The sequence below is a fragment of the Hippopotamus amphibius genome, chromosome 7 (genome assembly GCF_030028045.1).
Source record: "Hippopotamus amphibius kiboko isolate mHipAmp2 chromosome 7, mHipAmp2.hap2, whole genome shotgun sequence".
NCBI classification, from domain to species: Eukaryota; Metazoa; Chordata; class Mammalia; order Artiodactyla; family Hippopotamidae; genus Hippopotamus; species Hippopotamus amphibius.
Genome location: NC_080192.1, coordinates 72584660 through 72654340, shown reverse-complemented (window position 1 = coordinate 72654340; position 69681 = coordinate 72584660). Strand labels below are relative to the sequence as shown.

The following is a 69681-nucleotide window of genomic DNA, read 5'->3' as shown; positions in this document are numbered from 1 at the left end:
GCAATTTCCTAGGTGATTGCAAGATTGAACCTGGGCTAGTTGAACAGGTGGGCTTAAGAGTGATTACAGCAGCTGTGTTCCTGACCTGGTTAGGCTTCCCTCCATTTCTTGTTGCTTGTTTTGTTTTTTTGTTTGTTTTCTTTTGTTGTTGTTTGTTTTGGGGGGGGTTGTTTAGTTGTTTATCTCATCTTTCCCAGCTGGTTAATGAGAATGGAAATATTGTTCTGCTTTCCTCTCAGACTTGTAGTAAAATCTGGACAGAAAAGAGTTGAAAAGGCTTTGAAAAATGTCAAGCACAGAATACACCTAAGATGTTTGTTTCTTTTCCTTGTTCTAAGTCTCTGCCACAATGAGGGCTTGAAGTAGGGTTGCCACATATCACAAATAAAAATTCAGGAGACACAGTTAATTTTAACTTTTGGCTAAGCTACAAATAACTTTTTCACATTTTAGTGTAAGTACATTCCAGGCAATATTTAGGACATTTGCACACTAAACATTTATTTGTGTTTTATCTTGGCACATCGTTCTTAGCTGCAGCTGTAGGGGTAGGAGCCCTGAGCTTTTCATTTGAAGCTGCACATCCGTGGGACTACCTTTTTTTAGGGGATTTTTTTGTTGTTGTTAACCATCACTGTGAAGGAAGGCATTTCTAAATCTCTGATGTAGGAGGTGGGTCCTGTGTAGCCAGTCCAAGCCAATAAAGGGCTGTAATGAGTGGTTGCCCCTCTGCTCTGCTGGTCACTGACTCTCACCATGTAGAGAGTTTGCTTGTAAAATTCAGTGAAGGAATATCCATTCATTTAGATTTTCTTTCATTTCTTTCATCAGAGGTTTGTGGTTTTCCTCATATAGATTATGTACATATTTTGTTAGATTTACAGTTGAGGGGTTTGTTTGTTTTTGGTGCTAATATAACTGATTTTAATTTCAAATTTCAATTGTTCATGGCTAGTATGTAGGAAAGCAGTTGACTTTGGTGTATCAACCTTGCTTTAATTGCTTGTTAGTTCCAGGATTTTGGGTCAATTATTTGGGATCAGTGTTGCCAAGGGTGGGGTTGGGGGTAGGATAGGGAAGGAGGAATGAATAAGTAGAGCACAGCAGATTTTTAGGGCAGTGAAACTATTTTGTATACAGTAATGAAGGACACGTGTTATTATATATTTGTCAAAACCCATAGAATGTACAAGGGAGAGTGAATCCAATGTAAACTGTTATGTTAATGTATCAATATTGGTTCATTAATTGTAACAAATATACCAAACTAACTGTAGGATGTAAATAACAGAGGAAGCTGTGTATGCGTGGGAGGAGGGGCACCTGAACTTTGTACTTCCCAATTTTTGTGTAAACCTAAAACTGCTCTAAAACAAAGTCTATTAAAAAACAGTTGATGGGGGCTTTTGTGAAATGAAGATGCCTGGGGTTAGCTGGGGGAAAAAAGGGTGGCACTAAGTGCCAAGAGGATTCAGAAGAGAAAAAATCACATTGGTTGGGAAGGCTTCTTAAAAGGGATATATTTGAGCTTGGTCTTTAGGTAATTTCCACTGGAAGAGATAAAGTTAGGGGTAAATGGGCATCACACGTGGAGAGAGATGTATCAAGGCAGGAAAATAAAGTACACGTTTGAAAAACAGGGAATTGTTTAGTTTCGCTTAATATAATGCCAGTATGAGGGAATCATGGAAAAGAAGCCTCAAAAGGTAGGTTGGGCCAATGATAGAGAGCCTGACTTGCTTCTCTTACTGAAGAACTGTTTGACTCCTGGCATGAATGAGGGTCTACTTCAGCCAAGGGCAGTTCTTTGAAGCCAGACATCTTCCCCAGGGAAGTTGTACTTTCTCCTGTTGTTTATATTATTGGCAGTTACCCTCTTTTGTACATGAATCATTACTAAAAATTAACAGGGTAGTTGAATTAAGCTACCTTTAGTATCCTTTCATTGGAGGAAAGTGCTATATTACAAAACTCAAATTAAAGGACTTCCCTGGTGGTCCAGCGGTTGAGACTCCACACTTCCACTGCAGGGGGTGTGGGTTCCATCCCTGGTCGGGGAACTAAGATCCTGCATCACACATGCCATGTGGCATGGCCAAAAAGTGAAAAAAAAAAAAAAAAAAAAAGATCACCATACATACTTTTTCACATAAAATGTCCAGCATACAGCAAAAGATAACCAGGCCACGAAAGGAAATTAAAATGATAGGTTAAAAAAAAAACCAAACAGCAAAATCAGCAAGCAAGAAAAACTGACCTGCAAAGGCATCCAATACTAACCTTTTCAGATAAAGGCTATAAAAGGCTATATGTATGTTTGTGGTAGATTGATTCCCACAATGGCCATTAGCAAAAATGATTGTAATGGTTATGAATATTTCATCCTCAATTTTATATAAATGTGTATGTGTACACATACATGTGTGTGAAATATAAATATGTATGTTATATATAATATATGAAATCTTCCCCTCTCCCATTCTCCTACTATCTAACACATGATATATTAATAGTAGTTAACATTATATCTCATTACTCAAGTTATTTGATATGAAAGGAGTGTGACTGAGCTAAAGGAAAAACTAAAAGAAGAATAAACATCACCCAAGGTGGAAAAGAGACTTTTTATCATTTTTAGGGGAAAGGGTTAACATGTTTTTGGCTGAACATTATGTAGTTGCATCATAATAGGCAAAGGCATGACTTTGCTATTGTCTTTACTCTGGATGGAAGTTACATATGAGTTAAAGAGGTACATATGGGTGCCTAGTTGAAAAGTGTGTACTTGGTGGTTTTGCAGTGTGTCATCTTGGCTGGGTTGCTCTATGTTTTGCAGGATTCCTATCCTTTCATGTTTCCAGTTAGAGTGGGCTATCAGAGAGATTTTTGCACAAAATTTGGAAGGTGGAAGTGAAACAGCAGTCATATTGTTTTTATACTCAGGAAGTTACTGAAGGGGTGACAGATGCTGGTGCAATACATGCACATTATCATTTATCTGCTAGTTCACCTTGTTGATATGGGGCAACAACCAGACCTTCAGCTGACACACTTCCCCACAGGTCTTCCTTCAGCTTTCCCAAATTCTGGGCAAGGTATGCTTAGCTCCAAGATTAAGGGCACAAGATTCTCCTTCAAAGCATCCACATCATAAGAGTTGGATGTGGTGAGAGATTAATACAAGTTCTAGTTTGTCCTTAGGGATTCCAGTTCATTTCTACTCTCCTTCTTTATGTCCAGCTTCCCTTCCTGAATCCTCGCCTTGAAGATCTTAAGTTCTAGACTCAAACAAAAGCATTACAGAGATTATTTTAAACAGCTCCCACAATTGCATAAGCCCAATTGCCTGTAAATCTATCTATCTTTTAGTGATTCTGCTTCACTGATTGAACCTTGATTAATAAGGTGGGCTTTAATAGAAAAGTAGACAGGACTGAAGAGGAAATTAGTGAACTGGAAGACAAGTCAGAAGAATTTATCCAGAGATAGCTCTCCTTTAAAAAGAGAATCTACAAAAGAGACTATTAGAAGTAGCAATAGGGACTTCCTAGGTGGCACAGTGGTTAAGAATCCACCTGCCAATGCAGGGGACATGGATTCGATCTCTGCTCCAGGAAGATCTCACATGCCATGGAGCAACTAAGCCTGTGTGCCACAGCTATTGAGCCCATGTGCTGCAACTACTGAAGCCCGCATGTGCCTAGAGCCCATGCTCCACAACAAGAGAAACCACTGCAATAAGGAGCCCGAGCACCACAGTGAGGAGTAGCCCCTCACTCTCCGCAACTAGAGAAAGCCCATGTGCAGCAACGAAGAGCCAATGCAGCCAATCAATCAATCAATAAATTTATTTTTAAAAAAAAGTAGTAGCAATAATAGGGACTTCCCTGGTAGTCCAGTGGCTAAGGTGGTCCAAAGCAGGGAGTGTGGGTTCAATCCCTGGTTGGGGAGCTAAGATCCCATATGCCTCAAGAAACGTAAAACAGAAGCAATATTGTAACAAATTCAATAAAGACTTTAAAAATGGTCCACATATAAAAAAATCTTATAAAAAGAAGTAGCAATAATAAATTAAAATGTCTAAATATAATTAACGTTAATCACAAGAAGAGAAGAGAAAGAGAACAAGGTGGAGGAAATGTTTGAAGAGAAAAGGCTAAGGGTTTCCAGAATTGATGAAACATACCAATCCACACATCAAGACACTCAACAAATACCAAGTAAAATAATTAAATCAAATTCACACCTAGACACATCATAGTGAAACTGCAGAAAAGCAGAGAAAGATTTTAAAGCAGCCACAGAGAAAACAAGTAAATGTGTCAAAAAATTAGATGGATTGATGGATGGATAGAAGGAAATATAGATAACTAGTAGTACACTAAAGCAAATAGAGTAAAATATTAACAAAGTAACAAGGAACAGAAAATTGTAAGAAGCCACCAAGGATCCAACAGTAATGGTGGAGTTTGTGAGAGGAGGTGCTGTTTTGAAATGATGTCCATGACTGGGGTCTTGGGTTTGGGATAGGGGCAGCTTGGGAGGTTTGTGGGAGGAGAAAATAAAAAATAAACTTTTTCGAAACAGAATCCCAGACATAGAGAACAGACTGGTGGTTGCCAAGGGGTAGGAGGTTGGGAGAGCGATGGAGTGGGAGGTTGGGATTAGCGGATGTAAGCTTTTATATAGAGAATGGATAAACAACAAGGTGCTACTGTACAGCACAGAGAACTATATTCAATATCCTATGATGAACCATAATGGAAAAGACTATTTAAGAAAAGGAAACACTTTGCTGTACAGCAGTAATTAACACATTGTAAATCAACTATACTTCAATAAAAAATAAAATAAAATAAACTGTTTCAATTGTGCCCTTGCTTCCCACTTTATTGCCTTAGACAAACAGTAACTGCATCCACAATTAACAGACGTGTCCTCCAGACTAAAATCAGGGTAGCACCTTGCCTTGAGCTTGTGAGATGCTGCGAAAACAATGGAAAAAAAAAAAGGCTAGTTGGGCAAAAACTAAAGGAACTCTATTGTAGCTATATAAATATAAAAAATACTTTAGGACCAATAACATTATTAGAAATAAAGTTACTAAATAATTCACTAGGAAAACAAAACAACTTTAAACATCTATGTACCTAATAAGATATCCTTATAATGTATGAAGTAAAATGTAATACAACTGTAGAAGAACTGATAAACTCAGTATGATAGTGAGGGATTTTAATATCCTTTGCTTGATTGTTTTATCAATCAGACAGAAAAGAATCAGTAAGGATAGATAACAAAATTTTTGAAATTAATAGTTTTGACCTAATGGACATGTGTTAAAGTTCTGCACCCAATAATGAGAGAATTTATATTTTCTTAAGCACACATGGAATATTTATAAAAATTAATCACAAATCAACCAGTTTGCAAGGCAGAAATAGAGACACAAATGTAGAGAACAAACATATGGACACCAAGTGGGGAAAGTGGGGAGGGTTGGGGGGGGGACGAATTGGGAGACTGGAATACCAAACTGTACACTCTAAATATATGCAGTTTATTGTAAAAAATAAAAAAATAAAAAGTTAAAAAAAAAAACAAAAACTCACCAGCTACTGAAGGCTGGCATATTAAAAAAAAATTAATCATGTACATAAAGCACGAAGAAATTTTAAAGAATAGATATTATTGGGCTTCCTAGGTGGCGCAGTGGTTGGGAATCTGCCCGCCAATGCAGGGGACACAGGTTCGATCCCTGCTCCAGGAAGATCCCACATGCTGTGAAGCAACTAAGCCTGTGCACCACAATTATTGAGCCCATGTGCTGCAACTACTGAAGCCAACGAGCCTAGAGCTTGTGCTCTGCAACAAGAGAAGCCACGGCAATGAGGAGCCTGTGCACCACAATGAAGAACAGCCCCCACTCACCGCAACTAAAGAAAGCCCGCGCACAGCAACAAAGACCCAACACAGCCAATAAAATAAATAAATAAATAAATAAATTTATAAAAAAAAAAGAATAGATACTATAGACCATGGCCTAGAACACATCATAGTTGAGCTAGAAGTTAATGATGAAAGCTTCAGGTTATCAATTGCAGAGCAAGAAGCTAAAAGTAGCCTGACTTCTATGAGCACTTGCATCAGTCTTGGACTCCTACCTCCAGATATCTTCTTATTAGAGAAACTTAAAACCTGTTTTTAGTTAAGCCATAGAGCTGAGTTTTCATTACATGGAGTCAAGTTCAATTTTAACTGAGTAAGCATCCTTGACCGCAATTAGTATTTTGATGAGTGCAAGCTTCACAAGTACAAATTATTAGACTCCAAGCTCCATTAGAATAGACATCCCAAGTATTTTATCCACAACTCTGTGCTCAGAAAATAGCTCAATATCTGAAGCATAGTGACATGATCAATAAATCTTTGCTAAATAAACAAATGAGTGAATCAATGCTCCTAAGATTAAAAGGTGGGGGGTGGGCATATATAAAGCTTAGCACATATCATTCCTACTACTGGAAAAAAATCCAAACCCACATTTCTACTGCAGATGTACATAAGTGATGACCTAAAATAAAGACTACTGTATTTTTTTTTAAAGCAGAAAATGCTTCACAACTGCTGAGAGCTGCCTCTGGGTTCACTATCTTTGGGGAAGAATAATAAAGAATTTGGAGGAAGGTATTTAAGAAACAGGCTTAAGGAAGTTCTGAAGACTTTTTTTTTTTTCTGGCCGCACTGTGGGGCTTGGGGATCTTAGTCCCCCAACCAGGAATTGAACCCTCACTCTTGGCAGTGAAAGCACGGAGGCCTAACCACTGGAACACCAGGAAATTCCCCTGATATGCCTTATTGACCCTGAATTCTACCTTTGAGACAGACACCTGAAGTGTACTATGGACCAATCCTGACCTTTTCCATCTGAGGGTATCAGAGAGCATGAACTAGAGAAAGGACCACCCCCATCTTTCCTGAAGATGGAGCCTGCCATTTGTGTCAGTATTTTAATCTTGTTTGGAACCAACATTCCAACAGCACTTTTGCAAAGCCTGGGCTAATATCCAAGTGCTTGTCTCTTTAGAAAATTTCCAAAGAATGTGAGTAAAACAGGTATTTGTAACCTCAAAGTGTACTGTACAGAGAATTTTTTCCCTCCAAATTAAATCCAACTTGAAGTCCCTATCCTGCTAGGTAGGCAAAAAACACAGCTGTGAATGGGCTTCTCTCCCACCTCGCCCCCCATCCTCCATATAGGATAATCACCCAGGAGATTGTTTTTGTACAAGGCTGACCAGTCTCTTTATTTCTTTAAAAATACTTTGACAATTATTTATTTTTCTTATTTAATTGGTTGCACTGGGTCTTAGTTGCAGCAGGCAGGCTTCTTAGTTGTGGCACGCATGTGGGATCTAGTTCCCTGACCAGGGATCAGACCTCGGGCCCCTACATTGGGAGCACAGAGTCTTATCCACTGCACCACCAGGGAAGTCCCCTGATCAGTCTCTTTAAATGTCTAGTATTCTGCTGCACCTAGGTCACTTTAGGCCATTGAAATTTTTTGCCATAATTGGGAGCCTGGATTGCAGAGCTTATTCTTAATGCTCTGGGGCAGAACAATGACAATGAAATGAATTTTTCTTAAAGAAAAACATATTCTTGGTGTTAAAATGCACTTTCTTTTATGAAATAACCATGATAAAATTTTTTAAAGGCCTTATTTGGCAAAATAAAATGGCCCCTTTTTATTGGTTACCTTTTTTTTTTTTTGGTATGCATTGGTGGTGGGGATGACTATCAAAGATAAACAGAGCCAGACATTAGTTAAAACAGTGAAAATGGGGGCTTCCTAGGTGGCGCAGTGGTTAAGAATCCGCCTGCTAATGCAGGGGACACGGGTTCGATCCCTGCTCCAGGAAGATCCCACATGCCGCGGAGCAACTAAGCCTGTGCACCACAACTATTGAGCCTGCGCTTTAGAGTTCGTGAGCCACAACTATTGAGCCCATGTGCTGCAACTACTTAAGCCCATGCGCCTAGAGCCCGTGCTCCGCAACAAGAGAAGCCATGGCAATGAGGAGCCTGTGCAACACAACGAAGAGAAGCCCCCACTCACCGCAACGAAGACCCAACACAGCCAATAAAATAAATTAATTAATTAAAAAAAAACAGTGAAAGTGGATTTTATTTGGTAACTATTGACCAGGGAGAAAAAAGCAGAGCTCCACTTCAACTTGTGCAGAGGTGACCGGACACTTTAAAGGAAGAATGAAGACCCACATATTGTATAATTCAATTTAGATGAAATGTTCAGAAAAGACAAACCTATAGAGACAGAAAGCAGATTAGTGGTTGCCTGGAGCAGGGGTGGTAAGACAGGATTAACTGTAAATAGGCACCCCAATGGAAGATTCTAAAACTGAATGCTGGCGATGGCTGAGCAACTTGGTAAACTCACTAAAATTCATTTGTCTACTTAAAAATGGGTGAATTTTATGGCATATAGTTTATCAATGAAGCTGTTAAAAAAAAATAACGGGAGAATGAGGGAGAGGGAGGGGCAGAGAAGTGCAAAATTACAGTGTTGGGCAGCGTCAATTAGATTAAGTCGGCTGTGTCAGCCTGCTGGCAATGATGGAAGTTAGGACTATCCAGCGGGCCCGCCCACACCCCCTCGACGCGGAGACAAGAGGCTTGTCTTCCTGATGATTACATTTCAAAGGAATGGCTTTTGGGTCCTTGAGAAAGACAGTCTTGAATTGTAGGAGAAACAAAGCAACAGGGGTCAGGGGCCTGTGTCAGGTGTTGGCTAGAACAGAGAGTGACTCTGGCAGCACTGAGCTTTCTCATACAGGCGTTTTAATGGGAGGTGGGCGTCACCCTGAAGTCGTGGTTTTACGCTGCTAGAAATCATGCTAGAGTATAGACGTCCCTTAGGGCAGAGGTTTCCATGGAGTTGTTACCTGAAGAGAGTTCTGCAGTTCTTATGGTCCATCTTTCATTGTTCAGTAAAATCTACGAGGTTGAAAACTAATGATCTCGTTTAACCTCTGTGCTGAATGCGTGTCTTCTTAACTGAGGCAGTTAAAGAAAAGGTTATGAATGCTGAGCTTGGTTTAGCCTTCAATTTAAATATTTTATCTAACGTCTCTGAGTACTTCTAGATTGGAAACACATAGCTTCAAAGGAGCACTGCCTCCTGCCCTGCATACCACCCACATGGTCACTCCCTTTCAGTTACCCAAGGGAAAAGACCAGGGCCTAACGCCCTCCTTTAGTTATCAAGCTCGGTAAGTGGTGCGTATCAAGGGTTAGGAAGGAGGCTTTTCATCTAGGGAAAGCTGTATTCATTGTTCTACACCACATCAAACCAAAGACCCTAAAGAAAATTCGAAAGAGATCCTGAAGGTTTCCAGATATAGGGGGACGGGAAAAACTGAAGTGCAAAGTGCAAGCAAAGCGCAAAATAAACAGCAACTGTTTACTTCAAACGCCCTCGGAAAACTGCAAAGACATAGTCTAATTAGCTACAGTAAGAGCTAAGTAACAAAGTTACAATAGAGACAAAGTAGAGATTCTAATGTAACTCCAAACGCGAGATAGTGTTACTCTACACGAAATATATCTGCTTCTGAAAGTTTCCTAGAAATGTATTAAGTCCAAATGTGGCAAGTGCCTGCAGAATTATCCATCAGTGTACAGCTCCTGTCAATGCCTGCATTCAACTTAGAAAAAAAGTGCGATTTCTTTTTCAATACACATTTTTTAAATTTAAAATTGAGTCTAATTGCAATTGCTTCTAAATGCACTGCATTTATGCATCAACAAAACACATTTACTCAAAGGAAATCAGATATCTGAGAGGATTAATCAATCCATCACGTTAATGAAAAAGAAGGACGTTCCTTCAAAACGAACAGGCCAAAATGTTGTCTTGTCATTAAAAATTCTTTTTCTAAAGATCACGTTCATAAATGTAAAGAAATGTAATCGCTAGTTGTTTTTATTTATAAAATATTCGTATGTACTTTGCGTATAAAATATTGATATTTTTGTGAAATTAACTTAAAGCTTATATGATTCTTTTAACGATTTTTCTGTCATTATTAACTAATAACCGGGTGGGTAAATTTAGTATTGAATATCAGACTATTTTCCGCAAAACGCGATTCTGGGTATTAAACATTACAAAAAGAGATATTCGCTACAACTTTGAAGGAGACAGTACATTTCCCCATTATTTAAGCAACAAAGGGTTTTTTTGTTTGTTTTTTGTTTCTAATGAGGACTGAGCAGCCGCGTGTTACTACCCCACCCCGGCTCACTCTGAGCCGGCTAACGGCTTTAGGGGCCCGTTTGTTAGCCCACGTCCGAAACTCCCTATCACTGGGAGGCGGCGTCTCTCAGGGAAAACCGCGGAGCGGCGCGGACCAGCCTCGGAGGCGCGGAAGGACCACGGGCCCCACGGCACGCCTCCCCCGCCCTGAACGCCTCCCCCGCCCTGAACTACCCCAGGCGCCGCCCGGCCCCGCCATCAGAGACTGCCTCCTCCGCCGCTTCGCAGGGGAAGCGTGAGAGCCCGCCCCCGGAGGTGATCGACGGGGCGTCTCCTCCAATGGGCGGCGCTCTCGGCCCCGGCGGGCTGGGCAAGGGCCGCGGCACGCGGAGGAATCTCTCCTGCCCTTTAGTCCCGGGCTAGGTGTTGCGGCAGGCGCCATTTTATCGAGCCGCCTGTCTCGGGTGCCGCCATGTTGGTGAGGAGAAATCACCGTTACGGCCACTGTCCAAATCCCCGCGTCGCTGCGCGCCGCCCGCCCGCTCCCAAGCCTCAGCCACCGGCGGCGAATAGAGACTAAAGCGGCAGCGCCGGCAGTGCGGGGCCGTGGCCCAGTGTTTGCAGTTAGAGCCCCACCTCTCTGGCGTGGTTGTTAATAGACTGGAAAGTCTGTGTCTGTGTCGCTCACTAGTAACCGTGAGTTTTTACCACTTCGTCACCTCCCGGCGGCGGCCGGGAGCAGGTACCCGCAGGCGGCGCAGGGATCCTCCCCGCGCCCCGCCGCCGCCGGCCTCGCAGACCTGCCCTCCAGCCCCGCCCCGTTCTTGACCAAACATGACAGACTCTGAACATGCAGGGCACGACAGGTCGGGAACCCTTCTTGTCTGTCTTTCTGTCGGCTGAGAGGAGGGGTCTGGGGCGGCGGGAGCGGGCCGGGGCCGCGCGCCTCCTGCATGACTTAGACGTCTCTGTGTGGCTCCATCCGTCCCGTGACGTGCGCCCGGATGGAAAGCCCGGGCCCGCGACCGCGGGGAGGCCGGCCCGGCCGCGCCCGCCTCCCGGCGCGGGGTCCTTCCCGGCCGGCCCCGCCCCCGGCCGCACGTGCGAGCCCCCCGCCCCCGGGCGGGCTCGGCGGCGCCGGGCGGCTCCCGCGCGCCGGCTCGGGGCTGCGGTCCTGCCCGCGCTCGGAGGAAGCGGCTCCCGGCGCGGGGCCCGGCGTCCCCGTCCGACGAGGACCCGCCAGCAGTTGTCAATAACTGGTGATTGATTTGACTGCTCCCCTAGCACACTTCTAAAAATAAACGTGTGGATTTTTTGGTCTTTTTTTAGGAAAATTTTAAGCAGCCCCCAAAGGCCGGGGATGTGTATAGGCTTTACCCCTGGCAATTGGAAATGGCAACTTTCAGATGTTAACACAAAATAGTTAGACTTTGCAAACCTGAGTGTAGCACAGATTTCTCCTGAAGTAAAAACTCCATGGGTCGTCCAATCTAGCCCGATTTTCTAAATACTGTGACGTATCATTTGAACATTTAACCGAGGTTCTGATTTTTATCTTTACTATGGCTTAAGCGGCCCATTCTTGGTTCCATTTAACGGTTTGGGGGTATTTACTATTTTAAGTAGCGCAAATAGCATGCTTAAGTTTTGGTTAGGTTTTAAATTTATAGTGATGTCCATCTTAATGGTGAAAAAAGAAAGGGTGGGCTTTCATTCATTAAAATTGCTGGAACAAAATCCATTGCATCTGATCCTTATTTGGAATATTTAAAAGATCGAGAACTGGGCAGTTACTCTCTTGCGAACAGCATTAATCAAAAGTATACATTGTACTCTAGGCTGTATACGAATTGCTTAAGTTTTACCTGTGGAGTAATGTGACCTGCTTTGGTAAAGTATACCAGACACTTTTTTTTTTTTTTTATTAATCGAAAAGCAACCTGAAAATATGACAACCTTGAGAGGGATAAAAGTGTTATTTTAACAATTTTGGTACTGTGAAAAATAAATGTAGATCACCAGAAGGCAAGTTAATGAAACGTGTGGTAATTTTTAGAAAGTAAAAAATGCTCTTTTAAAAAATTATGGGTACATAAGCTTGCACTTGACACATTTTTCATGATTATTTTACATTATCCTGTTATTAAAATGAGAAAATTCTTGGAATGAGTTAACTAATAACCTGCGAAGTTTCCCACTTGGGGTTTTGCTGATGCAGCCTAGAATTCATTCTTTTGTGTGAAAGAAGGAAATCTGTTCTCTATTAGTTCACAGAGCAACTTCAATATGTAGAATTATGTATCCTACAAGAGGTCTGAAACCATGTTGCCAAATTCAGATATTGAATTAATTTTGCTAGTAAGCAACTGTGATGCCAAACTTTAAAAAAAATTTGAAATTTTAAAATACTGAATTAGAAATTAAAAATAAAATTTTAAAGAATTCCTTGTAAGATATATAACCAGCTTGGTAGTAGGAAGTAAGGATTAAGCAGTAGTGTATTTAGTCTTTTTTTGTTTTGTATTAGGATTAAGAAAACAATATTTTCTAGTGATTTCTGAAGCAAAAAGATTATCTCTGTTTTAATTTATGCATTTGTTAAGTGGCATTATTATTCTGAGGCAAGAAGGTTTATTTTTTTCACACCTTTTTTAGTCGACCTACATGAAAAAAACAACTATATCCAAAAACAAAGTGAACTAGGAGTCAGTCAGGAGAAATGGTTCTAGCTCCAACTGTACTACCACTTAGCTTTGTGAACTTGAGCAAGCTTAGTTTTTTAATTGTTAAGAGGGTTGTACGAGAGTTTTTCGAGTTCTACAGGATCAGTGGTTCTCACCCTTCTCTGGGGAGCTTTTTGAAAAGTGCTGAAGTCGTTTCCGTTGCGCTGATCTTAAAGATTTTTTAAAGCTCCTCTGGTAATTCTAATATGTACCAAATTGAGAGCCGCTATACTAGATCAATATTAATCTTAGCTAATCATCAGAATCACTTTGAGGAATGAAGATTTTTGTCCTGTGCAGAGCAACTGAATCAAAATCTCTAGGGGAGGATTGTGGTAATCTGTGTTTTTAATGGGATCCCTGGGTAATTAATAAATTTGCAAAAAAAAAGGGACTTATCTGTGGAATCCCAAAATATTCTGTGCTTTCATGTTATTTTATACTGTAATAAAAGTTTCTATGAATTAGGTGGAGAAGATATATGAATTCTGGTATTTGGAGCTTGGCATTGCCTCAAGGATATTCTTTTTCTGACATTCTTGAAAATTAAGGTGTATTGAGTGAGTGCAGGAAGGAAGTTAAATCTATGATTTTTATTTTCAATTAAATTTGTATTTAATTATACAAATTAAAATATTACTGTGATGGTTTACATGAGAATGAGATTCTGCATGTAAATGGGAATTCACAGAATGCACAATTTTTTTCTTTTAAAAAATTGTTTTCTTGTACGTTTTATATGGTGAACATTTTGCATAAGATTTGTTTGCCAAATGAGTTAACTTAAAAAAAAAATACCCATTTGTACTTTCCTTTAAATACCTTCATGTCTGGAGTGAAAATATAGTATTTTTATAAAGTGTTATTAATATAAAAATACCTATAAATAAACTTGTGACTATGTAGACTGTTAGTAGAGGACTTCTGCATAGATCTTTAAAATTAAATAATAGAGGTGAAGAACGAGTTGGGGCAAGTCAAAGGGAGATAAAGTTCTTGTCTCTCTTTGCATTCAGTTCTTCCCTTTCATCCAGTTCTCTTAGGCACAGCCCCAGCCACCTAGCTTTATATTTCAGCTGGATGGTGACCTAATTAAAACAACTCACAAATAATTCTTAAAGGCTAAATACTGTGAATCCCTGCTCTGGACACATCTACAGTTGAGAAGGAAAGATAAATATATACACAAATAATTGTTACATCAGTTTTTGAAATATGATAAAAAGTTTCGCAGGGTCTACACTGGGAAAAAGGATAATTTTAACACAATCAGTATGAGAGCTTGTGATTCTCAGTCTTTAATTGATAGGAGGTATGGGTAATACTTTCCTTTGGGAGGAGGTTATTCTTTGTCCATGATGAACAACCTTGCTACCTTCTTTCCCTCCTCTCCTTGCTTTCCTTCCTCATGTAAACTGAGATCAGCAAAACTCCAACTAGTTAGAATTGTAGTAGTTTATATTTCCCTTTCCTTTCCCTCCCCCATATAGCGATTGAAACCTTACACCCGAGAGTATCAAGGGATGAAGGTGAAGAAGATGATTACACTTTCCATTTGTAACAGGGCTTTCCTTTGATTCGCTCATTGATCCCATGAGGTAATATAGTATTGCAGTGTTCAGTAATTTCCCTGAGATCCCACAGATAGAGCCGAGGTAAGAATCCAGAATGCAAACTTCTACCTGCCTTGTTATTTTTAACTCATCATTAAGTTTGCATGGGGAAGTAATCCAATAAGTTCTAGCCTTTAATTATTGAATTGTTTGGGATTGTAATGTGGTACATTTAAGAGAGCCCTGTATTCTGAATAAAACCTTGTTTCTGATCCTACTCTTTCCTCTAGCTTGATAAATGCTCTTTTCTTTTTCATGATTATTTTTCTTATTTATGAAATAAGGTGGTTGAACTAGATTATTTCCAGTCTCCCTTCCTACTTTAAGAAGTCAATAGATGTTAATTTAAAAAAATTGCAGATGCCTTTTCTTATGTCAGATTTCACTTTGATGCTCTACACAATATCTGGTTTGTAAATTAGTATGTTTACTAGAGTAAATGCCTTCCCTCACTAGGCAATTAATTTATTTATTCCAATTTTATTGAGATATAACTGACATAGAGCACTGTGTAAGTTTAAGGTGTATAGCATAATGATTTGACTTATATACATCATGAAATGGTTATCGTAGTAAGTTTAGTGACCATATATCATATAGATACAAAATTAAATGAACAGAAAAAAATGGTTTTTTTTGTGATGAGAACTCAGGATTTACTCTTAACTTTCATATATAACATGCTGCAGTGTTAATTACATTTATCACGTTGTACATTACATCCCTAGTACTTATTTATCTTACACCTGCCTTCAATTCCCCCTCCTCCTACTATTTATTTTTAATTGTGGTACAATACACATAACATAAAATTCATCATCTTAACCATTTTTAAGTTACTGTTCAGTAGTGTTAAGTACATTCACATTGCTGTGCAGCCAATCTCCAGAACTCTTTTCATCTTGCAAAACTGAAGCTATCATTATTTTTGATTCCCAAACCTACTGATTTATTATTAAAACTATCAAAGTGAGTTTTTCTTTAGCAAATGTGAAAACCTCAAGTTATACATAATGTTCAGGTTTGATGTTGGAAGGCACTTTGACTCTTATGAAGACATTTTATTTTTCCTAGCCCCTCATAAATTATTTAATTCACTTTTAAATTTTGTTCATTCAACAGACTTCTGTGCCAAATATAGTGTTAAGCACTGGTGAAAAAAATCTGAATATAATATCACTAAACTTGCTCTCCAGGATCTTATAATCTAATAGGAGAAACAGATTGGTAAATACATAGTTACAGCACCAGTGCTAGAAAGGAGGTAGAGATCGAGTGCAGTGGTGGCATAGATGGGGCTTCAGGGAGGTATTGTGGAATAGCTGGGCTGGATGATGAGTAAAAGTTTGCCTAAGCAGAGGCAGAAAGACATGAAAAGCATGAAGCAATGAAATGGCATGGTAGGTTCAGGGATGATAAAAGTGTTACTATGTGAAGAGTGTACCGCATACTTTGGGGAATGAGGAAAAGTCTTAAATAAATTAGGAGTCAGACCCTAAAGGATGTGAAGATCTCGTCAAAGTTTTATAAGCAGGAGAATGATCAGATGCATTTTTATATGATACTTGGGAGCTAGAAGAAAGTGGAGTATGGAAAAGGAGATCAGTAGAAGGAAGGCAAGTTAGGGAGCTTTCAATCATTCTCATTAAATATTAAGCACCTAATATTTAATATGTATTGTTCTGGGCTTGGGGAAGACAGCAGTAAAGAAAAAATCCTTTCCATGGTGGAGATTACATCTTCTTTGGAGAGAGAGACACTAAACATGAAAAACAAATGTGTTAGATAAGTAGAAAGGGAGATGGGGGCATCCTTTGCATGTAGGGAGGGTATATCTATTTTAAGTAGGGTGTTTAGGGAAGCACTTACTGAAAAAGTAACATTTGAGCCACGCCTTGAAATGAGAGCAATCCGAGTCCAGTATATCTGGTAGAAGAACACTCCAGAAAAAGGGAACAAAGAATGGAGCCAGGAATGATTCTAGTTTAAGGAAAAAACAAGGGAGCAAAGTGGCTAGAGAAACTTTTGAGCAAGGGTAGTAAGAGATGAAGCTAGATGGGCAATAAGGGTGAGTGTGTGGGGTCTTGTAAGCCATTATAAGGAACTTGGACTTCACTCTAAATAGTATGGGAGTCACTAGAGGATTTGAACAGAAGAGGGGCAGGGTCACACTGTGGTAAAAGAGTGGTAAAAAAAGAAACTGCTGCAGTGACAAGTGATGATGATTTAGGCCAGGGAGGTGAAAATGGTTGGATTTTGATATGGTTTGGAGGTAGAACCAGTAGGATTTGCTGATGGATGGATGTGTAGCATGAAAGAAGGAATGTGAAAGTCTGGGAATTGGGTAATGAAGACCTGATCTAAAGCATTGGCAATGAGAAAGCAGACAAAAGGCAACATTCATGAGATATTTCTTACACAGTTGATAGAACTGGAGATAAAGATCGGGGAGTTCTTAGCAGAGATGTTAGTTGAAATGATGAGGTCACCCAGGTATGTATGTAGTTGACCACAAAAGAGACAAAAGTTTTCTAGAGGCCAAAGGAGGAGAAAGATTCAAGGAAGGGGTGATCATAGAGCAGGTAAAGGAAAATAAGGGTTGAAAATTGGTCACAGGATATACTTAAATTAGGATATTTGAAAACTTGAGAGAGTGCTGCAGGTTTTGCAAAATGGGTGGCCTCCAGGGCTAAAATCTGCCCATGTTGTTGTTTGGCCAACAGAATATTTTAAAACATTTGTTTGAATTCCATTAGGCTTGACTGTTGTTCTCCACCCTCCCGAGTCCTATCATTCATACTTTCTTTGCAAACTCAACACATGAAGTCTGCTTTCCTCATTAGGTGAGCTGCCTGACCATGTGGAGATTTGAGTTTGTGACCCCTTGTTATGCAGTGAAGTGTTCACCTAGAAAGGCTGACGATCTGGCTACCAAAAAACTTTAGAGGTGGTGCCTTTGAATTTGCCAGGTCAAGCATCCAGTCTGGGGCGGCCAGAATATTCTTTAGTGCATAGATGCCCCTGGAATTGTACAACACCATGGCCCAGCTTTAATTTTTCAGATCCAGAAGCCGGTCATTCTCAGAGCAGATCAGATTTGAAATTGTTAATTCATGCTCAAAAATAATAACAATGGCTAACCTTTATTTGGTGCTTAGTATGTGACAAGTTCTGTTTTGTGTGCTTTTCATGAATTTAATCTTCACAACAAGAGAAAGTAGTCCCTCTTTTCACAAATGAGGAAACAGACAACAAGCGATTGGTAAATTTCCCAAATTCACAGAGTAAATCAGAGGGAACTCAAATAATCTGGCTCCAGAGCCCACACTTTTATGGTAGAATAGACATCTTCATCACAAGAGATTGTATATATATCAGAATGCCAGTTTAGTCATGTAGAATGAAGAGTTTTCAAAAGGAGTCCTAAGTTAATTATCATTAAAATAACATAAAACCACATAAAAATAACAATCTGTTTATAAAAGTGGTACAAAAATGAAGAACCTAGATTTAGAACTCATAATACTCAATATTACACATATATTGCTGTTTATAATTAACGTACTTGAATTCATTTGGTGTGTATAGACAGAACAGATATTAATGTCTTCATTTTATAGTTTAGGAAACAGATTTAGAGGGTAAATAACTTGACCAAGGTAGCTAGGTATCTGAGAAGCACAATCTGTGTCTCACGCTATTTGGTTTCAGTACTTTATGTTGCCTCCATTTTCTCATAAAGATGGGAAATCTGTTATCAGATGATGGGTTGAATTTGGGACACTTTAAAGGGTCTCTTTTTTTTTTTTTGAGGTATTACTTGATCAAAGGCAATTTTATCCTAGTTCGTTATAAATTCATCTTATATGACAAAGGGTTTTTCTAAATCTTAAAACATTAAAAATTGAATTTATAAAGAACATTGCTCTTTCACATTATTTTTAAAGGGATTATGAAATCAGTTAAACTAACTTAAATCTACACATTTTTAACTACAGAAGACACAAGTTTCAAACTATTAAGGGAGTTCATTGAAAATTCATAAGCAGTCAGAAGAACCAACACCTCTTTGCTTGGATTTTCCTTGAATAATAGCAGCTGACAATAAAATGTTAGATCACTGGTACTTGTGTGTGGGGTTAAGTTTTTTGTAATCTCTACTCTGGCCTATAAGGAGGTTGTGGGTTGATTTCTTTTCTACACCCTTGGAGTGTAGAAAAACAGCCTCCAAGGTATGCAAGAGTGAGTTAGCTGATGACTTTAGGAAGAATATTATATCCTTTTCAGTATAATATCTGTTTTTCTACATACCTTGTAGGAAATGTTTGTATGCATCTGTTTTTCTACATACCTTGGAGGCTGTTTTAAAATTATGTTTTGTGCAAGCAAATGAAAATGAAATAGAATAATGCATTTAAGTTAGAAATACTTGCATATTTGACTGTATATATATTACATATGTAACATATATACACATTTTTTTTTTCAAATGCCAAATGTCCAAGTGTGAAAACCAATATTTGGCTAAAGCTAGGGCAGAAGCCATAGATTAAATTTTTGGAATATGTAAATAAATCTGAAATATTGTCCCTCACATTATTACAATGTATTATTATAAATTTTAGTGATCTAATTTTAAAAATAGTACATTACAGTACAGTAACAATTTTCAGCACTGCCTATTGTTAGGTTGCTCCTGTGATTACTGTAATGCACATGATAGTGAATGGAGGGTCGTTTTCAACTGAGATTAGTGGAATACAAGGTAGTTGAGGGAACTTTTTTTTCCTTTAACGTTTTCTTTTTTATATATTTTTTAACTATCTGGGGCATACATGATTGATTATTTGCACATAACTGGAGTTTTTTCTCTTCATGAAGTTTTGAGGTAGCAAAGTTAACATTCTGTTTTTAATTCATTCACAAAAGATGTGAATTCCCAAATGGGGTTTTTTTCTTGAAAGATTTATGGAATTAAATAATTAAAAATTAGACATAGTCTTTAGAAGTTATTTTGTTGAATTTTTATGAATATTAATATGCTAAATAATTGAACAAAGTTAGAATCATGACATAATTTCTATTATTCTACTTTGCATTTTTCATTTAAATTTTTATAATTATTTGTCAGTTCGAAAAGGATATAATACTGTTCCTAAAGTCATCAGCTAACTCACTGTTGCAATATTATTACTGTGTTTTTCCACTTGACTATTTGAAAATTAATTTCTTTTGTACATAAAATAGCTTTCATAATCATTAATTGTGACATTTTTCTCTTGCATTAATGTACATTTATACTTCATCTGATTCATAAAATGTCACTATGTAGAGCACACAAGGACATTCTTGTTCTAAACTGTACCTAAAATACCTTCTTAACTTGCAAAATGAGTATTCAAATACGAACAGTAAATTCACTTGACATGGCCTTTTAATATATGGCCTTGTTACACTAAACTAATAAACATGCAGTCCCTGGTCATGTCACATTCAGGGATACCAGAACTGACTTGAAGCAGTCCAAGGCAGAATAGAGAAATGTACTTTAGTTGGATAATTGAGGCAAAGCCTATTTTGGGTTTTTAAAAAAAAAACTACTCCCACTGCACTCCCCAAATCCTGGAGCCCCAGTACTTCATATTATAGTTAATCTGGTTATCAGTTAATTTGGGATATTGGACACTTACATACCAAGTATCCTTTTTGGATGTCATTGGGTCACAGGCAGTTTTACCCAGCTCATTACAGATTCATCAGACAAGACTTCTTCAGCTTTTGTTTTGATATCGTGATGCCTAGAAGATTGTTTTCTGGCTTTCAAATTCTAAGGTTATTTTATTTGCTGAGATTTGTTTCTCTTGGATTACTAGCTTCTCCAGTCTACATCGGAGGACCTAAATCAAAAGGATAAATTGAAAGGGAATGAAAGTAAATGAATTTTAGTTTAGTGGGGGACCAAGATCCTGCAGGCCACGTGGTGGGGCCAAAAAAAAAAGGAAGTTTTAAAATGTAGTCTCTAAAAAAAACTATGGCAAGCTAATTCAGTTTTGATTATGTAATAGTCTCTGCTCATGGCATAAAGGATGTTTGAGGAATGGTATCATTTTCCTTTATGATGTTAAACATACAAGTTTAAAGATGTAAAAAGTTTAATTTCTTAAATTAATACACAGTAGCACCTAGTCTAGCTGGCATTGGATGGGAGCAGGGAATTAAGCATTAACGAAGATTTTATCAGAAACCAAATTTGTGAATATTTTTTGAAGGAACTCAAAAAAAATACATGACATGCCTCCTTGCCTTACTAAATAGACAGTTACTGATTTAGCCCTTAGTTACTTAGGCTCATCATGAATATGTGTTGTCCTCATAATCGCTATGAATACTAGGTATCACACTCCATCTTGTGTCATTACATTCAGGAGACTTTGGAAATATGGAAGCTTTCACACAGACTGAAGTTGCTAAGTGTTGCTTAATGATAGGATAGGTAGAAATATCCTGAGGAACAGACTTCAGACTTGGTCTACCCCAGATTCCTTTCTGCTTTTACTTGTTTCGGATAGTTTTTCATTGTTATTCTCTGAAGGAAAATAAGAGAAATTTCCCCTTAGAATCCTTGCTCCTTGGATGTAGAACCTTTCCCAATTTCTGTGGAAGTACCTGTAGTCTAGCATACCCATTTTTTTCAAATGCATGTATTTCAAGTAGATCACAAGAAGAAAGGACACTTTTGTGGAGGGCTTCCTGCTAGGTACAGTGCTAAGTAATTACCTAACTTTATCTCAGTTAGTCCTTAGCTCTGTGATGGTAAATCGATTAATCCCATTTTGTAGATGAGGAAACTGAATATTGGGGGTGAGATAATTTGTTCAAGACCATATACCTAGCATATAACTGAGAAGCAGAATTCGAACCCACACCCTCTGCCTCTAAAGCCTTTGTTCTTCTACTCTGCTGTTATTTTTTTTAAGTATTCAGTTTTAATATATCACAAGTTTAAAACATTAAATAGTCCTTTTAAGAAATCTTTGGTTGGTTATTTTTCTTGTTTAACGCTCCTACTTTAATTTCCAGGTTCAGGTGACCTCATTTTGCCAGAACTCTGGGTCCTCATTAAATATGAGAGGCTTTTTTTTTTTGTCTGTTTGATTTTGGTTTCGGTCAAAGCCAAGTACCTTCTTAAGTATTCCATGTTCTTTTCTGGATATTGGTGCTTAGCCCCATCTTGTTTTAATTGAATGGCAAGCCTTAGTAATAACATAACAATTTTAATTTCTTCTGACATTCCTCTCTTTTCTTCCCCTCTTTTGACTTTGATGTAGAGAATTTCATTTGATAGGCTGTTACCTGAACAGTGCCCCTTTTTATCAGCTTGCTTGGAACCCTGAAATGAAGTAGGGACACCCATTTTCCAGCTCTCATGATATGATCAAGTCTTTTTACCTCTTTTTTTTTTTTTCATCTGTTCAATAAAGATTTTTTACTGTTATCCTTTGAGCACTTAAAAACATACTATTCAATAAAAAGAAAACCCTATAGCATCTTACAACTCTAAATCCTATTTTATCAGTCCAACTGATCTAGCCTGGTGGCTCTGTTTCCTGACAGATATTAAAATTAAGTCCTGTGGAATTGCAGTAACTCACATTTACTTTTTTTAAAATTAATTTTTATTGGAATATAGCACATTTACGTGTCAGAAATGCAACTTTCAGACCTCAACATTTTCTCTGTATCATCTCTTAAAATACCACCTAAATCATGTATTGATGAAGTTTCTTTTTCCCAAAATTTTATTATGAAAAATTTCAAACTTACAAAAATTTTGAAAGAATTTTACAGTAAACACCCTCATATGCTATTCACCATTTGGTAAGGTTCTTAATCTTTATATCAGCTGCAATTAAGGGGTTGAGCTATCTGCAATTTCCTCCTAAAACCAAACACATGTTGCAGTTATTATAGCAACAGGGTTAAGAAAGGTGGGCCTGGGAATCAGACGGTCTGGGCTGGGTTCTAGCTCTGTTAGCAGAGTTAGTTAAGATCTTTGTCTCCTTCCTTCACCCATTTAATGGGGATAATAATAGTTTACAGTTGACCCTTGAACAACATTGGTTTGAACTGCATGGGTCCACTTTTACTTGGATTTTTTTTTTTTTTCAATAGTAAAGACTACGTACTACACGAACCTGGGTTGGTTGAACCCGCAGACACAGAACCACGGTTTCAAGGAACCTCTGATATCGAGGACCTGCTATAAATTATGTGTGAAGGGTCAACTGTGGTTCACCCCTAACCCACACATTTTTCAGGGGTCAACTGTGTTTCGTAGAGTTAACATGAGGGTGAAATGAACTGATCCAACGTGCCTGGCAGCCTAGTAAGTGCTCAGTAATTGTTAACTATTGTATTATATGGTGATATAAAAATTAATTTGTTATTACAAATTTAGAGTGAGATGTTATTTCAGAATTAATATTAGTTTATCATGAACACATTAGCTGGAATTGAAGAGAGACAAATAGTGAAATAATTAGATGAAAAAAGCGTAGACTAAAAATTGCTGAGAAATAAAAATTTTAAATTATTTGTTAAAGTCACATATCCATAATCCTCTAATAGCCCTAAGCTTTTTAAAGGTTCTGTTCCAGGCAATATTTTGGCCCTTATGGGGAAATAAAGTTAACTTATTACAGCTGAAATGGAATCATTTACACTTTGTTCATATCTAGATTTGAATGATTGCAGGACTAAGACAAAGTGGTACTGGAGTGAATGGGGACTTGTAATGCTTCTTTAAAAGATAACCTTTAGTTTTATTTGTATTCTCTATTGTTTTTGTTCTCTATTTTGTTGATTTATGTCCTCATATTTATTATTTTCACTCTTATTTTTTTCAGTTTACCCATTTTCAAGTTCTTTAGTTGAATGTATATTTATTTTTAATCTTTGTTATTTCCTGAAAATGTGTTTAAATAAAAGCATAAATCTCCCTCTAAGGACTCCTTTTCTTTGTTCAAAAAGTTTTTTAATTTAATAACTTCATGGTGTACTCTGCACCAAATTTATATCGGGAAGTTCACCAGGAAGTTACATTGCTTGAATTTAGATGTTTCTTTATTATGTTACTGATATTTTCATTACTGCATCAGATAATTACAATGCTTTCTTTGAATAACTTGAGGCTTAAATGATTGGGATTATGTGCTTCTATGAAAGAGAAGATTAACATATTACTCACTCACATCCTTACTATTTTTAAGGGAAATCTTGACCTGTTCAAAGGAATGGCCTCAGCAATAATGAGGTGACATATTAAAGGTATAAATCATGGGAATGCTTGTAATATTCATGGAGGATTGCATGAAGGATAATAGTCTATTCATTTCTTGATATTAGTAGTTTTCAGCTAACTTTTTTTTTGCCTCAACACTTGGAGAAAAAACATTCCCATCAGTAACAGAGTGAGTATATTTGAGTGGAGTGGAGATAAGAATCTCCACATATGTTCCATTCTTCTTTTGGTCTGGTGTTGGATTGTTGCAGTGGCATCCTGCTTTTCCTGCATCTGTTTTGTCTCTCCTCTAGCTCTGTTTTTCCCTCTCAATTAAATTTATACTTCAAAATGGAGACCTAATTGCATCTCCTTTCCTAGAAACACTTCCAGTGCTTTTTCATTTCTCTAGGATAAACTCCACAAACATCACTCCAGTACAATTATGAACCAGCTTCCCCGCTTTCCTCTGTGATCCAGCAGCACTGGCCTTGTCTCTGCTCCTCTCTTAGTTCTCCTACAGAGAAGTTTTGCTCATCTTATTTTCTGTCTTCCAGAGGCCCTTCCCTACCCCTTATCTCCTAGACTAACTGGTCCTCTCAGTTCACTCATGAATTTCCTCAGGGAAAGCCTTGCCGACTTCCCTGACAAATATTTTCCCCTATTGTGTGCACTAACAACACTTTTACCTCCTTCATGTATGGTTGTTATTTTATATTTATTTGTGTGATTCTTTGATCGATGTCTGTCTCCGTCATCACTAGATTGAAAACTTCATGAGAGAAGAAAACCATATCTTTTTTGTTTACCATTGTATCTTGATTAGACGGTAGTGAATAAATATGTTAAATGAACGAATGGCACTTTTTTTTTTTTCCTGGGAGGACAGAAGATTCTTATAAACATAGTTTTTGAGAATTGCTGCTCTAGATGTTGTAGTTTTCATCCCTGGATTAAATCAGCACATCAGACAGTTGTGTACTTGGACACTATTACTCTGTTTCCTCATATAATTGCTTTTTCTCAACTGACTGTTGGCAGTGTGCCCTTGGTTCAACTTGGGGTGTGCTGTAAGTGATAAACTGTTGTATGGACACTGTTGAGGGTAGTGTCCATTGTATCAAGTACTGCCCGTTGTATCCGATAATATTGTCTTTATAAGGACTCAGATGAGAAATTTCTCTCCGTTCTCACTCCCAGAAAAAAATTGTGCCTCTCTTGAGCAACTGATCTGTTCTGGTCTTGAAAGCACTGTTGTCTTATACCTTATCCTGTTTCCTGAAGCTCAGGTTCAGATTTGCAGCTCACATCTAGAAATTAGTCAGGGATTTCTGGCATGCCCATATGTAAACTAATCTTAGTTTTAGCATCATTTTAACCTTTAGAATTTTAACTGTGATTTATTTACATATTTTATAGTTTGTTCAATAAAAGTCTCTATAAATAGCTTCCAAGGAATAATAAAACTCTATCAGAGCTTTAAAAGAAAGAAAAGCAAAATTAATCTGTTAATCTGATTGCTGGGTAAGAAACAAATTCAGTGTGTTTCTCCATGCTAAGAGTGGAAGGGATAAAGAGGAATAGAAAATGTTTATTACATATTGGGAGGAATTCTAGGTATTAAGTTCTGACTGGTTCATTTGGGAAATAGAAATTCTTCCTTTTGATTTATTTTCTGCTTCTGTCCCAAAAGCACAGGCATTGCTTTATGAAGATGTCTGAGGAGGGATTTGAAAGTGTCTGTTAGGCTCAGAGACATACAGTTAGCACTTTTGTAAGCACATGCTGGGAACTTGGCAGAGTTTTAACAGTCTCTCTTTAGTTCTACTCACATAAACAGCAAGTTATATGTTCACTGCTGTGAAGGTTATGTTCTTTTTAGGAACTCTCATTAAAAGCCTTGGCTTAACTAAGTCCCTTTGTTGTCCCTGTGTTTTCCTTCTGTTATAAAAATAAATTTTTGTACCATCTGATGAAATAACAGCTGTGCAGTAGCATATCTGACTCTGGAGACCAAGCATTGAAAGAAAAGGAAGAGTAGCCATGACTGTTATAAGGAAAAACTGGAAGGCGCTTTAGAATGATCAAGGATTCCTCACTTGCCCAGGAGGTCAGATGTTAAGACTCTTTCTGAATCCAATTTTGATAACCAAGTTGTCTTTTAGTTTGAGTATAGATTGGTCAACTTTCCATATGGAATTATTCCGTGAGAAGCAGGAAGTGTTAGCCATATATGATGTATTTTTCTTGCCAGCACGAAATCCAGGGCAGTGCTGTTATCTACAACGACTTGGGTCAGTGACTTTGGTTTCTTGTACTTTTCCGGCTTTACAGTATTATTTTTCAGTCAATGTTAATAACACATTTTTGATATATTTTTCAAGTTACATGACCCCTTTAGTTGAAGATAGAGCCCTAATGTTTCTAGCTTTAAGGGAGTAACAGTTTTTTTTTTTCTCTAGGGAGATGTGTCCTTTCAGACACTCCCAGAGAAGCATGGTCTCCTGAAGGAGATGGGAAGGAAATCTCTAAAAATGTCTAATTATTCCATTGTTATATATACTTTTTATTTATATATGCAAGTTAGCGGTTTTTGGTAGGTCCTTGTTGGTTATCTGCTTTAAATATAGCAGTGTGTACATCAATCTCAAACTCCGAGTCTGTCCCTCTCCGCCCCATACAATTAGGTTTTGATGAAGTAAATACGACAAAGCATGTTGTTGATTTAGGAAATAAAGATTAGAAGGGTCACATGTAGTTTTAAAAACAAAAGAGCAATTATTTGTAACAAAAGTAAGAAAGGAATTCTTGGTTATCTCTGGGCTACAGATAACATACATAGAATTAAAATTTGCAAAGGTTATCATAAGACTATGAAGGCTGTTAGGCTAATTAAAATATTTAATTTTGCCCATATATTTGTACAAAGTCCCATTCCTGAAGGAATTTGTATTTGGGTTGAGACTTTGACTAAGTTCTAAGACTGGCTTGGGGAGTAAAGCAAACCAAGTGAAAATTGCTGTGGCTGTATATAGTCATAAAGGGATAAGCTGAGTTTCTGCAAACCAAATACACTCTACAGGGTGTAAGAATGTATTGGGTAAAGGATAAGGATAAAAGCAATTTGAAGGCTGGTAGGTATTCAGATTTTACCACTGGTATTTTGTAAAGAGAAACTTTTTCTGAAACAAATGGTGATAAACCATCTAGGATGTAAATGTTCAAGGTCCAGTTTGGAATAAACATAAAATCACGAACACTCAAGTCAGGTAGCTCTTCCATGACCCCAACTTGGCCAGCCAGTGTTTTCCTTGAGGGGAAATACCTAGTTTTGGAGGTGCAGTAGGGAGTTAGGTTAAGGCTTAATCAAGAGGATCATGCGTAAGCTATACAGGTCGAGGGAAACAATCAGAGTAGGTGTGGGCAAATCCTAGACCCAAGCAAGTTCTTTGTGACGCCTGCTTACAGGTTCAGGGAGTAAGATTCAGAGTTTATTTCATACATAAACAAACGCAAGATCGACATGGGGTCTGCTCTTTGTGTCCCTAGTCCAACAGAATAATGCTGAAACCGAAGAGGCCAGAGGGTTGTAGGTAATGTGAGTGGTTGAGCACTCTGTTGCTGAGGAACAGTTTCCACACTACAGCTATGCAGTTTTTTTAGCCTGCAGCTTAGGAGTGAGCAAGGTGGAAAATCTAAGCCCTCATTGGAACCAGGGAAGGTGGATGAGAAATTGCCTTATAGCAGCCTCCCACAAAATAAAAAAGTGCATGAGAAATAGCCTTGCAGCAGCACCATCTTTCCATACTTTGGGGAGATCACAGGGCATCTGCTAAGGCTTAAGTCAGCCTGTGGTTGAGCCTTGCCTGTGTGGCCTATGTGGAGACATGTAAGGTTACCGGGGCGCTTGTACAGAGCAGTTTCCCTTCATTGTCACCCATGGTAAGGGAGAAATGACAGGATGAATTAGAACAAAGCCTGAAAATTGCTACAAGCAATAGCTTTCAAGCATCTAGAAAATTTGTGTTCTCTTGGTTTTAGGATAAGCAGTCTACTTCCATAAAGTTGTCTACTCTGAAAAAAAGTCTTTTTTGTAGTGACCATATCAGCTTATCCCAAGAAGCTTGTGTTCATGAGTAACATCTTTGTAATATCATCCATCAGGAGTACTTGTAGTCTTTTACTGAGGCTTTTGTGTTTTTTCCAGAAGACTCAGTTTCTGATCTGTAGCTTATAACAGGAGCCTTTAGGCAAGCATAAAGAAAAAACAGACACTACCAGTGGAGGTAAGACTGAATGGCTCAGGTTGATTTATTTCAATAGTCAACAATATCAAAATGGAGAAAAGTAGAATTCTCTATTGAGGCATATCAATTTGTAAGGATTTAGTGACTAGTTACCTCAGAATAAGACAGTGAGGGCATTGACCAATTTCAGAGTCTTTAATTTATACTATAGTGTATTATGATTTTTTTCTAGTTGTCTCCAATTTAGATATTTAAATCTAGAGGTAAAATCCTTTAAAACTTTATTTTATTATTTTTTAGAATGACAGCTTTATTGAGATAGAATTTACCTTTTAACATATACAATTCACTGATTTTTAGGATGTTCCAGAGTTGTGCAACCACTACCACTATCTACTTTTATAACATGTTCATCACTCCTAAAGGAAACTCTGTACCTATTGAGAGTCATTCCCCATTCTTCCCTCTAACCCAACTGTCTTTATGGATTTGCCTGAGAGAAAGTTTTTAAAAATAATTTTGTTTATTAACTGGACAGTTACTCACATGCCCGTAACATGAATATGACTCATTCTAATCATTCTATTATTTTTACACTAATAAAAAAGTCACCCATATATAATTGACCTAAGAACTTTTATTTTTTATTGAATTTTAAAAAATTATCTTGAGTTTAGTAAGCAAAATAGCTTTCATAATAATGCTGAGTTAGTTCAAAATCTAGAGAATGCCAAGCACTCTTAATGACTTCTGTTATCTCGTCTATGTTTGATTTTTTACAGAGCTAGGTTAGTATCTGATACATTGGTAGGTGCTCAATCAAGAAAGCTTTATTTTATTTTGGTGACAGGGCTAGAATTAGAATCCAGGTTTCCTCCAAGTCTCCTCTTTCCATTATGCCACGCATGCTTTCCATATGTGCCCAAAGCTGATTTTTTAAGGCATTTGGAAGCAGCTCATAGAAGTGTGGATCATTGTTCTTTATTTCCTTTTACTGTCCTGTTTTTTTTGTAACCACCCATAAATTTACAAATTTAAATTTGTTATTGTATGAATATTGAAATAATAAATAGGCAAAGGGAAAAGAAAGAAAAATTTTAAAACTTGTCGTGTTTTATGTTTAATAACAAGTATAAATTCCCATATGTCACAGTTAAAGAATTTATGTAAAGTACAGTACAATCATGTGCAGCATTTTCAGCTTGAGTACTTTGTTTGAATAGCTCTAATCAAAGTGCTAAATATGAATTAGTGGTTTTAACGTATACTTTAAGGAGCTCAGGCTGGAGGAGAATGGTGGTAAAAGAAAGGATGAACACCTGAAGATTTTGTTGTTTGCATTTAGAATTTTACATGTAGATAGTAAAATGCACAATTCTTAAATGAATTTTTAAGAATTGATGAGTTTTTACACACTTATAAATGTAGTAATCACTATACCCATCTATAGAGAATATTTTAACGTCCTAGGAGGCTTCTTAGTACTCCTTTTTTGTCAGCGTTAACCCTCCAAGAGGTAATCACTATTCTAACTTACATCACCATAGATTAGTTTTGCCTGTTCTGGAAGAGCATATAAATGGTGTCAAATAGTAGTCTCTTGTGTCTAGCTTCTTTTGTTTATATCTATAAGATTCATCATATTGTGTATATCAGTACAGTAGTTAATTTTTTTTTTGCTTTATAGTATTCCATTATATAAATAAAGCACAATTTATGTATCCATTCACCTGTTCATGGAGATTTGGGTTGTTTACACTTTCTTACCATCATGACTAAAGCTGTTAAAAACTTTCTTATACTTGTCCTTTGGTGAATATATGTGCTCATTTTTCTTGGGCCATAGGTATTGTAGTATTATGAAAGCTCAGAACTTTTTAAATTAAAACAGCCAGTATGCTGAACCTGCCTCACATGAAATTTTCAAGTCCACCTAAATAGACATATACCTCTGATTTTATGTTAGAAAGTGGGGAAGAATAACATTGACTTCACAGTCAATATAGGGTGATATTATGTGCCTGTTCTATAGTGGCAAGGGTTATGGATATTTTACATTCAGTCATTCAGGAAACAGCAGGGCACCCTGTTAGGGGTTAGAGATATAGCTATGAAAGACACAGTCACATACCCTGCTTTCACCAACCAATAAACAAGTCATTCAAACAATGTATAGAGTGCAGAGATAAAGAAATGAGAATTATTAGGGGAGTGCATGATTACATGGAGCATCTCATGTAATCCTGAGTAGTCAGTGGAGGCATCTTGCAGGAAGGGACATCTAAACCGGGTCCTAAGGATTGAATTGGATTTAGCCAATTCAAGGAGGCTGGGGCTGGGGGGTATTGAGAGGAGCAGGGCAATGAAAGTTTTTAAGGCAATGTTTAAGGCTCAGAGACTTGAGGAACTGAAATTAGCTGGTTAATCAGGGACTTAATTATAAAGGGCCTTTTGGAGTCAGGGAGTTTTGACATCATCCTCAGGTCAGAAGGGAACCACTGATATTGTCTTTTTTGTTATGGAAAACTTCAACCACATAGAATGGTAGAATGAATCCTCATATACACATCCCACAGTTTCAGCAATTACCAACTCATGGCCTGTCTTGTTGAGACCACTTCCTTCATCCTCAGTGGATTGTTTGAAGCAAATTTGAGATATCACATCATTATTGAATGTTTTTAGCAGGAGAGTGACATGATCAGTTTTGCATTTTAAAAATCACACATTTCTAGTAATTTTAAAGTATCTTTAAAATTTGGGTGCTTCTCATTTGCTTCCAGTCATAAAAGGCATTTGTCTTTCTGCATCATCATGTAATATTTGTAGATGTTTGCATTTTTTCAAACTATGGAAGCAGGATGAAATGTTAAAATTATTTTATGTATTTATCTTCCCATGTAGATCAGTTGGTTAATTTGCATTTTAAAATACTGTTAGTGAACATTTGGGCTACTATAACTATAAAAATGTCATAATATAAAGATTTGTAGATTTTTTATTTTAATATGAATATTTTTTACAGATTCAAGTTGAATTTATTATTCTGCTTTTGTGGTTTAGCTTTTATTATCTACTTATTGAAATTTGTTTTCTTATTGAACTTTACTCTTTTGGTGAGAATTAATATAATTTCTTTTATTTTAAATCTATTTATAGCTGTCTGTGGACCACAAAGTTAAAAATTCCTTCCTGTAGTTAGAATGTTTGCTTCTTGGATTGTTTTAGTTTTTTCCTTCCTTCCTCCCTTCCTCCCTCCCTTCCTTCCTTCCTTCCTTCCTTCCAAGTTTTTGGTAGCTTAGTAGATAGTAACTATTGCAGTATTACTTTGAGATAGTATTGTATTCATGCATTCATTCGGTAAGAGTCAGTGCTCTTAATCTAAATCAGAGGTTGGCAAACTATGGCTGCTGAAATTGCTTCTTACATTCTTGAAGGGTGTTTTTTAAAAAAAGGAGAATTTGCAACAGAAACTGTATATGACCTGCAAATTTAAAATATTTCCTATCTAGCCCTTTGTAGAAAATTGGCCAACCCCCTGATATAAATGAGTATAACTTAAATTCTTGGCTCATGCTTTTTTGGTTTGTTTGTTTTAGAAATGTTTCTATAAGATTCTCTTTAGAATTGACATTTGAAAATTAAACTTTTCATTGTCTTTTACAGAGAAGATGGTGAACTAGAAGATGGTGAAATAGATGATGCAGGATTTGAAGAAACACAAGAACAGGAAGCCAAAGAGGATGAAAAGCAGAAAAATGAGAAAGCCTACAGAAAATCAAGGAAAAAACACAAGAAAGAAAAAGAGAAGAAAAAGTCCAAAAGGAGAAAACGTGAGAAACATAAGGTTAGTTAGATTCTATTTTTTTGTCTTTTTGGTCAATTTTTATGAAATATAAAACACTGAAAATTGGGAAGTATAAATGATTACCTATTTTCTTATAAAATATATAGACTAGATATTTTTATTTATGTGCTTAATAAATTTTCTGAACATAAAGATTATATGAAATATCTTAAAGATTTAAAAAATGATCAAGGTAACTTTTAATGCAAATTAGAAGAAAGCTTTTAAATTGATGGATGAGTATATGTAAGAATACTGAAAGCGTAAGGAAAGAAAGTTTCATTCTTTACAGATATAGAGTAACAGCACTTGCATTGTCCATCCATTTACTTATTCATTCATAGGTATTATTGTGTGCTTGCTGTGGAAATCTCTGTGCTGTATGCTGGAGGTTATAGTAAGGAGTGAAACACTCTTACAGAGATTACATTGAAATGGGAAGGAGAGAGGCAGGAAACAATTGAAAAAACAAATGCTATCCAAACAGTTGAGTGCTGGATACAGAATAATGTGGACTATGTTTGAGAAGAAGGGAAACCTATTCTGATAGAGAACTCAGAGAAAAGTTGGCATCAGTGGTGGGGTAGTTTTTGAAACTCATTGAATTTCCCCCATAAAAACAGCAGTTAGGACAACAAAACCAAAAAGTCATTGGCAACATCTACCAAAAGACGAAGTAACAAGTTATCTCCACAAACCTCAAAAATAAAAAAGGATAAGACCAAACCAGAGACACAACAAGACCAGAGCAGGATCAGCAATTGTGTGAAATGAAGCACAGGCAAGGTAAAGGAACTCCCAGAAAACAAGTTACCAATAGATATTCACCTCAAATGGAGGAGTCCCCAGTGAACATGGAAAGCCTGTCAGCCCCACTGAGAAATAGCAATGGGAATTGAGAAGGGGGCTTTACTAGTTCCCAGTTCACACATGAGTATAAGGTGGCATGTAACATTGGATGGCGCTAAAGTGGTCTGGGCCCGGTGAACTCATAGTACTAATCAACTAAATCTCTTCTGGGACAGTTCCACTCTGAGGAGATAACTGCTGGGGGTAGACTCTAAATGGAGAGAACAAGAGTGCTAGGGCCAAAGAAAGAAAATGGGGGAAGGGAGCAGGGGTGGCATGTCTCGGAAGATACACAGCCGTAATTTTTAATACTTCATGCTAACAAGAAGAAATAACCCTAGAGAGTGAAGCTAGGAAAGTTTTCCTGGACCATTCCTCATTTGACACATGCGCAGCAAGATTGGACCATGAGTTATTGGACCATATAAGTTATTAGTATTAAAAAAGAGAAAAATGGAGAGAATAATATTCTTCCAGAAAAGAATGCCCACAAAACATGAAAAATTTAACCTAATGTTACAAAATGATTCTTAAAAATTAAGAAAATAATATAAACTCTGACCAAACAGCATTAGTAGAATTGGTGGGGGCAGGGGATCCTTTGGTCATTTAGGCAAAAAGACCAAGTCGCTTATTAAGGAGGGAAAGTCAGGGCTTCCTAGGTGGCGCAGTGGTTGAGTATCTGCCTGCCAATGCAGGGTAGACGGGTTGGATCCCTGCTCCAGGAAGATCCCACATGCCGTGGAGCAGCTAAGCCCATGTGCCACAACTATTGAGCCTGTGCTTTAGAGCCCATGAGCCACAACTGTTGAGCCCATGTGCTGCAATTACTGAAGCCTACGTGCCTAGAGCCCATGCTCTGCAACAAGAGAGGCCACCGCATTGAGGAGCCCATGCACCACAACAAATAGTAACACCTGCTCACCACAACTAATGAAAGCCCAAGCCCACGTGCAGCAACAAAGACCCAACACAGCCAAAGAAATAAATACATTAATTAATTAATTAATTAATTTTAAAAAAAGAAAGGAAAGTCAAATTTACATAAAAATTTTTGGTATCACCATTTTATGCCAGAAGATAATGGGGTAAACATATTCAAATAAAATGTGAGCGAAGCATTTTATATCCAGGTAAATACTGAACTTCAAATACAAAGTCCTCAGAAAAACTGTATATAATAGAAGTCAGGAAATATTATCATAAGCCTTCTCAAAGAATCTACTAGAGAACATTTCAGATAACCAAAATGACTATGTGAAAAAGCGAGAGTAAGCTATATACACTACATATTTGTCTGTAAAACTAAGACTAAATGATGGACATAAGGGAGGCAGTATATTATGTATCCAAACATTACAGTTGTACAATATGTCAGGAAAAGCAGAAGAATATATGGTAAGCAGGATAACCATATTGGTAGCTTTATAGTTATTAACTGAGAATTTTAAAATACACTTCAAATTATTATCCTGGGAATGAAAGAGAGAAAGTAGAAGGAGAGGTTACTGCCTAATTTCAATATTGGTACTACTAGTAAACAACTAGTATGCAAAAAAGGGACAGGGACTAAGGTTATTGGAAAAAGGCAGTGTGAAAGAAATAACTGAAACAAAATATAAATCTTTCTAATACTGAAAGATATACTACCCAACAGTGCAAAATCCAACTCTAAGCTACGTAAAAGAGGAAGATCTAAAAAACTGGGTAAAGTTATACCAGGCAAATGCAAAGAAAGTGAAGGCAGAAATCACAATGTTGATATATGAAAAAGTCAAATTTAGGTCAAAAAGTTATTGAAAGAAGCAAAGAAGGATGTTTTATCATGTTAAGGGTTGTAATTCACAATGAAGATATGTTATTAATATTTTATATCCTAAACATCAACTTTCATAAAGCAGGAGCTATAAAAACTGTGAGAAGAAATAGACCAGAATACAGTAATAACAGGAGATAGATACATCAGTATACCTCTCTTAATGCAAAGAGGTCATTCAAATGGATGAAAAGGTGGTAAGGATGTTAAAGACATACTATAAATATATAGTAAGCTCTGAATCCTGAGAATATATCTTCCTTTCAAGTATACTTGGAATATTCATAAAAACAGACCATGTCATAGGTAACAAAGAAAACTCCAATTAATTTGGTAGAGTAGAAATAGTACAAAGAGCAATCTCAAACCACAGTGCAATCAAATTAGACATTACTAACAAAGTCAAAAAACAGAAATGCCTTTGAACTCAGATTAAATCTGCAGAATTTCATGAAAATAATGAGAATGAGACTTTGACATATGGAAGATAGCTAAAAAATTATCAGAAGAAAAATTATTATAGTATTAAAATCTAGAAAACAGCAAAGTAAGACAAACAAAAAGGAAGAGCTTAATAAAGTAATAAGCAGAATTTAACAAATTAGAATGAAAAGTCAGGCTTTGTTTGTTTGTTTCTTTGTTTGGGGGTTGTTTTGGCTGCTCTTCACGGCATTCAGGATCTTAGTTCCCCCACCAGGGACTGAATCTGTGCCGCCTGCCGTGGAAGCTCTGAGTCTTAACCACTGGACCGCCAGGGAAGTCCCAGTAGTTTTTTAAAAAAGATCAACAATTTTTATAAATTATTGGTCAAACTAATCAAGAAAAGAGGGAAGTGCAAAAACAAAGTCAGATATTTTGATGTTAAGAACTTTTAAAACTAAAGTCCTGGTTCCTTTTTAACAATTCTTCCTTTATCTTCCCTCATGGATTGATACTTTCAACATTTTGCTTGAAAATCTTAACTAGAACACCTAGTTTATTAGACATATTTTTCACTTTCTACATTACTGGATGTAATAGTGTTGCTAGATTTCTGCCACTACATAACAAGTATCTCCCTTTTTCCAATGTTAGTAAGGTATCTCTCACTTTCCTTTAAGTTGCCCCAAAGTCCTAAATTTTACTAACGATCATTAGGCTTTCACTAATGCTCTCTCTTTTCTTTTTTTTAAGAACTTTTATTGAGATACAGTTAACAGACAATAAACAGCATATATTTAGAGTGTACAATTTGGTATCCCAATCTCCCAATTCATTCCCCCCCAACCCGCCCCGCTTTCCCCACTTGGTGTCCACGTGCTTGTTCTCTACATCCGTGTCTCTGTTTCTGCCTTGCATTTCCTCTTCCATAGTTGCTAGCATTTGCCTTATGTATTGAGGTGCTCCTATAGTGGGTGCATATATATTTATAATTGTTATCTCCTCTTCTTGGATGGATCCCTTGATCTTTATGGAATGTCCTTTCTTGTCTCTTGTAACATTTTTTATTTTAAAGTCTATTTTATCTGATATGACTATTGCTACTCCAGCTTTCTTTTGATTTTCATTTCCATGGAATATCTTTTTCCATCCCCTCACTTTCAGTCTGTATGTGTTGCTAGGTCTGAAGTGGGTCTCTTGTAGACAGCATATATATGGATCTTGTTTTTGTATCCATTCAGCCAGTCTGTGTCTTTTGGTTGGTGCATTTAGTCCATTTACATTCAAGGTAATTATCGATATGTATATTCCTATTACCATTTTCTTAATTGTTTTGTTTTTGTTTCTGTAGGTCCTTTTCTTCTCTTATGTTTCCCACTTAGAGAAGTTCCTTGAGCATTTGTTGTAGGGCTGGTTTGGTGGTGCTGAATTCTCTTAGCTGTTGCTTGTCTGTAAAGCTTTTGATTTCTCCATTGAATCTGAATGAGATCCTTGCTGGGTAGAGTATTCTTGGTTGTAGGTTCTTCCCTTTCATCACTTGAAATATATCATGCCACTCCCTTCTGGCTTGTAGAGTTTCTGCTGAGAATTCAGCTGTTACCCTGATGGGAGTTCCCTCATATGTTATTTGTCATTTTTCCCTTGTTGCTTTTAGTAACTTTTCTCTGTCTTTAATTTTTGTCAATTTGACTGCTACATGTCTTGGCATGTTTCTCCTTGGGTTTATCCTGCCTGGGACTCTCTGCGCTGCCTGGACTTGGGTAGCTATTTCCTTTCCCATGTTAGGGAAGTTTTCAACTATAATCTCTTCCAATATTTTCTTGGGTCCTTTCTCTCTCTCTTCTCCTTCTGGGACCCCTATAATGCGAATGTTGGTGCATTTAACATTGTCCCAGAGGTCTCTTAGGCTGTCTTCAGTTCTTTTCATTCTTTTATCTTTATTCTTTTCCGCATCAGTGATTATCACCATTCTGTCTTCCAGGTCACTTATTCGCCCTTCTGCCTCAGTTAATCTGCTATTGGTTGCTTCTAGTGTATTTTTCCTTTCAGTTATTGTGTTGCATATCTCTGTTTGTTTGCTCTTTAATTCTTCTAGGTCTTTGGTAAACTTTTCGATCTTTGCATCCAGTCTTTTTTCAAAGTCCTGGATCATCCTCACCATCATTATTCTGAATTCTTTTTCTGGAAGGGTGCCTATCTCCTCTTCATTTAGTTGTTTTTCTGGGGTTTTTCCAGTCCCTTCATCTGGTACAAAGTCCTCTGCTTTTTCATTTTCTCTGTCTTTCTGTGGCTGTGGTTTTCAGTTCCACAAGACGAAATACTGCTGATACTGCTTGGTACTGCTGTCTGCCCTCTTGTGGAGGAAGCTCTCTAGGAGGCTCCTGCGTGCTTCCTGATGGAAGGGACTCACTAATGCTCTCTTAAAATCATTCCTGTTTCTATCCACTGCCTGGTTCCAGAACCAGTCCTACCTTTTAGATATTTGTACTGGCAGCACTGCATTTCCAGATTCCAAAATCTGTGTTAGTTAACTATTGCTGCACAACATATTGCCCCAAATTTAGAAGCTAAAAACAAAAGTTTTATCTCCCAGTTTCTGTGGGTCAGGAACGTGGGTATGGCTTAACTTGATGATTCTGGGTCAATGCTTCTGGTGAGATTGCAGTCATCTCCTGACTGAGGCAGGATCCTCTTCCAAGTTCAGTCATGTGGCTCTTGGCAGGCCTCACTGCCTCACCATGTGGACCCCTTTACATGCTGCTTCTGCATCCTCATGCTTTGGCTGGCTCCCTCCAAAGCAAGTGAGGCAATGGTGAGAGAGCAAGAGAGAGCACCCAAGATGAAAGCTACAGTCTTTTTTATAACCTAATCACTTCTGACAGATTCTGTTTTCTAGAAGCAAGCTTTTAAGTCTAGTCCACACTCAAGGGGAGAGGAATTCATCTCCATCTCTTGAGGGTAGGAGTAATAATGAATTTGTGGACAATTATTATTAGAGAAATGCCATTTAATTGATTTTATATTTTGCATTTTCACTTAATAGTACAGATAAACATTTTGTTGTTTCTGTAAAATCTAAAATATCATCGTAATTGATTGCTATGTGCTATACTTCAGTAAATCATTCTCTTACTATGGGACATGGAGATGTTTGTGGTAAATCTTGAAGGACAGGTAGAAATTAGCTAGTTGACCAAAGAAACACAGAGAATACAAAAGCAAACGGTGTGAAAAGGCTGGCATGGTTCGGGGAAGCCACTGAAGTCCCTAAATTCTTTCTCACTATTCGAATATTTAAAGGGGTCACTGAGTAGCTATCCTATTAATTAGTTCTTGACTATATGTCTTTTGCCCTCTTTACTCACAACGATGTGGTGTCATGTTTGTTGAAGAGTTCTATAGAAAACATAATCATTTAGACTTGCATTTTATTTATTTATTTAAAAAATATTTATTTCAGCTACACTAGGTCTTAGTTGTGGCACTTGGGATCTTCGATGCAGCATACAGGATCTTAGTTGTGGCGTGTGGACTCTTAGTTGCAGCCTGTGGGATCTAGTTCCCTGGCCAGGGATTGAACCTGGGCCCCCTGCGTTGGAAGCGTGGAGTCTTACCCACTGGACCACCAAGAAAGTCCCTAGACTTGAACTGTATAGTACTAACAAACTAAGTGTACTGAAAAAAATAATCCACCAGTCTATTATAGGTAAAATAACAAAATTAAAGGAACACTTTCAAACACTAAACAGATACCAAACAACACTCCAAAAAAAGAAACATAAAAATTCTGAAATAAAAAAAGTAAGCATTTAACATTTTAATAATTTTTAATTACTCTACTATTTCCAGCTATTTTTAATGTAGTCCAATTGCTAATTTCGGGTTAATAATTACTCTGCTTCTTATTACTATATGTGAGGCACATACGTATTTTTATTAATAATAGCCTTCCTAATGGCTTCTTAAGGTCTGTGTTCTAGACTCATTTTTAGGGATAGCCTGAAGAATCTTCTCCCTTAAGCAGAGTCTTCTCTTCTCTGATGGCTCTTCCTGAGGCAGTACCTTTGTTTGAACTTCTTCTTAAACAAGTCTTACCCCTTTAGTGTTCTTCAAGTGAAAGGTTTTCTTTTGAACCAGAGCTGACTTCTGTTAGTAACGTAGCAAGCTTGGCTTTTAAATGGACAATATTTATTTCAAGTCCTAACCAAAAAGATTAGGTAGTTAAACTTGAAGCATTTCATAGCATAGTTATAAAAAGATCTTCATGTCACCTATGAAATCAACAAAAACAGAATTAACAGCACCCCAAAACTAAACCCCAGCACATTTAAGAACAGGTGGAGGAAAACAGTTTGTCTTCTTAAACGAGCATTTAAGAATGGAGTAGAAGAAAACAGATCCTTCTACTGTAAAAGTATCAAGAGGTCAATTCAGTTCAGCACATTTTTACTGAGTTTGTTCTAGACCTAGCTGCTGAGAATGCAAGGATGTTAAAATACAGAGCTAGTGTCTTTGTCGATAAGAACTTAAAAAAATTTTTTTAAAGAGGATGCTCAACCTGGGAAGGTAATTATTTGGCTAGATGGAGGATATTTGGTGATTTTTTTTTTATTTTTTAGAAATTGTGTTCATACTTAAAAAAGCGTATTCTTGATATATGTCAATCACTATCAATTGCTTGTGGTTTACATTTCATCTTTGTTCAATTTTGTGGGTTGGATTTATTTTATATTTATAATTAGGAATGTTTTTGGTGTCTTTTAGATTTAGGGTATTTATACAAATAGATTAAGAACTCTAAAGCCATTTTAGGTAAAAATAAATTAATTCATACTCTATTCATGTTCTAGGATCCTTTCTCATGATGAGGAACCAATGTTATTTCCTTTAAGATTAACCTAAATTTAAGATCACTTTAGAGCATAGAGGTGCAGTATTTCCTATTTGAAGTCCTTGGGCCAAAGGGATGATGGTGAAAATGCTGCCATAAATTCCCTGAGAAAAGAGGAAGATGTACTGTTCCTCAGAAAATTTTAGAGACGTTGGGGTGGAGGTGGTTTTTGGAGCAAGAACTTTCCAGTTAATACTCCTACTAGAATAATATAATCTATTGGTTGGCACCTCTGGCTGAAGCAAGCTTATCTAGTTACTAGCTAAATTTTCTTCCTTTTGCAAATGTAACATTTTTGGTTTTTCTTTCTTTTAGCATAATTCTCCATCCAGTGATGATAGTTCAGATTATAGCCTTGATTCAGAGGTCGAACATCCAGAAAGTTCCCACAGAAAAAGAACTGGTTTCTACAGGGATTATGACATTCCATTTCCTCAGGTATTGCTTTTATTTTTATTGTCATAAAATATACATAACATAAAATGTACCATTTTAACTGTTTTTCTTTTTCTTTCTTTTTTTAAAAAATTGAAGTATAATTGACCTACAATACTATGTTAGTTCCAGGTGCACAACATAGGATTCAATATTTCTGTACATTACAAAATGATCAGCACAATACGTTTGGTTACCATCTGTCACCATATAAAGATATGACATTATTATTAACTGTTTTCCCTATGCTGTACATTTCATCCCTGTGACTCATTTATTTTGCAACTGGAAGTTTGTACCTCTTAATCTCCCTCATCTATTTCATTCATCCCCATTCCCCTCTGGCAACCACCTGTTTGTTCTCTGTATCTGTGAATCTGTTTCTGTTTTGTTATGTTTACTCATTTGTTTTGGTTTTTATATTCCACATATAAGAGAAATAAGATGTTATTTATCTTTCTCTGTCTGCCTTATTTCACTTAGTGTAATGCCCTCTAGGTCCATCTATGTTGTTGCAAATGGCAAGATTTCATTCTTTTTTATGGCTGAGTAATATTCCATTGTATATATATTGCATCTTCTTTATCCATTCATCTATTATTGGACACTTAGGTTGCTTCCATATCTTGGCTATTGTAAATAATGCAGCAGTGAACATAGGGGTGCATATATCTTTTCAAATTAGTGTTTTTGTTTTTTTTTAATAAATTTTATTTATTTTATCTTTGGCTGTGTTGGGTCTTCATTGCTGTGCATGGGCTTTCTCTAGTTTTGGCGAGTGGGGGCTACTCTTTGTCATGGTGTGTGGGCTTCTCATTGTAGTGGCTTCTCGTTGCAGAGCACGGGCTCTAGGTGCATGGACTTCAGTGGCTGCGGCACACATGCTCAGTATTTGTAGCCTGTGGATTCTAGAGCGCAGGCTCAGTAGTTGTAGCGCGTAAGCTTAGTTGCTCCACAGCATGTGGGATCTTCCCCGGCCAGGGATCGAACCCATGTCCCCTGCATTGGCAGGCAGGTTCTTTACCACTGTGCCACCAGGGAAGCCCTCAAATTAGTGTTTTTATTTTCTCTTGGAAAATACCCCAAAGTGGAATTGCTGGAGTATATGGTAGTTCTATTTTTAATATTTTGAGGAACCTTTGTACTGTTTTCCATAGTGGCTGCACCAATTTACATTCCCACCAACAGTGTACAAGTGTCCCCTTTTCTCCACATTTTCACCAATACTTGTTATTTCTTGTCTTTTTGATGATAGCCATTCTGCCATTTGTGAGGTGATATATCCTTGGGGCTTTGATTTGCATTTCCCTGATGACTAGTGATGTTGAGCATCTTTTCATGTGTCTGTTGGCCTTTTGTATGTCTTCTTAGGAAAAATTCACCATTTTCACCATTTTACAATATACAGTTCAGTGACATTACATGTATTCACAATATTGTGTAACCACCACTTCTATCCATTTCCAGAACTTTTTCATCATCCTAAACAGAAGCTGTGTACCTATCAAGCAATAATACCACATTTCCCTTTCTCTCCACTCCTGGTAACCACTATTCTACTTTCCATCTCTATGAATTTGCCTGCTCTAGGTACTTTATATAGGAGGAATCATACAGTATTTGTCCTTTTGTGTCAGGCTTATTTCATTTATCATAATTTTTTCAAGGTTCATCTATGTTGTAGTATGTATCAGAATTTCCTTCCTTCTCGAAGCTGGATAATATTCCATTGTATGTGTATACCACATTTTGTTTATCTGTTCCATCTGTTGATAGATCCTTGGATTGCTTCCACCTTTTGCCTATTGTGAATAATGCCACTATGAACGTGGGTGTATAGATATCTCTTTGAGACTCTGCTGTCAGTTCTTTGTAGTATACACTTAAGAGTGGAATTGCTTGATGATATGTTATTTTTATATTTAACTTTCTGATGAACTACCAACTGTTTCCCACAAAGGCTGCACCATTTTACATTTCTACCAACAATGCATGAACTTCTGATTTCTCCACATCCTTGTCAAGGTTGTTATTTTCTGGTGGTTTTTTTTTTGGTTTGTTTGTTTGTTTGTTTTGTTTCGGATAATAGGCTTCCTAATGGGTATGAAACAATATCTCACTATGGTTTTGAGTTATTACTTTTTAGAGAAAAAATTAAACTTTCAATTTCATTCTTCACTTTCTGATATTTAAAAATATTTTATAAGACATATGCTACAAATTTTAAATCTTTGAAAATAAAGAATACGTCATGTATTTGTTTGCTAGGGCTGCCATAACAACATACCACAGACTGGTGGCTTAAACAACAGAAATATATTTTCTCACAGTCTGGAGGCTAGATCTGAGTCCAAGATCAAGGTGCTGGCAGGGTTGGTTTCCTCCGAGGGCCACAAGGGAAGGATCTGTTTAGGCCTTTCTCCTTGGCTTGTTGCTTTGTCCTCACATGGTCATCCCTCTGTGCACGTGGACCCTTGGTGTCTCTGTGTGTTCACATTTCCTCTTATAAGGACAGCAGTCAAATTGGATCAGGGCCTACCCTAACAGCCTCATTTTAACTTAACCACCTCTTTAAAGGCCCTTTCTCCAAACACTGTCACATTTTGAGGTACTGGGGGTTAGAGCGTCAATATACGAATTTTGTGCCACCTACCTCTTCAAGTGCAAACATTATTTGATGTGTTTTAAACAGAAAAAAATTTAAAATAACATAATATACTTTATGTCTTCCTTAAGTATGTTGCACTATATGAACAAAGTCTTCAATATAAATATTATTTTGTCCTAGAAAAATCCTAATGCTCTCAGGAGCCCTGAGGAGTATTCAGGTCAATGTGCTTGTACCTGAAAAACCCCAGACTTTCTGAGTTCTGGCAGGTGGGGGTTACTAAGGCTTCCACTTTTTCCAGGCTCTGGACTTCTTTTGTTCTTGATGATTAAAAGGATAGTCAAAAGTGCTTTTGAGCCCTTCAGATGATTTTTCATGATGGGCTAATGCTTTCAGAGCAAAAACAGCTCCAAATACTGCTCACTTCTGGGGATTTTCATCTACTTCATGGATAATGGTCCAGGAATCCTTAACTAATTTGTTAGCTCTCTGATGGCTACAGTGGTTTGAAAAAAATATTTTGTCTGTCTTTTCTGCATTTTTTTAGTAGGAGGACTGATCTGAATTAAATTACCAGGTCTGCCATTAGAAGGGAAAGTTCAGGATCATTTCCTTCACATATGTTTTAGGGTTGACTCACTGAGATTAGAAAGTATATCCTAAACATCTCATTTAATTAGATTACAAGTATCTACTATATGAAACTACTATAGTTAAAGGCCAACAATATAGTATTAGCATCTAGCTATTAAATTGGAGGACTTAATGTATCTTCCTTTTCCTCATCCTTGTTCAGGGTCTCCTTTCTCTTATTTCATGTTTATAGTGATGGCCTGTGTTACAGAAACCAAATCTGCCCCCACAGGCATTCTAGCAGGTATATCGCCTAACAATCAATAGGCAAAGTGATTGGAGAAACTATATCCTTTGGTAGAATTTATAGTCTTTTTCATTTCTTTTGTCTTTAGGAGGGCTTCTAAAAATACTTGCTAGATCCTTGCTGGTGAGTACATTTTGTTCATTCCAATGGTGAAGCACAAGGAGACATTCTCCTAGAGAAGTGGGGCTGCTCTGTAATCCCTCATTCATTTAGTGCTTCCTGGAGAGCTTGCACCGCATGGGTGGTGCCCTGATGCAAACACTAAGCACTGCAGAGTCTGTCACTGCAGAAGGAGCTCTGAGATGAGAGGTTTGCATCATTAGAGGGCTTTTAGGATTATTTGCAGTTGGAAAAACAAGGGAGGGATGAATTGAAAGTTTAGGGATAATTCTGCTTGAAAAAATAGAAATTATGGAGATTATTTTTGTAAAGGCTGTGAAAAATTAGAGAATTGGATTAATATTGACTTAAAAGCTTTTGTGAAAAGCATCTAATCTGTAGAGAAAAATTCATATTCGCCCATTAACAGAGTAATCTTCAGTCATTAAGCATTGAAATATATCACTGAAGAATTAATATAATCATAGTTTTTATAAAAGGAAATGTAAGTACCATTCAAGTAATTAATCTTCAACCTAATCAAAGCAATTATTTTTTGTTTTATTTTCATAGTGGCTTTTAAAAAAAAAAGTCAGAAACACTGCCTTTTGGCTACAGTCGTAAATCCCCTTCTGAATTTCTGAAGTGCTAGACTGAGAACAGTTTTTAAACTGAGAACAGTTCATAAACTTTAAAAATGTTGCTTTAAAAAAGTTGGAAATCTAATATAGTGTCTTCAAAATTTAAAATTGATGAGCTAATTGATTTTCTTGATTGCTTTAGTATTTACTTTTCCTCTATTTTATAATTACTGAAAAGGACAGTATTTCTCTGCATTTTATTAAAAACACAGTCTCATGTTGGTATTCTGCCAGGGTGGTATTTTTATATCACATTCAAAATGTACTAAACTGAAAATGAGTCATGGTCTGACTTTTTGTAGATCCTCAAGTTGTAATTATGTGCAATTTTTTCTTGCTTTCTTATTAAAAAAACTGACAAAATATATGATAGAAGTAATAAAAATATTTCGGTGAATAGGGATATACTTGAATACTATCATTAAATAAACTTCTAGGACTAAAGTGTATTTTTTGTTTTTGCAAGCTTTAGTAAAAAGCAATAAAATTAATAATGTACAAATGTAATAAATGGTTTCTAATGAGCAATTTATTCATTAGATGTTTTTTACTATTACGGAAATCTCTGTTTTTTCTATTGGACCTCAAATATAAACATTTCCTTTTTACAAATTTGACCTTACATATAGTTTTTTTTTTATTAAATATAATATGCTAAACATGTCATTTGGGAATTTTTCAGTGTTAGGAGACGATATATATATTTTCTACCACCACCACCCCCAAGCTATTTTACTATTTTTTCCTATTTTCAAAAAGACCTCTTCAGGTTTTTTGGAGAAGGAATTTATGTTTGATGGTGTGGATTTTAAGGTACTCTTATGTGTACAAATATTGAGGCATGGAGCATGAGAAACATAAGACACAAATATGGAAAACAAAAAGTGAACAAGACACACTCGCCAGCAAGGTTCTATGAACATTGTAATGTTTAATAACATCAGAGTGGCATTTAGCTTTTTGAACTTAGTTTTAAATAGTGTCATAGAAAAGTTCTAATCAAGAGGCAGAACTAATAACTATCTTTTCCTCTTCTTTCTCCCAACTTTCTGGGGGAGGGGGAAGATGTCCTGTATTACTATGAATTCCTTTATACAACTGAAAAATCTTGATAATGGTTGTTCATTTTCACTTAGCATGGACATATATCAGGCGGCTACATGGCATCAAAGAAGAATCAACATAACAGAAAATTTAAAAGTAAAGAATATGGTGAATACGGTGCCTACAGTGATGACAACTTTGGTACCTATGGTCAGGAGACAGAGGAGGATTATGCCAGTCAACTGAAACAATACAGGCAAGCTAAAGAAACCTCAAATACTGCTTTAGGATCATCTTTTTCTAAAGAACCAGGGAAAAAACAAAGATTGAAAGGAATTCAGCAAGGTGAGTTAAAATGGTCTGTTTTTAAATATAAGACCCTTATTAAAACAGTAGCTATGAAGTAAAAACTTAAATTTCTTAGCCCTTTTCTCACGGTCAGCTTATTCCTATGGTTCCTGAATTCATTTGTATTTATTTTGTAGACCTCGAGGACAAAAATCTACAAATATTTCCATTTGTGTGATATCTTACAATTTGAATTTAAAAGATTTCCTAATATTTTTAAAGTGTATAAAAATGTAAAACAACTTTCCTGTTCTGTCTTTCCCCTCTCTTCTATATGGTATCAGTATACTGAAAAAAATAACCTACCTTTTTCAGTTGTCTCTGTTACTGTGTATTATTGTATATTTTAGACCTGTAAGGAAAGAATCCTGGAAGCTCTTCTTTTATTAGGCTTGAAAGTGTAGTGCTTATCTTTGCTATGTAAATGTACTCAGGACTGTAGACATTCTTCAAAATTGGAAATAAGAACATAATCTAAAGAAATTTCTGGAGCGATAACCTATTCATCTGCTATATTGAGATACATCATCCCTGGAGAGACCAGGGCAAGTTGCCATAGAAATTATGGGTCACATAAAGGTCAGATCAACCTTAAGAATTGTCCAGTCAGTATGTCTGCTTCAAGAAAACTGGAGCAAGATGAGGCTAAGGTGAAGTAGTGAGCATCCAAACCCTATATAACTATCCTTTAACTATCATTGAAAAAAGGAATCAGTTATGACTAAATTTGGTTATTTTTATGGCTTCATTTTTTTTTCTTGATTTCCTAGCAAAATTCCATTGAAAAATATGGATCTAGGCTTTGTTGAACTAAAGAGAAAGGAATTTGTCTATGCGTATGCTATTGTAATTAGTAAGTTTGTTCCTGGTGTCTAGACATAGTGGTGTCGGGGATCATTTCACTTGGGGAATAAAGGGAATGTAGAGGCCGTGTTCATCCCTTCCCACCTGGGGTTTTTCCTTTCAAACTCCTTCTGTTTGTTCTGTTAAAGAATTGAGTATTGCTTTTTATTTTGCCTTTCATTTTTTTCCCCCAGAATTATGAAAGTAATATATGGTCAAATGCAGAAAACCTTTTCTATGTGTAGAAAAGATAACCCAGCTAAGATCAAAGATAAAACAAAAACAATTTTAATCCCTACACCCAGAGACAATTACTATTAATACTTTTGGCATACATTCTTCTAGAATTTTTTGAGAATTATTTTTAACAAAAAACTATACACTGTGGGCTTCCTAGGTGGCACAGTGGTTAAGAATCTGCCTGACAACGCAGAAGTTACAGGTTCGATCCCAGCTCCAGGAAGATCCCACATGCCGTGGAGCAGCTAAGCCCGTGTGCCAAAAAAAAACAAAAAAAACAAACAAACTATACACTGTTATAACTTGTTCTTTTCCCTTAACTATGAGTTGTATCTCAGTTATTCTTATGTCAATGAGTAGATTTTAATGCCTACATTCTATTCAATTAAATAGATATGCCATAATTTGTCTAATAAATTGTTAGGGTTGTTTGTTAGTAATTATTTGAGATTTAAGTTGCACCCATTTTTTTTTAACTCTGTGATTAACCCTGCATATTTATATATATCTCATCTTGACAAACATTTTTTCTTAAGAATAAATGCTGAAATATAGAATTGAGTCAAAAGACATAGCCACATTTGAAGATTTTTGATCCATATACCAAGCTGATATCCAAAAAGGTGATCTAGCAATTTATAACACCCCTGCCAGTGTGTGAAAATGGCAGTTTCTCCAACTCCCTACCAACATTATTCTTTGAGGTGAAAATTGGTATGTTATTTTAAAAATTTTAATTTATTTAATTTTTTTCAATGTAGTGAGACATTTTTTCCATATAGTTATTGACTATTGGGTAGGCTTAAGATCATTAGAAAACATATTTGTTCAATATGACTTTGTGAAAATGAGAAATTACTTTGTATTAAAACTTATTACCCTAATATATAATTTTTGTAATTTGAGTATCTTTTTAGATCCTTTTAAACATCAAGTTTTTCAAAAGTAAAAGACAAGTATAAATTTTGCTTGGAGATACATGTGATATCTATTCTAAATTATCAATAGAAACTCAGTTTGCTACAAATTAATCACTAATACCTACCACATCTTCCTTAGAGGTAAATGTAACATCTAATTCTCTTAAAAACAGAAAACCTTGTTTGTTGCTTTTCTAAGGAAAATTGAGAAGAATAAAACTAGATTTATGTTGTTAACATCCCTTAAGAAACAAAACAGTAAGAAGCAGTACCCACGAAGTAAAATGTAAAGAATGAATTAATTTTTTTAATTGAATCTAGAGGGAAAAAAATGCACTATACATTATAGACTATTTAAAATATGCTATTCTCTGTAAACTAGTAGATTGGTGTGCTGTTTTTTTAACATCTAAAGTACATTTTAACTTTTTTAGGTATTGAACAGAGGGTGAAAAGTTTTAACCTTGCTCGTGGACGCGGTTTGCCGAAGAAAATTAAACGCAAAGACCGTGGGGGAAGGGCCAATAAAGGGCCTAATGTGTTTTCAGGAACGGATGACTTTCAAGAGGTACTGAGAGTTTATATATAATGAGGAGAGGAGCTTTTCCATCTTTTAACTTATTTGGCTGCAAGGAAAGCATTGTGATTTTAATGCTACTTTCCTAGTAAATGAAAATTTTCCATTTCAGATCTAATGAGTATAGATGAATTCCAAAAAAAGAAGTATTGTTTTAATTAGTTATGATACTAGTATACAGATGCAAGTTTAGGTGACCTTGAAATAAAATTGATAAGTTCGAAAGCACCTCAAAAGAAAATTGATATGTTTGAAAGCAAAAACGTTTGTTCTATTAGTTCTCTGTTGTACTTTTCTTTCCTAGGAGTCATTTTCCCTAGATGCAAATAGCAATAAAATGCTAATAGCTCAATATGTAGCAGGACCAAGAAGGGAGACAGTGGTAAATTCACTTACTTATTAGAATTGAAATCCTTGAAAGAGAAGAGAGGAGGTATAAATGGTTGGAAAGATGAATTTATGAACCATGTGTATAATAGATATGAAATAAATATATGTTGAATTGAACTGAACTCTGAACAAGTACACTTCAACCTTGTAGCGACTTTCTGGATTAGAGTGATCCAAGTCCTGTATTCTGCCACTGTTCCAGTATGATTTGATTGAATTATACAGAGCAAGGGTGGGTTATCAATAGCTGCAACCTTAATTGATAGAAAAGGGATAGTAACATATGTAATTGGAAAATGCTCAGTTTTCTAATCTCTGGGTTTTAAGATTATGGGCAAAGATTTCTTAATGTATACTCCTTAATATACTATTTAGGGAGTTGTTAACAGGTGTGACCTAAAAACAAGAAATTTAGGCCCAAATAAATTTGTGAAACCCAGCACACACTACTCTACTCTTAGGGATTCTCAGTCAACATTAATGTATTAAAGGCTCTGAGCAGGTTGGGCATAAAGAAGTCTGTTTTCCTTTGTTCAACCCATTGTTTTCAAAATTTACTTGACCGTGAATTTTTTTCCCCCACATACCTACTAACATTCACTCTTAACTCACTGTTCTGTGGAACAGCAGCTTTGGAAACAAGCTTAGAATATCTGGGTGACTATAACCTGCCTGTCCATCTTTCTAGACACCTGTAGATGTCTAGAATGTGCTGCTTTCGCTAGACCAAATTAATATGAATGCTTTCTAAGTAACCCTTCTCCTGTATTCAATATTTACACCCTATATTGTGAGAAAAAAAAATTAACTTCCAAGAAAGTATGGTTTTGAGCAAGTTACTACCTATCTCTGAGTTTCAGTTTGCTTAACCTATAAAATTAGAATATAGTATTAAATTAACTCTAATGGCCCTTCAAGCACTAACATTTTAAATGTTTACAGATCTGGGTTGCAACTAAAAGATTTCTTTATCATGGAATAGAAAATCAGAATAAATTCTTTGTTTTGCATTTATGAGGTTTAGAATATTTTTTCTTCATCGAGATTAAAACGTTATCAACACTATGTCAGTTTATTGGCTCTCATGAGAGATTTCTTCTTGTTCCAGAAACAAGCAGGAGTGTGTCAGAGTCCAAGAAAGCAGCTCATGTTCAGGAGTAGCTTGGGAGAGGTCCATCCAGGGTAGAGTGGCCGGCATAGATCCATTTCTGTCCTTGCCTTTTCAAGGAGTATAAGATCCTCCAAAGGCCAGATAAACTTAGGGATACCTGCATGTCCACACTGGTTTTCTTGAAAACTCAAGTGTAGTCACAGAACATGCCAACTTTTGATGGATTTTAAAGACTTATTCATTCTGTTGGCCATAAATCTCCTAAAATTTTTTAGTCATTATAGTATCTATTAAATTTTCTATAAATACATATTCTTTTTCTGGTAGATCCTTTAATTTCCTCTTCCTTTTAGTATATTTAAAAAATCTTTTATGCTCTTGTTCCTTATACCAGTATAATACATCTTCTAGAATAAATAAATTTTAAATTGACCAAACGGGTAGTTTGGTTTTTCCCTTGCTTTCTCTGTCTTTTCCTTCTCTCCCTCGTTCCTTCTCTCCCTCTTTCTTTGTTCCTTTCTTCCTTTCTTTTCTGCCATGCCGCATGGCTTGTGGGATCTTAGTTCCCTGACCAGGAATCAAACCCATGCCCCGTGCAGTGGAAGCGCAGAGTACTAACCACTGGACCGCCAGCGAATTCCCTTTCCTTCTTTCTTGAATTGTGTTTTCTTTGAAACAGTGTGATATCCTGCAAAGAGTTCTCTCTTGATTCTGCTAACACGAAATGTAACCTTTGGCAACTCACTAACTCCACTAATCTTCAGTTTTCATACTTGTCCAGTGAGGGTAATGAACTAGATTACTTCTGTGGTTCTTCCAGCTCTTATATTTTATAAAAGATCTTAAGGATAGAGGACAATACAACATTGAAAATCAACTATACTCCAATATAAAATAAAAATTAAATTAAAAATTAAAAAAATAAGGGTAGAGGACATTTATGGTTCTTCTATAGGCTCAAGCATAAAAGATCAGATCTTCTAGGCACTTTATTTTGTCCTGAAATTTTATTTGTTAAAGTTGCTTTAGATTTTCTAGAATACCTTGGTTATAGTCCGGTTTCCCATTGTTATGGATACTGCGATACTAACTACTCATTTAAACAGAACTAAACTGGAAAACAAAGTACACCCTCCCCACCCCCCAAACAATCCTCTGTTAAGACAGTGAGCTATATCATTAGAAAGTAACATAGACATATGTACAGCTTGGTGCATTTTTCAATGTTTTTTTGGGGGGAGTGATTACCTAATATTTTTACTTTTTAATTTCAGAGTTATATTCCTCAAGTTGGCTCACTGACTTTGCATAATGCTCTCTCTTTGGCTGCCTATTTTATTATAGCCACAATTGCTTGTACAGAAGGTATATGTGAACTGGTCATTTATATCTATTTGTTCTAAGTGAGCCTAGAAATAGAAAATGTTTGTAAGTAAAATTTGCATAGATTTAAGACATTTTAAATGATCCTATCAGAGTAGAGTATAAGCAATTTCTTTGTGTTTTCCTGGGGCAATTTGGGTATACGTATATTTTGTAAAAAGAACCCCGAAGGTTATCTACTTTCCTGGTATTCTTGTACTTTTTTTCAGAATTCTTCTAGTAAAATATATATTTCATCAGTTGTGAGTGCTGAGGATCAGATTTAAGTTTAGCTATCTATTGCCGTAAGTGTTTGTTGTGAGGCAATTTCCTATTTTCAGTTGATCGTGCTTTGCTCTCTGTTTTCTAACAAATTGAGGGGAAAAGGAAAACCGATATCAAATCAGAGGAGCAAATATCAATAGTTATTAAGCTCCTATGACGTGCAAGGCACTGTGCATGCTAGGAGCTTGAAAAACAATGCTGTTTTATAGAGCTTATGAGTGGAAGTCCTTAGCTTGGCTAAGGGTCATACTCTCTTGTTACTCAACCTGCTTATACTTGTAGCAAAAGTTGAATAGGAGACTGTGGAGAAGAACTAAGGGAAAGAAGTAGGGCTGTGAGATTTTCTATCATATACTAGTTTTTCTTAATTTTTTTAAATTTAAAAGTTAAAGATAATACATCCTCCATTTTTTCCCCAAAGTACAAAATAACCCTACATGCAAACAATCCATAATTTTTTAGAGATCCATCTAGAGATATACACTGTTAAAGGCAGGAGCATATTCTTTTAGTCTTTTTTTCTTTGTCTTTACTATTATAAACTGGGATCACATTTTCACTTGGTAAGGTATTGTGAAGATTTTATGTCCCCAGATTGTCTTTCCATCTCCTGATTTTTTAATGACAGTGTAATATTCTACCACCTACATGTATCATAATGGGTTTGACTTGTCTCCTAGTTTTGGATGTGTAGAATATTTCTAGATTTTTTCGTTTTGTTTTGTTTCACTTGTAAATAATTTTTCAGTAGTTATTTTTGTGAATAAATCTGTGTGCCTTCCTGATAATTCCTTCAGAATAATCCTGAAAAGTACAAATTTTGTGCCGTACAAATTTTGTGCCAAACAATATGGATATTTTAAGTCTTCTATCAATAATACATGAGAGTGCATATTTTATTGTACCTTTGCCAAAATATTATAGTTAATTTTCAAGGTTTTCATAATTTTATTTTGAAAAACGTAGTTGTATGTCCTCATTAAGTTAAAAATAGTTCTTTGCAATTACTGGTAGCAATAAGCACTTTTCTAGAAGCATCTCTCTCTCCAAATAAATGAATAGCATCAGAATGTTCAGTCTTCACTGCTTTTAATAATCAATGTGTACTGCTTTCTAGATACATTTGACTGTAAATTTTAATACCTTCTTAATACTTCATATGTTTTATTTAAATAAATTTCTTTTCTTGCAGTATAGTAAACCAGGGAAAAAATGGAAGGTTATGACTCAGGAATTTATTAATCAGCACACTGTGGAACATAAAGGAAAACAAATCTGTAAATACTTTCTGGAAGGGAGATGTATTAAGGTAAATTTATAGGGGGTATCACGAATCATTTTAACTTCTGAAATAATCTTTAAAATTTAAAGTCATTTTAGGGGATGGTTAGTTTTTTCATTTCTCATATAGTTGTGATAAAACTGGTTCTTCAAAATGTATCTTGCATTGACTACTGTATATCAGAACTCTTTTAATTCTGGGACAGTAATATAACTTGTTGAAATCAGATTTTATTTAACAAACACATGATACTGGTTGTGTAGCAAGTACTGTTCAAAGTGGATTACTAATATTAAATGTTTTAATCTTTACAGTGACACTGTGAAGTGTAGTTACTGTTATTATCCTCATTTTAAACATGGCCAAATCAGGAGGCTAAATAAGTCCCCAGAGTGGCTCAGCTAGAAATGGTGCGTGCTGGTGGAGCCAGGCAGTACCCTCTGGGGTCCTGCTCACAGTGCTCCCTCTCTGCACATAGCCACATCCACTATCTTGGGCAAAAAATCTAAGGGATTGTTTGAATTATTTTTAGCTCATTATTTAAAACTGGAGATACGACCATAGTTCTACCATGAAATACCATGGAGAAAATTCAGTTCAATGTTTCTTTTTTTTCCTCTTTCTTTCTTCTTTTCTTTTTTGTGAACAGGGAGATCAGTGTAAATTTGATCATGATGCAGAGTTGGAGAAGAGAAAAGAGATCTGCAAATTTTATTTACAAGGGTATTGTACCAAAGGAGAGAACTGCATTTATATGCATAATATCCTTTTATTAAAAACATGTTAACCAAAATATTGCGGTTTTCAAGCATCATTGAAGTTTTAAAAATCATAAATACAACCTAGGAAGCCTAGTTTGATTTTAAATTTAAAATAGCACATTATATAAATCAGGTCTAGTCAGCCTTTGCACTTCAAAAGGGCAAAGTGAGGTTTTTTTCTTTAGGGAAATGAAATAACTTCCCTTTAGAAAAAAAAATCTATGCAATAAATGTACTTTATATTTAATATATTCAGCTTATAAGTATTTTAAGAGACTGTGCTTCCTGAAGTAGTTGGCAACGTATTTATTGTTATTCTGTGACTAAATGATTATTTACTTAGGTTCATAAGTAATAAATTATCATTACTGGAAATTATAAAATCAAAGTCTTGTCAAATCTTACCACCTAATGATAAGCACTATATATTCTCCCCTACTTCTCTCTTTGGAAATCTATACATTTAAATTGTATTCCTGTCTTTTCCCGTATAGCATTTCACTATATATGGTCCTTTAAAAAAAAAAAAAAAAAATATATATATATATATATATGATGACCTTCAGTAAGGACCTTATTTTTTTCCAAATGGTTAGCTCATTTTCTCCTCTACACAGATTTAAAAGATCACCTTTATCATATTCTGAATTTTTTTATGTGCACAGTTCTGCTTCTATACTGCTCTTATACACTGTGCTATTTGACCATTTCCCCCTATAATAGTATATTTGATATTTACTAGGGCAAATACTCCTTTTTTGTTTATCAAATATTATGATAAATTTGTCTTATTCAAGCAAAGAAAATTTTTTTTTCAGATTTGACGTATTTCTTTAGAAACCAGATACCTATTGAACTGTTTCTGAAAGCTTTGCATCTGTTCTTATGTTTTTCTCCATAGTCACACCATCTGTGGCATGACAGTTTTAATTGTATTGGCTACACTTCCAGAAAAATGTTAAATAATAGTGATTGTGGCAGCATAATACATGTTTCAAAGATAATGCCCTATTGCTTTGGCTTGTGGCTGTAGTTTTAAGATTGATTTTAAAAAAATCAAGTTAAGTCTGTATATCCTTATCTTACTAAGAGTTTTTATATCAAAAAAATCTTTAATTTTATCAGTTGCTTTTTGTATCGGCTAAGATGATCACATGATTTTTCTCTCTTGACCTTATCAGTGTGATGATTACAGTAATAAATTTCCTAAAACTGCCCAGAAATTCCCAGAAATACACCACCTGAAAATGGTGTACTTTTCACGTACTTCTAGACTTGGTATTTTCTTTAGAAATTAGTCCCCAAAATTTTAAGATTAGCCTGTAGTTTTCATTATTGTGATATTTGGCTTTAACATATGTCACACCCGTTTATTTTCTTCATAGATATAAGCTCTTGCTACAAAATTTATTTGTTCTGTATTTTATTTTATTGAGTAAAATAACAGTTTACATAATTAAATTACACTATAATATTTGCTATAGCCATTATATTTTTACTTTCAAAATTTTTCTTGGAAAAGAATAGATATATATGTATAACTGAATCACTTTGCTGTATACCTGAAGCTTACACAGCATTGTAAATTAACTGTATTTCAATTAAAAAAATGGTTATTGAGAAAAAAGAATATTAGTGGAGTTAACTAATTATCTAAGCTCTGTTTATACTTAACATTTCAGTATCATGATGCCCTCAACAAACTCTTGAAACTTTAATGTGACTCTTTTGATCAGTGGTGAAAGCATCTAGATTTTGCACAGAATTTTAGGCATAAGTTATATACTGTGGTAATTTGGGAGATGATTTGTGAATTTTTGACCCAAAGCTCTTTCTAAGGAAGTTTGTGTTAATTACCCACATTACTAACTCTACTACGGTAGAAGATATAAACATCTATCACTGACACAAAAAATAATAGGTAATATAGTTGGTACAGTCAAGTTTTTTTTTTTAAAAGTTAAGCTCTTAAAAAAATGTTTTGATACAATAGGGGAGACTTAAAATTTTTTGAATGTGTTGCCATGTATTTAAAATATTTAATCTTAAAATTAAAAATTAAATTATCTGATGTGATTATAGAAAATTTAGTACAGTATATAGTAATAAAGTCTTATTGATTCAGCAGTTATGTTTTTTGGTTTAAAAATATGAGAGTTTGATTTTACGTGGTCTGTTCCTTAATATTTTTATTTACATGAATTTCCATGCAAGTTCTATCATAGTGGAGCAAAATGTTACCAAGGAGACAACTGTAAATTTTCACATGATGATCTGACTAAAGAAACAAAGAAACTTTTGGACAAAGTGAGTAAGAGTTTTGCACCTTGATTATTTGTTAGGTCTCGCCACAGGTTCATTTGACCTGAATCATGTTTTCTAAATCATATTTTATAAAACTCTGCTGAGAAATCAAGGACTTGTTATTCTATATTTTATTCTATTAATGTAGTATGTTAGAAAAGCAGGGATATTAGACTAAGAATTAAGAATCTTCTGTTCTTAAAAGATTAAATTATGTAATGTATGTGAAACACTTCACACCACTCCTAGAAAATAGTAAATGCTCAATTAGTGGCACCTATTACAATCCTTTACTTATTAATGATAGTAAATAATATAATTGCCTTAACCTTTAAAAAAAAGAACATCCATCTCACATAGACACAAAATTAAAGAAATAGAAAAAATTTTTTTCCTTGTGATGAGAACCTTTAGGATTTACTCTCAATAGCTTTCATTTATAATGTACAGCATTGTTTTTATAGCATCTTGTTCTTTTTTTTCTTTCACGTTTTAAAGCTCTTTATTGAAATATAATTGCTTTACGCTATTGTGCCAGTTTTTGCTGTACAGCAAAGTGAATCATCTGTATTTATACATATATGCCCATATCCCCTCCCTCCCGTGACTTCCTCCCATCCTCCCTATCCCAATCCTCTAAGTCATTGCCCATCATCAAGTTGATCTCTCTGTTTCATGCAGCAGTTTCCTACTAGCTGTTTTACATTTGGTAGTGTATATGTGTCAGTGCTATTCTCTCACTTCATCCCAGCGTCCCCTTTGCCCCCCACCCCGTGTCCTCAAGTCCATTCTCTACATCCGCATCTTTATTCTTGCCCTGTCACTGGGTTCATCAGTACCATTTTTTTAGATTCCATATATATGAGTTAGCATATGGTATTTTTCTCTTTCTGGCTTACTTCGCTCTGTATGACAGACTCTAGGTCCATCCACTGCACTACAAATAACTCAATTTCATTCCTTGTTATGGCTGTGTAATATTACATTGTATATATGTGCTACATCTTCTTTATCCATTCATCTGTTGATGGGCATTTAGGTTGCTTCCATGTCCTGGCTATTGTAGATAGTGCTGCAGTGAACTTTGTGGTACATGTTTCTTTTTGGATTATGGTTTTCTCAGGGTATATGCCCAGTAGTGGTTAATTATACTTACCATGTTGTACTCTACATCCCTAGTACTTATTTATCTAACTCGAAGTTTGTACCTTTTTAGTACCTTCATCCAGTTTCTCCTCCCACTGTCCCCTGCCTCTAGTAACCACAAATCTGATCTCTAAAAAAGCTAATTTACTTTGAGAAATATCCTTTACCTCTTTGAACCTCATATTCTTTATAAGAAATTAGTTGGCTATCTCTTGTCTATTTCAACTGTAATATTTTTCTACTAACAAAACTAGTTAAGGCTTCACAATTTTAAATGTGAGGAAGAACGCTTGTTTTGAAGTAGTAATATTTGCCAATTATTTTTAGGTGTTGAATACTGAGGAAGAAGCTACAAATGAAGATGAAAGAGAATTAGAAGAACTTAGAAAGCGTGGCATAACTCCTCTTCCCAAACCACCTCCAGGAGTTGGGCTTCTGCCAACCCCACCAGAGCATTTTCCCTTTTCTGATCCTGAAGATGATTTTCAGACAGATCTCTCTGATGATTTCAAGAAAATTCCATCTCTTTTTGAAATAGTTGTAAAACCTACTGTGGATTTAGCACATAAAATTGGGAAGAAGTGAGTTGAATTTTTCAAAAATGGCTGCATTTCCCCCCTAAAAAGTCTTATTAAGAAACTAGCTTGTATTCCAGTCACGTAACTAAACTTAGGTAGACATAGCAGGTATCTGGCATGCACCCCAGCTGTTGCTTCCCACTTCCTTTTTGTCCCACCCTCTGCTGCCTGCCACCGGTGCTTTTTTCTACAGAATCCTTAACACAGCTTCAGAAACCTCTCCACACACTAATCCTGAAGGGCTGCCAGGCATTCCTACCACCTTGTTATGAGGCATCATTGTCATTGATAGTATCTTCAAATAGTGGGTAACGTGTCTCCAAGCACATTCATTCTTTTAGAGAAGTCGTTCCCTGGGCTATTAGAGGAAAAGCTTTGGGTAAGCTGGATCCAGGTTTGCATTTTCTAACAATACCATTCCAGTCCTGCTTCCATCCACCAGGGTCTGTACATCTGGGCTCTAAGTCCAATTGTTGATAATTTTTTTAATCCTGAACACTCAGGGAAGCCATGCGATCTCAGCAATTGAGGAATAAGAAATCTGTAACAAATATCACAGTTAATGTGAGCCATTAAAAGTATTTCTGTTAAAGTCAAGAAGAAAAGCCTGTCCACTGCTTGGCTACATTTATAGATTAGATCCTAGTCAATGCAAAAAGAGAAAGATATACTAGATATGATTAGAAATGGAGAGGCAGACTCATTATTTGGGCATTTTCCCTTAGTGAAGCCAAAGGAATCACTGACAAAACTATTAGAAGTCGTAGAGTTGTCCCTAGGTGTCTGAGGGGGCTTGGTCCCAGGAAATCCATAGATACCAAACTCCGCAGATTCTTAAGTCTTTTGTACGAAATGGTGAAGTATTTGTATATAACCTTCACACATACTCCTGTATACTTTAAATCATCTCTGGATTACCTATGATACCTAACACAATGGAAATGCTATGTAAATAGTTGTAAATACAATGTAGATGATACGTCAGTAGTTGTTGGAGTACAGCAAATCAAGTTTTGCTTTCAGAACTTTTTGCAATTTTTTTCCTGAGTATTTTCGATCTACAGTTGGTTGAATCTGTGGATGCAGAACCTGCCGATATGGAGGGCCAACTGTAATTAAATTAGGAAGATGCCCAGAAAGAAGAGCAACATTCAGAAACTAAGATCTTTTTATATCCAAGCAATAACAAATTAGAAATTGTAATACAAGGTGTATGTTTATATAGTGTAAATCTAATTTTGTTACAAAAAGGTCTGTGTACGCCTAGAAAAAGCATTAGAAGAGAACCAATCAAAAATTTTATCTCTGGGTCGTGGGAGTAGAGCTGAATCTTATTTTTCTTTGTATTTTTCTATATTTTTCAAAACATCATGTTAAGTTTTAGAACAGATGATAGTAAGCAGCCATTAAGAGAACTGTGGGCTGAAATGAAGGCAAGACACACATGCTGGTGTTTCTACTTATAGATAATACGGAATACGTTGCTCCTTAAAAACACAATTTTCTGATACTGTAAAACATTCAACCAATATCTATTTAGAAATGTAACATTCTCGTTTGCCTCTTTTCTTTGAACTAAGACATATTATTCTTTTGTCTACAGGCCACCAGCATTTTATAACAGTGCCTCACCACCAGGACCACAGTTTCAGGAAAGCAGCCCACATCCTCAGCATATCTATAGTTCTGGGTCAAGTCCAGGTCCCGGACCTAATATGTCTCAGGGCCACAATAGTCCTGTGATGCACGCAGGCTCCCCCGGACATCATGCATGTGCAGGACCTCCTGGTCTACCAATGCCACAGAGCCCACCTCTGCCGCCTGGTCCACCTGGAATCGTAGGCCCTCACAGTCAATCGGGGTTACTTGTGCAACCGGATACGCCTTTGACACCACCAAATATGAGTGGCGCTTATCATTGCCCCGGCTTTCCAGAACACATGATGAAAGTATCTAGAGAGAATCACTGTTCTCCAGGTTCATCACACCTGCAAAGTCCTGGTGAAATGCAGCTCAATACCAGTTATGAGTCCTTACAAAACCCAGCTGAGTTTTATGACAATTACTATTCACAGCATGCTGTACACAATTTTCAGCCACCCAGTAACTCTGGTGGTAAGTTTACCTTTTGAAATAACTCATTTCTGATTTAAAATATCTGGAGTACTATTTTTCTTTAAAAGCATGAAAAGAATGCATGTTTTAAATAAAGCAAAGTAAAATGTGATGAAATTGAAACATTAAAATATGTTTTAAATTTAACCAAATATTTAGATAACTTTAAAAAGTACTTACAATCACATAATAATCTGGTAATCAAATGTGATATTATTGTAACTCAGTTTCTTACAACTCACAGTGGTACTTGTCAAGTGGAGTCTTGTGCTAAATCAGTGTCTCTTTCCATGTTATGTACGTAGATGGGACGTGGCATGGCGAATTTGCCCAGCAGCAGCCTCCTATTGTTCAAGACTCACCTACCCGTGGGAGTGGGTCTGACAGCGGCAGTAATGTCACAGGCCATGGCCCCCTGCCTGCACCAGGTCTCCTCCCTGCAGTGCAGAGAGCTCTGTTTGTCAGACTTACGCAGAAGTACCAAGAAGATGAAGAAGCAAGCAGTACCCAACCGCAGAGGGCGCCAAGCAAGGAGGAAGGTGTGTCAGGTGGTATGATAGCAGCCTACCTATTTGGATCAGTCAGTTCCTGAAATGGTCTTGAATAAGTTAAAATTTGAAAAATAAGTTCCTCTGAACTATCTATTCTATTCCCAATTTGTCTCATAGCTCCTATCTTCTTGGGATTGGTTGTAGTTTCCAGTGCCATTGATGCATTAGTAATTAACTGCAGAGGGTTTGATTTGAAGCAGTAAAGAGATCTGAAGCTGGAGTGTGAGGCCTGGGCAAGCAGACTTGCTATTAATCCCCCCCCCCCTTTTTTTTTTGAAGAAAAGAAATAGAACAGGAACAAGATACATTCTAGTTCAGGAATTTTAGCTTCAGGAATTTTAGCTTGTAACTCAAATTCAAAGTTATTTGACTACTAGAGAGATTTTTATGGGCAGAGGCTTTATACTTCAGGTTCTTCTGTATTATTAAGGAATATTATTTTTAATATAAAAGATTATGTGGGGACATTAAGTTTCCCTTAGTATTAGGTTGGCCAAATTTTTGATATTGATAAGTGTATAGCAATTCATTAATTCAGTTACGGGGAGAAAATTAAATCGCTCAGTTCTTCTTATGAATTACAAAATTGATGTGTTTGACCACTCTTAAACATGAAATTTAGGGCTTCCCTGTTGGTTCAGTGGTTAAGACTCTGTGCTTCTACTGCAGGGGTGGGGCAGGTTTGATCCGTGGTTGGGGAAGTTCTGCGTGCCAGGAGGTGCTGCCAAAAAAGAAGAACCATGAAATTTATGAATAACTGTAAAACTAGATAACACTAGATAGCTACAAGCTATTAAATAAACATTGTTACGTTTTCAAAGAAGGTAATATTAACTCCTCATTTATTTAGTATGACAGGGAAATGAGGAATTTCTAAGTTAATTTCCTATGTAATTTATGTTTACTCTTTTAGGTGCTAATTTTAAGAAACAACCCTTTTTTTTTTGGCTGCGTTGGGTCTTTGTTGCTGCGTGCGGGGTTTCTCTAGTTCTGGTGAGCAGGGGCTACTCTTCGTTGTGGTGTGTGGGCTTCTCGTTTTGGTGGCTTCTCTCATTGCAGAGCACAAGCTCTACACGCACGGGCTTCGAGGTGCACGGGCTTCAAGTGGTTGCAGCACACAGGCTCAGTAGTTGTGGCTTGCAGGCTTTAGAGCGCAGGCTCAGTAGCTGTAGCACCTGGGCTTAGTTGCTCTGCGGCACGTGGGATCTTCCTGGCCAGGGATCGAACCCGTGTCCCCTGCATTGGCAGGATGATTCTTAACCACTGCACTGCATTCTTAACCAGGAAAGTCCCAAGAAACAGCCATTTTTTTTTTTTTTTTTTTTATTTTAGAAACAGCCATTTTAATGGTAGTCTTTGTTTAAAGTGTAACAAAGCTTTATGCTTTCATAAATAAGAAAATTAAAACTTTTCTAGATGATATAAAATTTTATACTATATTACTATATAATTGGTAATGCTTTATGAGGTTTGTTTTCTCAGAATACAGAAAACATCTTAAACTGCTAGGTTTTTTGTGTTTGTGTTCATTTTTACAAATTTTATTGCCTTTATAAATTTTATTTGCCCTTTGATAAAAAGCTGATAGAAACCTCTTAACTATCATTTTCTATCTAATACTTCTTTCCACTGACCTCTACTGTTCTACTTTCTTTCTGCTCTATATTCATTCTTAATCCAAAAAAGAATTTGACTGCTTATAAAATATATTGATATGAAAGTGAAAATAAAATAGCATCTTATCTATTTGGATCAGATTTAGATTGTCTTACCTGTTTGGACCAAGTACCAAATTCTGTGAGTGAAACTCCTATACAGAAATATTTATAATAGCTACAATAGCTGAAAGTGAATCACAAGTCTAGCTCTAGACTTCCTGGAGGTCAAAGGAAAAAAAAGAAAAAGAGATCCAGTGTCTAGAATTAGTTTTTTCAGACACTAAGATATGAGTAAAACTTTTTACCATTGTGATATAGTATTGATATATACTGTTTTAAGCCACATGCCCACCCTAAATATGAGTGATTGTTTTCTCAGCACTGTTCTGTTCAAACTAAGTGTGTAATGCTAAATGTAGAAACACATTAGTGAGCAGTGAGAATATATATGCTGTTCTATTGACCCAAGATATTCTGGGATATATATGAATATGTGTGTGTACATATGTAGATATCCACATAGATATGGCCCATTCAGAGATAACCTATGTGTGTTTTAATGGAGAGGAAGGAGACCCACCCTCCTGAAGCATCAGTTTTTATTCCCTTCTCTACTAGAGAGAAGACCTCTGATGTCTAACACACTACAGTTACACAGGCTTCAAGAGTAAGGCCCAAAGTGTTCTCGTAAAGTTAAAGTATATACATTTTAGGATGTTAGTTTTATTTGTTGTTTCTAATTTAATGTTTGAGTAATTAATATATTCACACAGGTCAAACATCTAAAAATATAATATAGTATGCGTGAAAAGTCCCTACTTGAGTCCACACCTGCTCAGTTCCCTTTGCTCCTTTAACCATCACTGTTAGTGTTTTGTTTTCTTTCCAGGTATTTTTTTAAATAGCTCTCCCTTGTTTTACTGATAAATCCAGAGCTGTGAAGTTTAAGGGATTGCTTGAATTAAAGAGAGCCAAAACATTTTGGTATTCCTCTTCAGGAGTGTTTTCTCTTCTCCCTCAGCCCTGTCTTACCACACATTTCTGAGTTCCTTTTGGCCAGTTGGAATGAAAGGTCCAGATTGTTCTCTGACTGGAAGGACATTACACATGTTCTAGTATCACACTTCTTTCTTTATAGAGGATACCAACTGAATTGTTCATTGTTATACCACATCTTCTCTTGTTGAAACTCTGTCATTTCTTTGATGCGTTTTCTTGAAGTTAGACTACAATTATTTCAGAAATAGTGTGTGTGTTTTTTTTTTTCAATCTTAATTAAGGCCCAGTATGAACGCTTCATTCTTCACCATAGTTTTTGTCTGCATTTAGATGATACTGTGAACTGGTATTCCAGTAGCGAAGAGGAAGAAGGAAGCAGTGTCAAGTCAATACTGAAAACATTACAGAAACAAGCAGAAACTTTAAGGAGTCAACAACAACCTTCCACAGAACTTAGCACTCCTACCGATCCAAGACTTGCTAAAGAGAAGAATAAAGGAAACCAAGTTGTTGACCCTAGACTTAGGACTATCTCAAGGCAAGACATTAGAAAATCTTCGGAGTCTACCCCACTGGATCTTAGACTTGCGTGGGATCCCAGGAAATTAAGAGGGAATGGAAGTGGTCATGTAGGCCCTTCTGTTGGTGGAGCAAAGTTTGATTTACATCATGGAAACGCTGGCCCTGATATCAAGCACGGGAGAGGAGATGACGACGATGAAGACGCAGGAAGAGAACTGAGAGAGAAAGCTTTCTTAATACCTTTGGATTCTTCCCCCGGGATAACGCTCCAGGATCCAAGGTCACAGCTGAGACAGTTCAGTCACATCAAGATGGATATCACCCTAACCAAACCCAACTTTGCAAAACACATCGTGTGGGCTCCAGAAGACTTACTTCCAGTCCCTTTACCTAAACCTGACCCAGTATCTTCAATCAATTTACCTCTGCCCCCTCTTATAGCTGACCAGAGGCTCAGCAGGTTATGGAATACGAAAAGTGATCTTCGTCAGAATACAATGCCCGTTGACGCAAAACTAGCAGCCAAAGCCAAGGTTAACACGACAAACAGAGAAGGCTACCTGGAACAATTTGGAGATTCACATAGTTCAGGAAGCAAGTTAGGAGATCCTAGGCTGCAAAAAAATTTTGATCCTAGACTTCACAGACTGCATAATACAGAGTCTCATCAAGCAGTTATGAAGGATTCCCATACATCAAAGGGCACCCCTCACTTAGCCAGATCAAACCCCGGCTCATCACAGCCCCTGGGGGTGGTGTCTAGCAATTCTGGTCCCGGGGCTTTGCCTCCGTACGCCCCTAAACTCTCATCATCAGCTGGCCTTCCCCTGGGAACTCCAGGTTCAGTTCTTAGTGGTATTAGTTTGTATGACCCTAGAGAGCATGGTTCATCATCTGCATCAGAGCTAGCAACAGAAAATGCAGAGAACCAGAAAAAAAGTGGTGGTTTAAAAAGTAGTGACAAAAATGAGCCTCCTCCTGGAGAAGCAATCCTACCACAGAAAATCGCTCCAAACGTGGATGTCACCGTTGATGGGCCAGCTGACCCACAGGCACATGTTCTCGGGAGCTCCAGTACGGTTCAGGTCCCAGCAGTGCACAGTCTTCCCATTCAGGCCTTAACAGGCTTAATTAGACCCCAGTACAGCGATCCAAGGCAGTCAAAGCAGCCGGGACAGGTGAGCCCCACCCCGGATGATGGTCCCAGTAGAGAAACAGATGACAAGTCTCTGAAGGAGGTTTTTAAAACTTTTGATCCAACTGCTTCACCATTTTGTTAGCTATTGTGTAATTAAGCAGTTCTTTTCACTCTTGTGACTATTGCAGTCCCCTGCTGTTTTGTAACTGGTTTACCTCTATAGTTTATTTATTTTTAAATTATAAACACTTTTCAGCTGCTAGTATCAGAACCACATGAAGTTATATCCTCTAAAGCCTGTGGTATTTTATATAATATTTTTATAATTTTAAGAGACTGTAGTAATTGACATAGAAACCTATATATCATGTTAGCTTCAGTAAAAGTACTTTTATTGTAAATAAACCATCATGAACTCAACACTCTGCCTGAATATATGCCAGTTGTCTTTCATAATCAGTGTTTAGATAAATGATTACCACTTTTATATGGTTATTAGTTTCAAGCAATATACTGTACATTACTTTTCAGAAACAGTATTTTGACTAGGATTCTATTTGTCAACACAGAACTGATTAATATGTAATACTAACTGCTAGCTAAAATGTAAAATGAAGTAAAGAAAACATTTTTTTAATCATAATTAGCAGAGCAGTTCATGTTTAAGGGCATCACTTTTATTAGTACTGGCAATATTATTTGTGTATATGAAGCATTTGAATGTCATATCTTCTAAAAGTATTTTATGGTATACTGTATCATAGAAGTTGGAGATATATAAATAGAATGTTTTGCTAAAGTGAAAAATTCCCAAGTTCTCTAACATAACTTTTTAAATTTAATTTTTCATATTAATAGTTATGAGTTACTGCTGTGTTACATTATGATGTTTATGCGTTTTGATGTTTTTTGTCTTGAGCAGCATAATTTATATTACTTTTTCAAATGATGTAGCTGCAATAATTGTATTCATCATGACTTTGGCAATTTTTAACAAAATTTTAAAAGATCCAGTGAGTCTGTAGTGATTATTGCATTGATAATGTTTTAAATGTCCGGGTTCTATATTTTTTCCTAAATAGCGAAAAAACACAGAGATGGTATAGTCAACTGTATATGGCTACCAATAAAGAATTTCTTTTAGATCTTACCTGACTGGCATTCTATAGCAGAGGAAACTGCCTGGTGTTTTAATGTATTTAATGTCTTCATAGTTTGGAAACCTCCTAATTGATTAGAAATTGTATTTTTATGAAAAATAATTTGTATTCATTCTTGTATATTGCAGTATATAAATAATGGCAACCCTACTTGTTTTATACATATATTATTTATAACTAAAACTAAGTATTACACTTAGCTTCAGGCTAAGTGTATATATTAATATCCTGAACCAGAGGTATATGACAGTATTTCCTAGTAACAACTCCAATAAGTAACTTGAAAAGGAGCATTTCATTATAAAAGACAGTGGAAGTAGAGGAAACCAGCCCTTGAGAAGTGATTTTAAAAATATACAGCATATTTATGTGGGAGCCTAACACTCAGATAGCATATGGTTTAATACTAATGTATATCCTTTCTATTCCCTTCTTCACTTTTTACTTTTTTTCCTCTGATTCCATGCTTAAATGGGGTTGCAGTTAAGTGAACAAGAACTCTGCCTGCCTACATAAGAAGTTCATTGTGTTCTAAGTGGAAGGACAGTTGTTCAAGGGAATGTGAGTTCCTACTATTTATACTTTGGTTACGTTGTTGCCTAAAATGGTTCTGGATAACATTTTTGGGTTAAAAAATGCCGTTTAAAGCCATTACAGAAAGTATTTTCTGACTTACTGTCCAAACGAACTATGTTGTTAATTGAAAAGTCAATAAATTGATAAAACTGACAGAAAAAGTATATATACACACATTTATATTCCTAAGAATAGTATTCCTTTATCAGGATAAAATCAGTAAAATTGCTGAGTTTTAGTAATGAAATTGAAAATTTTAGCAAATCTTTAATTCATAATTTTATAATTATTGTAAGTGATGCTGTTTACATTTAAAATATCGGCACAAGTAAGATCATTTGGCTTGTTAAAGTTCAAAATGGAATCCAAATTTTTCCCCAAATTCTTAACAGAAGGTCCTTTTTACTGAGAGAGACATTAAAAGATTAATTTAAAAGTAAGGCCTAAAAATCATTAATACAAATTATAATGTTTGTTTACTTAGTATTCTTGAGCCCTTATTACATTAGCTAGTGTCCTAGAGGCTATTTTACAAGAAAGTTTGAACTTGCCTTCAAATTTAACAATATATTTTTTATGAAAATGTTTTATTTATGTTTAAAATAATGATTTTTATTTGTGATGCTTTTTAATTGAGATAACTTTAGGGAATATTCTGTTATATCCTGTCAACCTGGATTATTATTTTTTTTTTTGACCTGGATTATTTAATATTCTTTTTTGACATTTTCTTACCAAAATTTAATAAGTAGCCATTTTCTCTAATTAATAAGCTCCTCTTTAAGGTGAATTGGTGTTTTTAGAATCCATCTAATTTGATTTACACTATTACACTGAAAAGTACATTATGTCCCTATTCTCAGAAGCCAAACATTTACAGATAACAGAAATAATAACTGTGTCTTTGAAGAGTCTGCTAGACACATTGAGATGTAACTTAACTATTCATGTTGGTTTGTGAGAGTTTTATACCTGTTCCCTTTGGTGTTGAATAGAGTGGGATATGTCAGGGTGTTGAAGTGGGATGCCCAGATGATCATAATTTAGATCAAGCAACTGCTTTCCCATACCTTGTTTAGTTTGCTCCCAACTCCTGTCTCTGGAGCTTTCCCAGTTAGGATCTCATTCTGAATCTTGAAAATGAACCAGATGTTGGAGGTATTTCAAACTCTGCCTCGGCGATTAGGTCTGTTTTTGTACAGACCCTTTGTGTTACTCAGCCGTGTGTGCCAAACCCCAGAATTAGGTTGCAACCAAAGCAGCCTAATTATGAAATGTTTGCTTAGGTTTCTGTGTCTTTTAACTTGCCATAGGACTTTAGTGGTTTTCCTTGCTAGTCGTCCTTACTTTAAGAGTAGAAGAATAGTTGATTAATAAAAAATCCTATGTGGGTGTTCATATAAGCTACTTGCTGAATTAATTAGAAGAGAGAGAGAGGAAAGAACTTATGAAGGCTAGAGGTTAATGACAATGAATTCATATTCTTGTTCTGAATTGATTTATAGGTGTTTTATCTCAATGTCTAATTCATTACCTATGAAATGGGTATAATTTTGACTGTTCACAGATTTGATGTAAGGAGTGAATGAATTATTAATTTAAAGTATTTGTAAATATAAAATTGCTTTATGACTTTCACAAACATAATCATTACATTCCCACTGGGCTTGCATTAAGTTGTACAGATTCCAAAATAACATGATGTGGTTTGTGTGATTTACCAGTTCTATGAAGTTTGAGATGATACACATTTAAGACACAGTAGAATTGTCTGAGAAGTTGTTTCAGAGACTATTAACCCATCAAGTTAGCAATTTTCTTAAACATTTTGTGTATCAGTAAGACACAGGACTTTCCTACTTTAAAGCTCTGTAGACTTGTAGTGTCTATTCAAGATCTGACCTCTCTGCCCGTTTTATACAGGTTGGATATTGATGGAGGGTGAAAATCCTATGATAGTCCATGTTGTAAACGTGTTTGCATAAATCAGAGCATGTGTGGTATGGATGAAGTGGCCAACTCAGTCAGTATAAGGGCTGTTGGCCTTTAGAAACAATAGGGATATTTACTCCCACCTCTTAGTATATATTTCTGCAAGTATGTGACATTGAGATCTTTCTTAGTGACCACTTTTCTTGATAAAGGTACATTTTTCTTTGGTTAATGGCATCTTGAAGTTTGGAAGTTCCTAGGGACCTAGATGTGAGGGCTTGTCAGTATATTTCCACTTGCACAGCACAGAGTCTCATGGTGGAGATGTTCTCCCTGAGTTCACCCTTCTGGGCTGAGGGCTACATCTCAGAGGGGTTGTCTACGCTAAAGGCTGCAGGGGTGATCTGCAGTCAAGCAGTCCACTGATGGAGCGCCTGCAGCCTTCAATACTGGGCTTTCTGTGAATTTCTAGAATGAAGAGTTGTAATTATCTTTTCAGAAATGGTTTGGCAGCAGTTGATAATATTATGTTCAAAATTTAGTGGTCATTAGTAAGTGTAATTAGTTTAAATAAGGCTTAGTTTAGGAAATTTAAGCTTTGACAAAGTGTAACCAAATGGGGTCTGAGTGTTTAAAGCTGTTTTCCTCACTTATGGGTTTTGACTTAGTGTTTATGTAATGAGTTTTCCCCGGAGTAGCTTAATGTAATTTGCAGAACCAGCTTCAGTAGCTACCAATTGCTGTATTGCTGAGGTTATGTTTTTGAGTATGTTATTTATCAGCAGTATCTGCCAATTGTAACAAAATCCAAATTAACCAGCCTTTCTTGGAAAGGATACATACCTAAGAAAGGACTTTAAGTTAATGTCAACATAACTTTTAGAGTTTCTAACTTTAAAATAAGAAATAAAAAGCACATTTTAAACTGTATTTTATGCTTTTGGAGGCAGAACCATATATGTGTCTCACTGCTTTTCTGTTTTCCCGTTGCAACAAGCCTAGTTCTACGCACACAGTGGGTGCTTGGTTAACTGCTTGTTGAGTGCTTCCTGACGTCCATCCAAGTTTAGATTTTGCAGGTGCTGTCACCTGCTAGAGTAGATGTGGCAGAGCCATTCCATGATCGTATTAGAAAGAGTACAGTCATAAATTATACCTCTTTCAGTAGACACGAGGCACCAACCTTCTCTTTTTTTGTCTCCCCTCCCCAC

The 69681-nt window shown here is 36.3% G+C and overlaps 1 protein-coding gene and 1 non-coding gene across 4 annotated transcripts; one reads left to right on the top strand and one right to left on the bottom strand.

Annotated features, from left to right (window-relative positions):
• The first annotated feature begins 10736 nt into the window (after positions 1–10736).
• On the top strand, positions 10737–65681 carry ZC3H6 (zinc finger CCCH-type containing 6). 3 transcript variants are annotated; one of them, XM_057741474.1, is made up of 12 exons: positions 10737–11145; positions 31809–31989; positions 40281–40403; positions 45765–46017; positions 48458–48591; positions 52941–53057; positions 53680–53793; positions 55991–56098; positions 57569–57822; positions 59423–59934; positions 60240–60473; positions 63473–65681. In XM_057741474.1, exons 1-12 carry the CDS (start codon positions 11114–11116, stop codon positions 64942–64944), a joined length of 3534 nt encoding a protein of 1177 aa, XP_057597457.1. In that variant the 5' UTR covers positions 10737–11113; the 3' UTR covers positions 64945–65681. The 3 variants fall into 3 exon arrangements, with proteins under 3 accessions (XP_057597457.1, XP_057597458.1, XP_057597460.1); XM_057741475.1 differs by lacking the exon at positions 53680–53793 and having other exon boundaries at positions 56006–56098; XM_057741477.1 differs by lacking the exons at positions 10737–11145; positions 31809–31989 and adding an exon at positions 43977–44011 and having other exon boundaries at positions 40279–40403.
• On the bottom strand, positions 38634–38706 carry TRNAW-CCA (transfer RNA tryptophan (anticodon CCA)). Its single transcript has one exon. It is a non-coding gene; the product is annotated as a tRNA-Trp (tRNA).
• Positions 65682–69681: the final 4000 nt, after the last annotated feature.

Excerpts from the sequence above, each read along its gene's own strand:
- ZC3H6 (XM_057741474.1), top strand. The coding sequence starts at position 11,114 with ATGACAGACTCTGAACATGCAGGGCACGACAG. Across the intron at positions 48,592-52,940 it reads GAACGGATGACTTTCAAGAG|TATAGTAAACCAGGGAAAAA; the intron begins GTACTGAGAGTT and ends CTTTTCTTGCAG. Across the intron at positions 53,058-53,679 it reads TGGAAGGGAGATGTATTAAG|GGAGATCAGTGTAAATTTGA; the intron begins GTAAATTTATAG and ends TTTTGTGAACAG.